This window comes from Nelumbo nucifera, chromosome 4 (assembly GCF_055504915.1).
Source record: "Nelumbo nucifera cultivar China Antique chromosome 4, China Antique-T2T, whole genome shotgun sequence".
NCBI classification, from domain to species: domain Eukaryota; kingdom Viridiplantae; phylum Streptophyta; class Magnoliopsida; order Proteales; family Nelumbonaceae; genus Nelumbo; species Nelumbo nucifera.
The window spans coordinates 5,129,878-5,201,568 of record NC_142652.1 but is presented as its reverse complement, the minus strand read 5'-3'; the positions used below and the strand labels follow the sequence as shown (position 1 = coordinate 5,201,568).

Sequence of the window (71,691 nt, the reverse complement as noted above, 5' to 3'; positions counted from 1 at the left end):
GTTTTTAATTGTTAATACTGCAGGTTGGTTACCGCAGACTGCAGCTCTTCTAGCGATTTGGCTGTGATTTCCGATGAGCAAAGCATAAAACCCAACCACGGCTCCGCAATCATTTTCTCTTTTATCGATTGTGACAATTTTGTTCTTTTCAGAGACTTATATTTTTAATTAGTATTGATACCATTTCTCTATTTTTATATGTTTTTATTTGGTATTATAGCCATTATTCTATATTCATTTAAGTTTTATAGTTGAATGAAATAAAATATTTTAACTTAAAAAAAAAGAAATATTTCTACACAGGAAACTATGCAATTCGTCATTTTATCTCTTTCATTTTTGCTTAATTAATCTGAGAATCAGAAGCAAAAGAAAAGAAAAGAAAACGATAATGGAGACTTCAACAGCTACCTCCTGATGCATGTAGAAACACATAGAATCGCCTTAAATCTGTTTTCGTTTTAATTTGCCATGCACATGCATGCTTATCGAAAAAGGGAACGTGATCGTCACACTTAGTAATTATAAAACTAATTAACCAAGTTGAATTTTTAATTTTTATCAACGAATGATCGGATCAGCCCAACAGATGGATAAAACTTCAAATTTTCATCTAAACCGAGTGGTTGGTTCCTTTACTTACAAGACGAAGGTTTGATTTCAAAATCCGTTTTTGGTAATGAATAAGGGTCAAAACTCCATACCAATGTCTATCTTTTCTATCGGTTGAATCTTTATTTCTTACGAGAAATTTTCCTCTAGCGCTTTTTTTTTCCTCCTTTATATATATATATATATTGACGGCTTTGTTGTTTCCTTTCGTCTTCTCAAATATTGTTGTCCCAGTTTATTATTTGGCACAAAATTTGTCTCTCGCTTTTATTATCTTTTCCTCTTATTTTAAGCAGCGAACTAGACCTTACGTTACTTTAGGCTACTTGTGCTGTTGAAATTTTTGTGTATGCACGAGAGGATCCATTGTGAGATATTTTTTGAAAGGATCTCATTCAACCATGTCGTGACACATGTCGCAATACCACAACGCAGATAGATGCTCATCCTGCTAAGATAACGTAGCACTTCAAATTTAAAATCTAAAAACAGTGGTCGACAGATTTCAAAAGGCTTGTTACTACATATATATTCGAATGAATGGCAATCATCACAAAAGTTGGGCTTAATTTTTGTTACTCGCATCGACGGATTTCAAAAGGCTGATCTCCATTTCTTCTTTTCTTTCTTTTTTTTTCTATTTTTATACAAAAGTACAAATCTCCTTTTTTAGTTGTCGTTAGACTATACAGTACACGTTTACTAGCCTTAAAAAAAAAAGAGAAAAAGATTACATTATACGTTAAACCAAAAAAATACACGATCACGTGACACCATCCCCCACTCGTTATCATGATTACCACATGCATTGAAAAGAAATAAAGAACGAAAGTAAAAAAGCGAACCGAACACCCCCCCCCTCCCACTTCCATGGCGCACGCTACCTAATTAAGTGCCTACTACTACTAAAGCAATGTTTATGGAATTAAGAAACCCTTTGTTTTGCTAGCGTAGAATTCAAGGGTAAGTCCACGTGGCGTCACGGAATTATATTTTAATAAAATAAAAAAGAAGAAATTCAGAATTCACATCCCATCATAAACCTCACCCGTATCCGTATGCCGTATGGCCGCCGGCCCGTATCATGTTCTACACAGGTCGTGGTTTTGAGTTTTGGGTTTTGGAACCCTCGTACTTACTATGCGATATGCATGGCTTGGCCCAACCGTAAAGTAAAGATAGGAAGCCAATGATGGAGCGACACGCAAGATTGCAAAGCCGAGATTACCTAGCAGCTAGAGCAGTCGAAAGAGAGAAGGTAGACCAGGAGCAGGATCCAGATTTTATCAGCAAAAGAGGACAAATGTGGAAGAGAAAAATAGAAGGGAAAATACAGCGCAGGAATTTGACAATGTATAAAAGATCTCGCAAGATCTTATAATTTATAATGAAAATGACTGGAAACGGATGAACAAGAGTGCATCATGACCACATATACTAGTCACTCACATGATAAGATCATTTGCCATGGGCTTTACAAATCGAGAGATAGATGAAGCAGCCCCGATGCAACCTAACCCTTTACCAATCAATATTGTTTGGATGACCTCTGATTGATTTAAAGTTTAAAACTACCTACCTCTTAAGTCTTAATTTGACGGGCCTCCCCTTCTCTTTTTTATGGCTGATGGCTTTAGATTCAGATTGAGATTTGAGAGTGAGAGAGACGTATAGGGTGTGAAGTTGGAACTTGGAAGAGGGATTGATATCTTTTCTCACTCACGGTCACATACATTCTCACGGATTCACGGGTGGTAGTTGTTTTGTTGCCATCAAGAACTGACGAGCTCCAGATGACTCTATTGCCAGATAGACTGCCGGAGGGAGGGACCCATTTTTGTTGGAAGGTAAGGAGACATGCGTGCTGTCCGCTCCAACTGATGCACGTCTCTACCCATGTCATACACGTGGCATCGATAAAGGCGCCTGCAGCTAATGCCATCCGCACCTCTGCATCCCAAGCCACGTCGGTATATATATATATATAGTGGTCAACCCATTTGACGTCACGCAAAGTCACCGTTTGCTTCTTTACTTCGGTGGGTCCAGCATCCGAGGGCCGCACCCGGGACTCCGACCACCTTCAACGCCGAAATCCCCGTCACTCCTTTCTTTTTAAGAAAAGGATAAAATATAAAAACTTCTGACAATCATAAAAACCTCCTTTATAGTTCTATTTTAGTAAATTTTTTTTTTCTAATAAAAAATCAATAAATACTTCCCTTTCCTTAATGATCAAGACGGAAAACGTAAAAAAGATAAATATTTTTTTTTAAAATACCTATTTTACCCTTTTATAAATTAATATGCATATATTTTTACTAAAATAATCCTGCCTCAACTTCATAATGCGTTCAAATACTGTTTCTCCTCTTCCTCTCGACGAACAACGATAGAATATTGCCCCCTCCAACCTTCCCTCTTCTTTAATGGGTGGGCAACCATGACGGTTGATGGATGACAATGTCAGACGTCCAAAGATGGTACTGGGAATTTCGTTGTCGTTGTCTTATCTCTCTTGGAGGAGAGCTTTTTTTTCTTCTTTCTTATATAGACACCACGTTTCCCAGATTTCTGTTTCTCTAGTGTAGACGATCGATATGAGAACCAAGCTTGGTAATCGTAAGCTCCAGTTTTTCAAAGATGAAACACCTCTCAAGAGAAAGAGGGATTTCCCCCGTGGAGAAGTGCTTCTTGACCGGAAAAGCACGAGAACGGTGCCGGGAAACATTAGAGAACCGGATTTTTTTTTATGGTTTGTCTGTATCCTCTACAAGCTCAGCTCCACCGCTCGTTGCCCTTCCGATTTCATTAATGTTCTCATAACGTACACCCCCTCTCTCTCTCTCTCTCTAACCGTTGTTTTATATCGATTCTCTTTCATTTCCTTTTTGGTAACGAAGATTTTCTCTGGGTGGTTTTCACTTTGATTTTGTGGTTCTGCGGAAATGCAACAAAATAATCGATTTATCACCGAAGAGGCAATTCCGTTATCGAACATTAGTCGGAAATATTCTGTTTTCAGTTGATAACAAGTTTTGAATTTCTACGGATCGGCGCTTCTTCATCTTCAAATAAAGCTTTCTTTTGAAATTAGTGCTATGAAAAAAAAGAGCACTCTTTTTGTTGTGTAATGAAAATAACTATTTTTCTGCCTTCTCAATTGCTTCTCGTTTTGTCTCCTAAACAGGTGCAAGAGACTGAATGGTTTAGGCTTTCATCCCCTCGTGTTGTCGAAAGCATCTCTTAAGGCCTTCACCGTGAAAGCTAAGAACTGGTCTGAATCGTCTCAACAGTTCTTGAAATAGTGTACAGATGCTAGAAACATCGAAGCCTGTTATACACTTGGCATGGTCAGTACATTATTACCTAAATTTACAGATGAAATAAAAATTGTATAAATATTTATTTCATTACTGAGCCTCGCAAATGATAATCTAATCAGCCTTTCTTATTGATTGCAGATTCGTTTCTATTGTCTACAGAACTGAGGAAGTGGGGCGTCGCTGATGGCTAAAGCGGCCATCAGTTCTCACGCTCCAGTGCTTTATTCACTCGCCGTTATCCTGTTCAATGGCAGTGGCGCGTCCAAGAACGACAAGGACCTCCGAGCCAATGTCGCTCTCTGTGCACGAGCCACTTTCCTCGGCCACATCGATGCCCTCTGGGAACTCGGCCACTGTCTGCAAGATGGCTACGGCGTCCGCCAAAACATCACCGAGGGGCGTCGATTCCTCGTCCAAGCGAGGCGACATGAGTTTCGTCGTTGCTCAGCGTATAGCACCATGAACTACTGTTCTCGGGCGTGTCATGCGCTCGATTGGAAGTTGCGCCATAAGGTGGAGTGCGCACCCATGGAGCGGTGGCTCGGTGGCGATGTCGAAGATGACAGAGGAATCGTCGAGGTTGATGAGGATGATGCCATGCTTCCTCCTATAATAAACTAAAAAATAGGGTATCGTTCCCATTGATGAACTAAATTCCGTACCATCGTTGGATGTCTGACATTGTCATCCATCTCATTTTCGTTGAAACAAAGACTGGTTGTTAGTGAAGAATTCTCAAATGTGTTCCCCTCACTAACAGCTAGTCCACCATCCCAGACTCCCAGTACCATCGTTGGACGACTAACAGTTCAGATGGCCGGAGGTAGAGATCGAATTCAATTGCCACTTCCATGTTTGTGGGGAGAGAGAGAGAATCGTAGGGAAATTAAACAAGAGCGAAGGTTGGAAGGGGAGTGCCCACCATCTGCCGTTGTGCCTAGGAAGAAGATGAACAGTATTCAAGTGGATTACAACAGGGCTATTTTAATAAAAATAGATGTACATTAACGTTTTCCGTTTTGGTCATTGACGGATTAACGGAAGATAAGTATTTATTTAATTTTTCAAAAATAGAGAAGAGGTTTTTGCTAAAATAAAAGGAAGATTTTTTATCTTACCCCTAAAAAAATTTTAATCGTTTATTAATAAATATCAATAAATGGTTTTTTTTTTTCCTTTACAGCTTAGAGCGCTCACAATAAATAACGAGTGTCACCTCATGTGTTTAACGCAGTAAGTAGCTTCATCATGAAGGTTTCACGAGCGAAAGTCCTTACCTGCTCTACAGGGTCCGATCTGCCCGTGTGTTTCTAAATTTGATCGATGTTTCATATATATTTGGAGGGAGAAAACAAATGGTACATAAAGGATCAAACATAAAGGGTAATGCGGTTTTGGCCCCCAGCATCTCTGAATGGTATTCGGTTTTGGCCTTATTAAGTTTGATATTTATTTTAAGATAAAATCAATAATATAATAAGAATCAATCACTAAAGTAGCGTGGATGATATATCAAATATGATCATATAGCATTATAGCTATATACCGACAATTTTAATTTCAATAAAGCATCAAATCTCTCAAAAAAGGCTAAAATATCCAAACTATAATTTTTCCCTTTTATTATCACAATCTTTTTTAGATTATTCACATCAAAACAAATTAGTAGTTAGGAATGAAAACAATGCTTAGCCAGACAGTTTTTACATCCATTTTAACAAACAACGATAATATATGTTATTGGATTAATAAAATGGCCTTAAAAACAGGGGTTTAAGACTCATCCATCTAGAAGAATGCAAAAATTAACCTAGTTATACCTCGTGAATCGAGGGCAAGTGCGAGCAAGAATGCGCACGTGATGCCATAAACACCCGGACCAACAAGCAATAGTTCAGGTTACTTCTCATTTATATATTATATATATATAAACGGTAGATTACAAGGACCCCTTATGGGTCAGTGACAAACCCTCCCAATTTTGGCCGTTAAACAAAGACCCCTTTGACTGTTAAGTTACCACGTTAAATTATCAAAATACCCCATTAAGATTTCTCTATTTTCTTTTTCTTATCCGTCATCTCCCTATTCTTTCTTTCTCTCTATGCTCCTAACTCATTCCCTCTTAAATAACAGAATATTAAAATGAAAATTTTAAATCAATTAATAATATATTTTAATTTGTTTACTAAATAACTTTCAATTATAATAAGTAGATTAAAATTTTAAATATTTAGTTAAATAACTAAATATTTTAAATAAAAAAATATTTAACATAACTAGGTTTTAAATAGTTAAAATAACAAAACTATGTATTAATAGTACTATAATTTTTTGAATTTTTAAATTCAACATGTAATTAATATTTTAAAATTTAAGGAATGATATTGTTTCAATAAATAAATAATATTGTAAATAGATAATTTCATTTATACCAATTAATAATTCTAGAAAATAACTTTCAAAAAAATTAGCGAGAATGATGGTTCAGCACAAGGTCAGAATTTGTAGGCTCAAAGTACTGTTGGGGTAGGTGCTATGCGAATTCACGGGTGGGCGTGGGTTGTTGCCATTTTAAATGTTTATAGCTCTGGAGTGGAAATCAGAAATCTGCATTAGACTTGTCCGTACTTTTCCAAAAATTTATTGTTTATTAATAATAATTTTGAAAATTTAATCTTTATTTATTATATATTTATCTATAATAAAATTAATATTTATTATATTTCAGTAATTATTTGTTTTTTTGTGATAAATGTATTTTCAATAATTATTTATATATCTATTTTTGTTTTTTATTTAATAGAAAATTTTAAATAATTATTGGAGTTTAAACTACTATTATTTAGCTTTTAATAATTATTGAGCTTAAACTATTGTTCATGGGTTGGGTCAATTCAGTTGTACGTTGTTTGACCAACCAAATCGACTTGGTCAGGTTGAGGTATTGGTCACTCAAGTTATATCGGTTTGTTCAATCGGTTCAAAAGATTTAGAACTTAAAAATTAAGTTTAAATTAAAAATGCAATGACATTACTAAAAAAATTAAAAAACAAATTTATGATATAAACTATTTTAGCCTAAGAAATATTAGAATTTTCCAACTTTCCTGTATTTAAAATATAAAATACTAATCTATATCTATGGTCGGGTCATTCGATTTTAGTCAGTTTACAAATGGCCAAAGCAAAATTGATCCAATCCAGTCGAGTTGGGAAATTGTTGAATCAAAGCCAATAAAAAATACTAGAAACCAGGTTGGTCAATTCCATTAGTTTGATTCGGAATGGCAACGGGGATTGGCAGGGACGAGGAGCCTCTCCCCATGTCCCCGTCCCCATTCCCACTAACGGGGACAAAGTTTTCCCCATTCCATGTGATCCTTTATAATGTCAACCATTATGTTTTTTATTTTTATTTTATTTAAAAATTAAAAATAAAATAATTAAAATTTACAATCCTATTAGAAAGTATACAAACATATTCAACCATATTTTTAAAAATATTAACATATAGACGTGTATGTACATATATACATATATTCATGTATGTGTATGTATACATATATATTAGCGAGGATCCTGTGGGGCAGAGATTGAGGTCCACGTGGACCATTGAATGCTCTTTGTCCCCGCACCATCCCCATCAATAGGGGTGAAAATTTCCCCATATCTGTCCCCACGGTGGAAAATCATCCCTATCCCATTCGAGGAAAATCCACACGAGGATTGAGGAAATGGGGAAAATTGACATCCCAAAGTTTGATAAACAACCTGTCTAAAATTAATTATTATTATTTTTATTTTATAAAAAATATTAAAAATAGTATATAAAATATAAATGATTATTAATTATTATATAAAACAATTTATACTCTTACATATTTCTATTGTTTCTCTTTAACTTAATAAATCCCGTACATCGCCTGGGTCTTAGCTAATTTTAATTTAATTAAACAATCCCAATTGGATTGGATGAATCCTGGTCCGAAATATTTATAAAATTGGGGTCCGTTTGGTTCATAATAAATTTAGGGTCAGTTTGATTTGTAATTGGAATCGGAATCGAAATTGGAATGATCCATTCCCATAGTCTGTTTGGTTCAGACAAGAATGAGAATGAGAATTAAAATCAGCAAGAATGAGATTTCATTCCCAAGGGAGAGGCAAGGAATGACCATTCCCTCAAATGGGGGAATGTCATTCCAGCAGGAATGAGAATGGGATTTCGATTCCACCCAACCAAACAGTTGGAATTGGAATAGTCCATTCCAATTCTGATTCCAGACTCTTATTCCTGCAAATCAAACGGGCCCCTTATATTGAATTTAGTTGGATCAAGTTAAGATCTGATTCATTGATATAAGATAAGAATATAGGTGTCAATGGACCAGATTTGGGTTGAAACTAATCTAAATCAAAACAAATTTGAACAGATTGAATGGTCTAGACATTGAATTGGACCAATAATTCAAAATGGTCTAACATATTCATTGAATTGAATTAGACCTTACCAATGGCCTGATGGGATTAGACCTAATCCAATCCAATTGACACTCATAAATAGTAATTTATCATCGTAGACCGTTGTTCGTGTGTGCACTGGTTACCACAGGGTCCACAGTCCACAAATAAGTGAATAACAGACAGGCCTCTTGTTCCCAAGGCTTTGGTATATATACTGATATACATAGTGGTCAGCACTCAGAGCATTCCACCTCTTCAAGTCACGTAGGTTGAGTGGTAGTAGAGTCTGGCACTGGTAGGCCATGCAGCGCGCCCATGCCAGGAGAGAGGAGTAGACTAGCTAGCCTAGCAGTGGGTGGGTGGGTGGGTGGGGGGCCTGAAAAGTGAAAACTGAAAACATGAATTATGTTCAAAGATACCAATTATGATTGGGGAGCTCCCCAAGCTCAACGGAATGGAGCAGAGCAGCTTTGACCATCCTGTCCGGTTTGACCTGATTGGATGAGAAGTTGGACCGGAGGGGCGGAGACTATCGTCGATAGAGATTAATTGGGGAAGCAATATGATAGGCACAACCTTGTGTAATCTGTGTCCTGTGTGTTGAGTTTTCTGTTCCATGATATCTTTTCTTTGTAATGCAATGCTTAGCAGTGCTTTTGCTTCTCATTCTCATGCTTTTTATTAATCTTAAATCTTAATTCCCGGGATTAAGACCTAAGTGGTCTGACTTTTACCTGATTATGATAGTTTGTTTAATCATATTTTCGTTAATAAGCGATCGGGACCTACCCATACTTAGCTTCCAATTACTTTCAGTATGCAATCAACGTTAATTGGTCCTTTTCCCTGTCTTTCTAGATGTTGTCTCTACTCTGACGGTGGTTTCTTGCAATCGACGACATTTAGTGTAATTAATCGCTATGCCTCTAAAAACTTGTCTTCATTTGAAATCGAAAACCACTCCAAGTCCAAGGAAAAGAAACTAAAAGGATCAAATAGAAATTAATAGGGATCGAAAGGGGGGAAAAGGAAAGCAGCAATTAATAGATAAATTCACCGTTCATCGTCAAACTTACAGCGTGCCAGTTCAAGCAGAAAGATTTTGCTCCCCAGTCCGGCGACAAGTTATTTTGCCGTTACGTGCATGGGAAGTGAAGTTAACCATCTCTCTCTCTAATGACTCTCAGACTCCGAGTCACAATTTGCGACTCATGACAAATTGAATCCGGTGGTGCTGGGGCGTGCTTCTCTTGTGTAAAGCATGCATTTTGACCGTTTTTAAATCCATTTGAATTAAGCTAACTTCGCCGTTTATTCGCACGATCAATCGGCAATCGTCAGTGGTGTGGGTGTGGGACCATTTAACGGCTGTTTTCATCACGGAATAGTATTTTATTTTATTTTATTTTTTCTCATTAACCTAGTGGGTTTTAGTTGGACCCTTGGAGAAGCTTTTTTTCTCATTAATCTAATGGCTGTTACTCCAAAATAAATAATAAATATATATATTTAAAAAAAAACAAAAAAAACAAAATCTCTCTATTTCCACCACTATGGTCCCTGCTTCCCTCTTCATCATCACAAACAGTCGAAACTTGCCACTTTACATCTATCAAGCTATTATTGAGTCGATCGTCTCCCATTTTTTCTTGCTCAACTGAATTCCACCGTATTCCAAATTTCTAATAAACAATTGTATATATCTAATATTTTTTGCAATGAAACATATGAATCGAGTAATACAAAGTGGGACGATCTTGGATTTGAGTCTTTTGACAACCGATTATTTGTATGTCACAAGATGCTCTAAAAATGGGATATTTTTTTCTTCTCATTTCCAAGAGGCGATGATTTACAGCGCTTCGGGAACATTATTAAGTTGAGCCATCATCGATCCGGTGTCTGAAACTATGAGCCGCGATTGTTTGAATGTCATACAGCAAACAAGATGGTTCCATTAATTTTACTATTTCGCTTAAAAGAAAACTATTATTGCTATTAAAATGATAGTGTTAAAATGAATGGTGATGCGACGACAAATGAGTGAATTAAGATAAGAATGAGCATATGAACAGGTGACTCTCAAATTAAATCTCAATGGAATGGAATGGTTCACTTCCACGCCAATGGGACGACGTACTTACTTCTACACCAAACCAAACGTTGTTCAATTATATATTATTGAATCAAGTAGGAAGAAGAAGAAAGTAGTTCATGTGCGACAAAATATCGAATATCGTGGAAGCCATGCAAGGTTAGTAATCCATGCAGATGCGAGATGTGAGATGCCCTCTCTAGGCTCTAGCTATCTATAAATGCATGCAGCTAACATTGGCTAACTTACTTTTTAAAGCAACCTACTACAAGTGATGAAGGCAGAGAGCGAAAACAGGGCTACGGCCTATACGACGAGGTGAATGCTAATTGCTAAATGCTAACACAAACTTACGCATCTACCGGTTTGTATTGACTTATAAGGCTTAAACTTGCATTTTTGTTTTTGTGATAAAAGCTAGACTTGCCTGCGAGTTGGTCAGTCGGATCACGGATGCTATTTCTTTGTATTATATTATTGAGGCTATAACTTGCCATCTCAACTTATTTCTAGCTTTTTTGGGTTGGGGGGGACTGCGGAGGGGGATTTGACCTCAATGACAAAATTCGTTACTCTACTGTGTTAACTTTATGCGATGCGGCACCCGCAAGGTAAAAGTAGTTTGGTTTCACGTCATGACTTCATCCCTACTCCTCCAACTGGGAGGGAAGTGGAGTGGTGATCCATGTCTTTCCATTTTGAAGATGTATGGTTTGATTACTAATACCGATATTATTAGATCAACTATAACCTATCAACCGTTTTCTTTATATATATTTATAATTTTTATTGGAGACTTTCCTCACTCCAGAGTGAATGGTCGTCAAGGGTAAATTACAAAGACTCCTTGTACTATGAGGTCAGTGATAAAGTCTCTTTGTATTATGAGCTCAGTGATAAAGTCTCTTTCTACTTTTTTTGCGATAAAGATTTTCTGAACTTTAGCCGTTAAACAAATATCTCCTTTGTTGTTAAGTCTGATGACGGAAAGTATTAAATTACTAAAATACTTTATTAAATTTTTTTTATTTTCTTTTCTTGCCTTTTTTTCTCTTAAAACCTATTTAACCTATTGTTTTCCTTCTTTTTTGAGTTTCTGATGTAAAAACAAACCACTACCAACCCATCTCTTCCATGTCTGTCTTCATCCTCACTTCATCTCCAAAAGCCCCATCTCAACAACTGAATTCATCTTTGGCTCTTGTTTTTTTTTTTTTTCTTATTTTTTTTTAAACATACGATGAGATGGTGGAACTCAAAAGAACCACCAAGAGCAGGGGGTTCTTTGTCAAGATGAGGCTCTTGAACAAGCACAAAAAACAAGATAAGAGCTTCTGCTACAGATATTTCAGATGGGTTTTATGGGTTTTCTTGAACAATCATAGACTCCTAATTTAAATGGGGAAGACAATAAACAATATAAAAAAGATAGTTTGGACATTTAAAAAATTCTAAATAGTCAAACGATTTTTTTTCAAAATTAACTGACAGAATATTAACGGAAGGAGATTTTTGTCAGTTCAGGAAGGTATTTATTGCAAAAATAGTACAGAGGGGACTTTGGTAGGCTACGCATATGAAGTGCGTGGCAACACGAGAGAGAGAGAGATGGGCCTCATGATCACATTCTAATGCCGTAAGTGATATGTAACGGACGTCCTCTAACTCTTTTTTTTTTTTTTTTTTGAGCAAACCTCTAACTCTTACTAAACTTGTTGTGTCGACAATTAATTAATACATATAATCAAGGTCCAAGTGCAAACAACTTGATATACAACAATATCGTCGTGCCCCATGCCAGACTGATGTCGGGATATGTTGAAAGAGATATGTTGAAGAGTCAGATTAAATTACACATGATAACAAGCAAAGAGGTTGCATTATTAAACTATTTCAAACACACAATCCTACTGGTGTCGGGCCGGCTATTAAGGTTAAACAACTTTTAGAAAGTGCTTTTATATATATTCATGACGGTCAATGATGCCAATTGCCTAGGGTCACTACTTTTCTTGTTGACCTCGCAACCGATAAGGAAGGATGAACCAAGTCCAGAGGTTCGTTTGGATTTTGGAATGAAAGAGGGGCACGAATATGTCATCTAATAGCTTGCACACGCTTGCAGTTGCAGGAACGAAAAATTGATTCAAAAACACATACGATGAATTTTACCGTGCGCACTTGAAGAAATATTGTAGAGGAGATGAGCACAGCAACTGCTATAGGGGCTGAAATGTAATTGAGAGTTGCTTAAGTTAAATACGATAACGATATCGGGAACAGATTAAAACCAAATAAATAATTAATTTGCTTCGTAAAACTTAAGGTGGGGCGTTGTTTAGTTTGTTTTTGTTCCAGTCTGGCACATGATACGTACCAAAGGCATCTAAAGAAGGACTTGGACCTTGGCCCACCACTGATGGATCCGGAGGATCAGCTGTCAATATATTTTTCCACTGACACCAGATCGGCATCCATTTGGCCTACCATTATGATGATGATGAGCCAAGAGTCGAGGCTCTCACTTGATATATCCCTAAAATTATTAATGCTACAAAACAAGGGTCTGTTTGGTTTGTAGTTGAAACTGGAATCAGAATCGAAATCAAAATCGAATTGGTATGATCTATTCCTATAGTCTGTCTAGTTCAGACAGAAATCAAAATGGGAATTAGAATCAACTGGAATGAGATTTTCTTCTCAAGAGAGTGAAAAAGAATGACTATTCTTCAGATGGGAGAATGTCATTCCATTAGAAATAAGAATAGAATTCCAATCAAACAGTTAGAATCCAGGCCTTTATTCCTGCAAACCAAACGTGCCCTAAATAATGTAAACCACCGGTGCTTATAAATTTTTGCTTGTGGTGCCTCATATTTTTCACTTCTTTATTTAAAATGGTGAATTATATTACAAGTTTCACATAAGTTCTAAGCTCCCTCACCAAGTCACCAGTCACCAGACGCGTGCGCTGGGGTTGGCGTGGTAGTCTGGTAGAGTAGATTTGGGTTTTCAAACTTCATCTTAACTGCCCGGCATATTCTCAAATTGTCAACACCAAAATATCAAAATACATCTACATAATTATATATTCTTGTTTCGTCATATTCCTATTTATCTATCAATCACACACCTCACTCTCCCCATAAGTTTCAACGCACCCCAAAAAAATTACATGAAGTGAATCACTTATCATTTATCAATTTATGCAACATTCATGCCTTCCCGCTTCTATACACTTTTAATGAACCTGGTCAACTGTGGTGAGGTTTTGGACCTTGGGCTACGTAATTAGTGGCCCAATAAACACGTATTATCTGCCTAAGTACATTAGACCTAGAGGAATCTTAGCCCATGTTTTTTTTGGTGGGGTGAATAGTCAATCAAGATTTGGCCTCCTATATTAATAATCAAGCTTCGCCTCACGCAACACAAGACAGGCTTCAGAGTTCTCAGTGAAAAAAAATAAAAATAAATAAATAACAGAACCCCTTTTTCCCCTTCACAGGGCAATTGACTGGTTGGCATATGTTTTTGGAAGTTCTGAAGAATTAGGGGCCGTTTGGCAAGTTTTTTTAGGAATATCTTCTGGTAGTTTTGATAATTAAAAGACATGTTAAAATTTTGTTTGAAGACCTGAGAAGTCCGAAGTTAATTTGACTATTGTATGTATTTTTGTGCGTCTTTTCATATCTTTCCACTTGAGAATAAAGAGAAAAAGACGTGAAAAGTTTTAATTATATCTTCCCAAAATCAATCTAAAATGGGCTTTTTATACCTTTTTGGTGCACCGGGTTTTAGTGACTAGATCAGTTATGAATCAAATGGAAGAAGACCACGGTCTGCTCGACTTATAAACAACCAAAAGAGTGCGCGGAAAGACGCGCCAAATGAGGCTTTGTTAAATCTCTGGATAAATAGCTACTGGACTACGGTGAATCTTAAAAAAGAGACTTAAATGGGCCCCTGATTAGCTGAATGGTGGGCCCGTGCTAATTTTAGACGTGAACATGTTCAAATGGGTCTGACTTGTGCAAAACCTATTAATCTCCGACTATGGCCCAGGCAGGCACTTGTCCAAACTTGCAGTTGCAGGCTAAAAATCAAGCAAACCCCAAGCCAGCTTAAATCTTATTTCTTATTTCTCTACAACCTTTTTCTTCTCCTACTGATAATATGAACCTTCCTCCATATAATTAGTCAAAAATACTCATTTTAAATTGGGCAATTTTTATGATATGGGAAGTATGATAATTTTATTCAATAACAAATTCACATGAATTTGGATGATACCGATTGAATGATCATCAATTTTTAGGTATGATACCTTTTTTATATTACAATTGCACTAATTAACTTCTGTGATATGGGAAGTATGATACTTGGGATTTGCAATAAGTGGGTGATTATTGCAATTGGAGAAATAATTAGCTGTTTTTTTATTAAGACTTGCATGGTGTTTGGAAGCATTGGTGTTTTTTATGACCGATTTTCAAGAAAAAAAGTCCATGTTTTCAAGACCCATTTTTCACAAAAAAAAAATGCTTCTGTCACATTAGCAGAGAGCAACAGTATGTTGTTTGGTAAGGTAATTTTCATCACCATTTTTCATGTACATGCTGACAGGTAAAGCACCACATAGGATACACATCAGTCAACCGTTGGGAGAAATGGTTCACCGATGCATGAAACGTCATATTGTGTATATTATATTTTTTAAAAAATGGCCACGATTCCATACACCCCCTTAGTTTACAAATATATACATGCAAAATCTTGGATATTATATTTTTAAACCTCATATTTGTAGTGTAGATATTTATATTTGTACTATTCCCAAACTGAGTCTAACTAATTAGAAATGACCCCAGAACGATGGAGCAACACTCTGTATATATTATTGAGATTCATTATTCACATAGCAAATCTTCAAGCCTTATGGTTGTATTTTTCAAATGACTGGAAAGACTAGATTAGGGTTGTGTTTGTTTCCATTGCCGTCTCTACCTGAAATGATTTGGCACAAATCGGTGAGAAACATGTTCCATCACATCACATATGGTTGTCATTTCAACTAGAAATATATTATTGAGGTTCATGAGTTTTAGGTAGAAACAATAATTTATATTAGTCAATCCAAAATGTTTCAGATAAATATCAAGCATTTGGGTTGGGTTGGTTTCTTCTCATTTGATTTGAAAATTAAATTAGGCTCCATTTATTAATAAAAGCATGCTTTAAAATTTAAAGCGAGATATAGAATATTATTAAAACAAGGGAATGAACTTTGTTGCTATTATATATATATGGTCAGTCCAAAAAGTCCTTGAGCTTGGTTTTCTATTGGACTGTGGAAATTAATGCTATATGATAAATATCAGCTGCCTTTCTAATTTGAATAACAGACCAAATTGATTAGCCTCTTTTGCTGAAAGGGGGTGTTGACGCTTGCATTTTTAAGGGAATCTTCTAATTATATTTCTTTTCAAAAAAAAAAAAAAGAGTTTTGGAATATATCTTCATATTAGTTAGTGTTCGTTTATGACTTTTACGTAGTGGTTTCTAGCTTAGCAAGATGGCACTCGTAATATACTGACAAAAAAAAATGATGGCACTCACAACTTCACAAGGATTACCAAACACGTTTGGTGAAAAATCCAAAATGTCCATAGAGTATAATAATAATTAAAAAAAAAAAACAAGAAAAAGAAGATTGGGTTGGTCCCGCTTTCTTCCAGTGAAAAGGAAAATAAAAGGATCACGTCGCATACGATGCGTTTGCCGGGAGTCGAACCCGGGTCTATTGCTTGGAAGGCAATTATCCTAACCGTTGGACTACAAACGCTAATTGCTTTTCAACGTCTTTATAATTATAATGTGTTCTTGGCAAAACCATTACCCAATGAATTGTATCCCAAAAATAAGACCAAAAAACGAAAAAGATATATTGTTATATCTTTCTCTCACGCATACACACAAAATAAAATAATTTGTCCTTAATAATTTTCAATTCAATATAGGGATTGCAATTTTCTCTAATTCCCATTGGGTATCCAGCATCCCTAACCCAATGGATGGAGGTTACATTGAGGGGGACGAGGACAAGGATTGGTAGTGATACTTGATCAGGGATCAAGGTCAATGACAAGGATTTATTTCAAAGTTGGGATCGGGGATAGAAAATATTGTTCCCGTCTCGAACCCACCTTATGCAATTCTAAATTTGGTGGTTCAAATTTCAAAGACATGCATATAACTTCACCATGTGTTTCCTCAACATGATCCGTTCTTATGTTCCAATAAAATAACTAGCTGTTGCTTGGTAAGATCATTGAAAATATATGTTCTTTGTTTGAGAGAGATCACATGACAAAGGTTTTGGCCTATATAGTTTCAATCCAACCTTCCTAAGACCCTAAATAATTGAGCAGTCTTTCTTTATTTCAAGAAAATTGGACCTTTGTATTAGAATAATTATTTGAGTCCATGGTGCAAAAGATGCATAATAAATCAAAATAGTAGCTAATCGAGTAAAAAATGTCATATGGTCTATTTATTTTTCATTGGTTTATGTTTTTATAATGTGTAGTTACTAATCATATAAAGATATTGCCTATGACATCTCACTTTGGATACTATACTATAACTCTCTTTTTGTTTACCTTTGTGTTGATTAGTAAATGTGCATATGGCAATTTTACATTTTTTATAAATAATTTTTTTTTATATTTATTTTTATTTAATATGATGAATATATAATATTATAGGTATGTTCAAATGTTTGTCTATAATTTTTTGTCTTTTTATCTTTTTTTAATGCTTATTATCTAATTATGACATCAAGGGTTGGCACTATTTGACTCGATTGCCACCAAATAGGAAAGCAATTTACATCTCACATCTATCATCAATAAAAACAATTATTGTTTATCACAATTATCTTTTTTCGATATGATTAATTTAAAATATTAAAGATGTGCCTAATTTTTTTATTTTTTATGTATTTGTTTATATTTAAAACTTATTATTTAACTATGGCATCATAGGTTGACCTATTGGACCAAAATGGCCTCTTAACCACCACTACCTAGGGAGAAGATTTCATTTTTGGGTTGAGTATAAAATATATGGATTTTATATGGTTAAAACTATTAGATATGAATCTAATTATTAGAGTTTATTGGCGATTAAAAAATAACCGCATAATTTAATAAGAGAGAAAGGGAGTTAATGCATTAAATATAAGACTTGAAGAGGGGAAATTAAATGAGGTGAAAAGTAATTGTTTAAATTACATATTATGCCCTTCTATTTGTGTGGAACCTATTCAATAAATTGGAATTAATGTTGTGGTTGAAAATGTTCCATTGAATTTTTTTTAGATTTCTAAAAGACACTATATAAGAGCACCTCTTCTACTCTATGGTGTTAATAGGGATGACCATGGGTCATGGGTCAGGCCTAAGTTCCTTACACCCGTGACAAGGGCTTAGCCTAGGCCCCGGAATAGCCCAGCTCATACGCAAGCTTGAATTCTCTCTTAAAAAAAAAAAAAAAAAGAGTCAAGCTTTAATTCCAAGTCTACAAACTTTAAAGTATTACCAAGAAGTATGGACAAGTCCAACGCAAATTTCTGATTTTTCGCTGCAGAGATATAAACATTCAAAATGTCAACAACCCACACTTTATGCATCCGTGAATTGGCATCAATTCCGAACTGGCACCTACCTCAACAGTACTTTGAACCTACAAATTCTGACCCTGGGCTGAACCGTCATTCTCCCCTATATAAAACAAGGCCATTTAGTTAGACATTCCTGTAGTTTTGCGTATTTACTAAACCCCACCTTCTACTTTGTATACTTCTAAAGCACCACCTACTATTTACAACTACTTTACTTGATTGACAAGAACCATTTATAATTCCATCTAGGAATGGTCACCTAGATGGTCACACGACCTTTTAAAATGAATGAAAAAAAAATGTGAAAAAGGCATATGTGCTATATTTTTATATTCTAAATATATCCCTGGTAGTTCATATATCAAGCGCATCCCACACCTTTTCTCCATGTTAAGTTATTTCGGGGAGGTTTTTGTTTCATAAAAGCTTGTTATGGGAACTATTAAGGGTATTTTTTAAATAAAAAACCTTGGACCCATACCCTTTCACATTTTCTACTAATTTTAATAAGTCACATGACCATACCCAGAAGGTTGATTAAGTAGTTGCAAACTATAGGAGGTGTTTAAGTAAATGACCTTAAAAAATATTATATGTATTATATTATAATATACAATATATAATACCTATCTATATCTATATTATTATTAAAAGTATGAAGGGGCATGTGGACCTTTTCCCATTACTAAAATACCCCTATTTTTAACATATTCCCTAAATACCCCTATTTTTAACATATTCCCTTTATAATTGTGAGGGGGAAATGTAATTAGAACTATTACTTTGACCCCTTCAATTTCCTCTCGTTAGATCTTATATTTAAGGCATTAACTTTCACTATCTCTCACTAAACATTATATTTAAAGTAATTTTTTACCAACCCTATTTTAAAATTTAGTCCCTCTCTAGTTTCTGAGGGCAAAATATGTAATTTGAACTACTACTTTTCACTTCATTAAATTCTCTCTTATTGAGTTTTTTAAGTTATTAACTTCCGTTCTATTTCATTAAATAATATATTTAAAGTATTTTCGTCATTAATAAATTCTATTGATTGGATCTATAGATACCCAATATTTTTAACAATATAAATTCCATATTTTTTAAAGCCAACCTAAAAATAAAACCATTCTTCCATCAAGTGGCAAATAAGCAATTCAACCATCCAAGTCAAATGCATTGACTCATGTGTTAGTGTTAAATGATAAAAATTTTAAAATATAAACAAATACAAAATGTACAGAAATTTGAGCACATTTCTAATGGTTTATATTCATCATATTAAAGAAAAAAAGTGTAATAAAAATTTATTTTTTTCATTGATGATGGAAATGAAATGCATAATTTAAAATCGATAAAAAAATTAAATTGTTTTCCTATTTGGTGGCAAGTCAATGGTTCAACCTTTTGGGTCAAATGTGTTAACCCTTGATATCATAATTAAATAATAAAAATAAAAAACATAAACCATTATATACACACACATACATTATACTAGTAAAAGTGTACGTGCGTTGCATGTGGCAATATCAAATGCTGATGATGATAATAGTTAGCAACCAAATGACCTTAATGGTTGAACTATTAACCTATTTAACCAAGAAAATGGACTATGATTAAGACATTAATTCATTTTTTTCTTTGTATTTTAGATATTTCTATTTTTACTAACAATAATTCTTATTATTTCAAACATATTTTTGTTTAATATGAAGAATATATAATATTAATGCATGTTCAAAATTCTCTATAAAAATTATATTTTTATTTTTATTACTTAATTTATGAGATAATAAAAATTACTTATTCACCAAGAGAAAATGTAATTCCAATATATTGTTTGAATATTGGTTTTTAATATTGTGGTAAAATCAATTATATATATCATTAATCATACTTTTTTATATGATGAATATATAATATTATAGAATGTACCAAAAATTATCGACAAATTTCTACATTTTTTAGAATTTTAAGTATTTTTCTTATTTAATAATAACATCCATTTGACATTGATAGTTTAACCATGGTTTTCAAAATCAGACCAGACCAGACGGTCGGCTTGGAAAAACCAGGAACCGGTCGCCTAACCGATTTCGTTTTTCCTCAAAACCGTTGATTTTGGTCAACAAATTGTTGAACCAGCCAGTTAACCGTTCAAACCATTCGAATGGTTCTGACCGTTTTTCGATTTTTCTATTTTTTTGTCATAACGGGTCGACCGTTCGAGTCAACCCGATAACCAGATCCCTGACTAGTTTGGTCACTGAGTCAGTTTTAAAAACCATGAGTTTAACCACTAACCCACCACTTGGATGGAAAACCCATTTTGCTTTTTCAGTTGATTTTAAATAATGTATTCCATTTTCATCATCAATAAAACTAATTCTTATCTTCACATTTATTTTTGTTTAATATGGTGAATATATAACAATAGAATTGTATCAAAATGCTTTATACAAAGCTTATATTTTCTTTTATATATATATATGTATGTATGTATTTAATATTTGTTAATTAGTTATGACAATATAGATTGTCCCATTTGACCCGGAATGTTAGATCATTGACCTACCTACCATCTAGACATGGAAATGGTTTCATTTTCAAGCTGGTTTTAAAATTTTCATTTAATTTATATCATTAATAAAATAATTATTATTTATCATACTTATTTTTGTTTCATATTTTTTATACTATTATATTTAAAAAAAATTAATTTTTAATTATACATCATGAGTTAACCTATTTGACCTGAAAGGTTGAACCACTAGATAGGAAGATGGTTAAATTTCCAATCGGTTTTATGTTGTATATTTGATGACTATCATTAATAAAATTATGTATATTTTATCATAGTTATTTTTTAATATAACAAATATATAATAATAGAAATGTGTGCATTTTTTCTATATTTTTTATATTTCTAAATTAATATTATTTATTTAGGACGTCATGACATTATACATTTGACCCAAATGGTCGAAAAACTTTAGGCTAAGTGCCAATTTAATACCCTAACTTTTATTTTGCCACAATCTAGTAACTATCGTAGTTATGTATATCATGTCACCTGGTGTGCGATTTAAGAATTTTGAAAATGCAAAAATTACCCTTACAAAATACACTATTCATAGTTCATACGCACCTCCCTCGATTCCAACAACAACAAAGGCCCATCTTCATTCTCGGCTAGGGAAGAGCACCTGGAAACACCCGAACCAGATCGGTGATGATGAAGGGAAATTTGGCCTGACCTCGCGATCGCCCGACACGTGGCAAAGGCAAGCAGCTCGGGACAGTAGAGCGCCCAAAGCGAACATCGGAAGCAAGTCCAAGCTCACTACCGAGCCCGAACTCCAGACCGCTGTACTGAATCCGAGCTCCTTGTTAAGAGCGAGCTCCCTGTTAAGGGTCCGAGCTCCCTAAGTAAGAACCCGAGCTCCCTAAGTCCGAGCTCCCTGTTAAGAGCGAGCTCCCTATTAAGGGTCCGAGCTCCCTAAGAACCCGAGCTCCCTAAAGTCCGAGCTCCCTATTAAGAGCGAGCTCCCTACTGAGAACCCGAGCTCCCTGCAAGGAGCACGAACTATACTGAGCCCCAAGCCTCACAAAGCTGACCCGAACTGGCCCATGGCAGCTCGGAACACTCCAAACCGAACTCAAGACACCTCGCTCGCCACTCCAACACTTCACTTCCAAAACACCAGGCCGACCAAACGTACCCGACACCAAAGACGTCCGTATCCAAGGGCGACGCACCTGACTGATTTGGGATCTGACGCTTGACAGTCGCATTTCAAACGGCTTCCTGCTACCGCCACCTGCAACCGTCGTCACTAGCCGCAGAGACGGCTCCGACAAAAGGAACAGTGGCGGTTCTGTCTGGCCAGAGGAAATGACATCCGAACTGGCAGGAGTTCAAAAGTAATCATGCCCGACCTGACGGAAGCCTGGAAGTAAGTGCGCGAGGTGGTTATAAAAGGCTTCTACCCCCCAGGAACGAGGTATGCTAACTTTCGTGCTATCTGGTTTATCTTGCCTTTGAAGAATTCTAACTTGAGCTTCGGAGCCCTTACGCCGGGTTCTCCCCGGAGCTTCTCTTCCCCTTTCGTTTCAGGTCCCTGTTACTCAGTTCAGAGGCAAGATCATTGACAGCTAAGACCGGCCAGATTGTGCATCATCAATTGGCGCCGTCTGTGGGAACACTTCAAAAGGCCTCCCTCCAAAACTCTCATACCCTTTTCTTCTTCTCTGAGAAACTCAATACTCATGGCCTCTTCCAGCAGCGCCGGACGCGGCACAGAGACAAACACCACCGGGGAACAGCCCCAAGTTCCCGTGGTGTGTGTTGGGAAGTTCACCATCCCCCTCTCGGTGGATGGAATCCCCAATCTGACTACGCCACAAGTAGTGGCGTCTGTAAGCCTACCTTCCGCAAACATCCCCTTCCCTCTTCCCATCGAGACTACCTTCACTAAACCAACCAACGTCCCCCTGGCAGCTAGCCAAAATCGGTTGGATGACTTAATGCAGTGCATGCGGGCAATGCAAGCCCAGATGCAGCAGTTCCAGCAACACCAGCTTCACCAGCACCAAGTGTTGCACAACCTCTCCCAATACCACTATCAACAGCAGTTCCCCCAACTGACACCGAACCAACCACTGCTTCCACCTCGCCACCCTGCCCCGAAGCTAGTCAAGGCCTCTCCGCAGGATGGGCGTCTCCACCAAGGGAAGGCCTCTAGGCCCCAGAATCCCCCAAACAGCCAGGCTTCGTCCCTAGGCTGGAGAGAAAGAAAAGTCATCCCCGCCTCGCGGCTCACAGGCGGATTGGGAACCTCGCCCGCGAGGTCGACACCTCGGGTCTCCAAACCGGAGTCCCCACTGGTGGAAAACCGATTCGGCGCACTGGCAGCAGCGGACTACCAGCACTCCGGGCCCATCGAGCTCGGCAACACGGAGGCCAGCAGCGCCAGCACAAGGCCCACTCAGCAGCAAAGGCGCCGTCGAAGTCGACGAACCGCCACCCGCGTCCTATCCGAGCTCAGAGGCAAAGGCGAGACGAGCTCAGACGAGGTAGAAGTCGCCCCAATTCTCTCAGTTCCTTCCCCCCTCGCCTCAGAACTCCTGGCAGTCCCCTTGCCCAGAGATTTCAAGCTCCCGCCCCTAGACAAGTATGACGGGTCCTTCGACCCCAACGACCACGTGGATGCTTTCCAGTCCCAAATGCACCTCGCCAAAGCTAGCGAATCATGCATGTGCGTGGCCTTCACCACCACCCTCAAGGGGGTAGCCCGCACTTGGTACAGGAACCTGGCCCCCGGATCGATAAAGTGTTGGGCTCAGTTCGTGCAGGTCTTCACTGCACACTTTGTCACCAGCAAACGGTGCCCCAGAGCAGATGAAAGCATCTTCGGGGTAGTCCAGAGGGAAGGAGAACCCATACGGGGCTACATCAAGCGATTCAACGAGGCATGCTTATAGATACCGCGGTTAGACCCCGCGGTGCAGCTCGCCGCAGCAAAAAGAGGGGTGACGCACAAGTAGTTCAAATGGCACATGGTAGCCAACCAGCCCGCGATCGTGGCCAAGTTCCTCAAGCTCGCGGACAAGTTCATGAGAACGGAGGAGGAAATCAACCAGCGAACCGAGGGCGGAAACGAGAAAAGAAAGAGGGACGGCGGGCCCTCTAGCTCGGCCGACCGAAGAAACCCGGCCCGGGACCCAAAACCGAACCAGTCGTTCCGAGCTCCCCTGCCAGTTCGGACGGATTACACGCCCTTGAACACGAGGCGGACCGAGATCCTAATGACGATCAAGGACGCCCCATACGTGAAATGGCCACCTCGCCTAAAGGGAAATCCGAACGAAAGAAACAAGAATTTGTATTGTAGTTTCCATAGGGACCACGGTCACAGTACCGAGCAGTGCAATAACCTCCGAGATGAGATAGAGGGGCTCATCCGTCGCGGATACTTAAGAAACTTTGTACAACACAACAATAATAGCAATAAAGCGGATCAGCCGGGCGAACACTTAAAGGACGCCCCCGAGACTAGCAGCAGGCCTGCCAAACCGATGCAGCGACAGCCTCCGGCAGAAAGGCCAGTTTGGGGAACCATCCATGTAATTGTGGGAGGTTCGGTGGTAGCGGGATGCACATCAGCGGCAGCCCGGACCTCAGTTCGCGAAGCGGTCCTCGAGGAGCGGAACCCTCCGAAAAGGCCGAAGACCGAGGAGTCGATCCTCTTCACAGAAGACGACGCGCAGGGAGTTCGCTACCCTCACGACGACGCACTTGTCATTAAACTCAGGATCAGCGACTTCGAGGTTAGGCGCGTGCTCGTAGATTCAGGCAGCTCGGCGAACATCCTCTTCAAGTCGGCGTTTGATCGGCTATAGCTGCCAAGGAGCGAACTAAAACCTGCAAGCACCCCTGGTGAGCTTCAGCGGGGAGGAAGTCAGGCCCCTTGGAAAAATAACGGTGCCCGTGGAAGTCGGCACGTGGCCTTGTGCGGTCAGACTCAACCACGACTTCCTGGTGGTCGCGACCCCCTCCCCATACAATGTCATAATAGGACGGCCAGTCACGCATATCCTGCGGGCGGTGGTCTCCACCTACTATTTGGCCATGAAGTTCCCTACGGACTTCGGTGTGGGGGTAGTGCGGGGCGACCAGCTCGAGTCCCGCAAGTGCTACGTTGCCGCCCTAAAGGGCAAGTCCAAGCCGGTCGGCGACCTCGATCTGGAGCGGCCTACGGAGCAAGGCGAAGAACGAGCCTCGCCAACAGAAGAAACAGTTGCGATCCCGACCTCACCTACGGACCCAGCTCACGCACTCCAGATTGGTGCTTCTGTCAAAGAACCTCTACGGACCGAACTGGTAAGTTTTTTACTCCAAAATTTAGATATTTTTGCATGGTCCGCGGCCGATATGCCCGGTATTGACCCTAATCTTATAACTCACAAACTTAACACTGACCCTTTAGTCAGAAGAAACGGAACTTAGCCCCGGAGTGCTGGAGAGCGGTCGACGAGGAAGTCGAAAAGCTCCTCGCGGCAGACTTCATAAGGGAAGTCCATTACCCGAGCTGGGTGGCCAACCCTGTGCTGGTGAAAAAGGCGAACGGCAAGTGGCGCATGTGCGTCGACTACACCGACCTGAACCGAGCTTGCCCGAAAGACAGCTTCCCCCTTCCTAGGATCGACCACCTAGTGGACGCGACCTCGGGACATGAATTGCTAAGCTTCCTGGATGCCTACTCAGGCTACAACCAAATCCGGATGGACCAATCCAACGAGGAAAAGACCAGCTTCATAACCGAGTTCGGTCTATACTGTTACAAGGTCATGCCCTTCAGGTTAAAAAACGCCGGGGCGACCTTCCAAAGACTTGTAAATAGGCTGTTTCGGCCCCTGATCGGCACAAAGATAGAGTGCTATGTAGATGACGTGGTCGTCAAAACACAGTTTTCACAAGAATTAATACAAGACTTAGATTCTGTCTTCCAAATCCTGCGTCAGTATAACATGAAATTGAACCCCAACAAATGTGTCTTTGGCGTCACCTCGGGCAAGTTCCTGGGCTACGTTGTCAATCGACGCGGCATCGAGGCCAACCCAGACAAAATAAAAGCCATCCTAGATATGAGACCACCTCGGAAAATAAAAGAAGTCCAAAGGCTAAACGGCCGCATAGCCGCTCTAAGCCGCTTCATGTCCAAGTCGGCAGATCGCTGCCTACCCTTCTTCAAAGCAATCAAAGGCAAAGGGTTCGAATGGACCCAAGACTGTCAGCTCGCGTTTGACGAGCTAAAAGGCTACCTCGCCAGTGTGCCAACCTTAGCTCGGCCCGAGGAAGGCGAAGTCTTAGAACTGTACCTCTCGGCTAGCGACGAGGTGGTCAGTTCGGTACTAGTAAAGGAGGCAGACCGGGTCCAATGACCCATATATTATGTTAGTAAAATCTTGTAGGGAGCAGAGACAAGGTACCCGCAGATAGAAAAGCTAGCGTATGCCCTGGTGGTAGCAGCACGGAAACTCCGCCCGTACTTCCAGGCTCACACCGTCATCGTCCTGACCGACAAACCTCTGAGACAAGTTTTACTCAAACCCGAGGTTTCCGGCCGGCTGACGAAGTGGGCCATCGAACTCAGCGAGTACGATCTCCAGTACAAGCCAAGAACTGCCATCAAGGCCCAAGCCTTGGCAGATTTTATTGCAGAATGCACGTTTAGCCTCGAAGCCCCTGAGCCGGTCGAGCCCGAGATCCCCAGTTCGGGCGAACTCGGAGCTCCCAAGCCAAACGAGTCCGAACCCCGTGAAGTAGCAGCCAGTGTGGCATCCCTCCTAGTTAGACCAAGTGCGAACTGGGATGAGGAGCCCTGGATCCTTCACGTAGATGGCTCCTCGAACCAACAAGGCAGCGGGGCTGGAATAGTGCTACGCGGCCCGAGCGGAACAAAACTGGAATACGCACTACGCTTTGAGTTCGCGGCATCCAACAACGAGGCGGAGTACGAGGCACTGATTGCCGGGCTAAACCTAGTGCACGAGGTCGGAGCAAAGCACATGGTTATCTGCAGTGATTCCCAGCTCGTGGTCAACCAAGTTACAGGCGAGTACGAAGCACGCGAGCTCACTATGATTGCGTACTTGGCAAAAGTAAAGGAAGCTCTGCTCAACTTCCAGTCACACTTCATCAAGCAAATCCCGAGGTCAGAGAACGCTGAGGCCGACGCCCTGTCCCGACTGGCTAGCACGAGCCACAACGCCAGGAGAACCGTGTACGTAGAGGACTTACCTCGGCCCAGCATTCTCGGTGGGGCAGAAGAGGTCGCCCCCGTCACCGAAGTAGAGCCGAGCTGGATCGACCCACTCGCGAGCTTCCTGTTAGACGGAACCCTCCCCGCGGACCGCAACGTAGCCAAGAGGGTGCAGCGCCAGGCAGCCAAATACGTCATGATAGACGAACGGTTGTACCGACGATCCTACACGCTCCCCTATTTGCGATGCTTGCGCCCAACCGAAGCCGAACTGGTACTCCGCAACATCCATGAAGGCCTGTACGACGGACACCTAGGGGCAGAGCCCTCGCCCAAAAGGCACTTCGACAAGGATACTACTGGCCAACGATGAAGATAGAGGCAATCGAGCTCGTCAGAAAATGCGACAAGTGTCAGAAGCACGCCAACATCCACCATCAGCCCGCCGCCGACCTCAAATACCTCACCAGCCCATGGCCCTTCGCCCAATGGCGGATCGACCTCCTGGGGCCATTCCCACCAGCGACAGGCGGAAGAAAATTCCTAGTGGTGGCAGTAGATTATTTCACAAAGTGGATAGAAGCTGAACCCCTGGCAATAATTACAGCCCGAAACATACAAAACTTCTTTTGGAAGAACATTGTATGTCGCTTTGGGCTACCTCGGGTACTGATCTCCGACAACGGCAAACAGTTCGAAGATATCAAGTTCCAAGAATGGTGCCGAAGTATGGGAATTAGTCAAAACTTCACATCGGTCGCACACCCACAGGCAAATGGCCAAACAGAAGTAATGAATAGAGCCATCATCTGCGGACTGAAAGCGCGATTGGACCGAGCCAAAGGTTTGTGGGCAGACGAACTACCAAGTGTTCTATGGGCACACCGAACCACGGAAAAAACCGCCACAGGTGAGCCCCCCTTTAACCTCACATATGGCACCGAGGCAGTAATCCCGACGGAAATCGAAGTACCTACGTTGCGACTAGAAGCGTACGACGAACAAACAAACGAGGGCGAGTTACGCACCAACCTCGACCTACTGGACGAAGTGAGAGACCTCGCGCACATCCGAACTGCGGCCTACCAACAAAAGGTAGCTTGGTATTATAACGTGCGAGTAAAAAAGAGGAACTTCCGCGTCGGCGACCTGGTTCTCCGTAAGGTCATGGTGCCCGAACCCGGAGTAGGGAAACTTGGACTGAACTGGGAAGGTCCCTATAGAGTAAAGAAAGCACTCAGTGGGGGAGCATTCGAGCTCGGAACCCTAGAAGGAAAACAAGTACCCCGAGCATGGAACGTTGTCAACTTAAGAAGGTACTACCTATAGGCCACCAAGTACCCCGAAGCCATTTCATGACAGAACGAACTGAAGGACCGAAATGGTCAGCTCGGCAGAATAGATGTGTACATTCAAAAAGCCATTTCATTTCATAATAGATGTGTACAACCAGTACATGAACAAAAAGCCATTTCATTTCAGAATAGATGTGTACATTCAAAAAAAAAAGTGTACATTTCATTTCACAAGCCAGGGGCCACTTCATCATTATCAGAAGCCACTTCGACCACGCCCGAAGGACCTGCCTCCCCCTCGGAGTCCGGTTCGGCATCCGCAGCATTAGCCATCTCTTGAGTGATGCGCGAAGTGGATATGGCGCTGGTATCGAGGTCGGGGTACGTATTCCGGATCATCCACCGGCTTAACTTGAAACCCCTCCTGTAGGAGTCTACCATCAGATCATCGAAATCCGGCGAAGCAATGTAATCGCTGACAGCTTTCTTCTTCGCGTCTTCGATGCCTTGAGAGAAGATCTGAGTCCTCTCCCTGATATCCTCCTGAAGATACTCGACCCGGTGCTCCAGGTTCAGCTTTATTTTCGCCATACGCTTCACCACCACTCCCATGGCCTCGGCATCCCTCTAAGACCTCGCCTGCCTAGACCGCGCAAGGCGAGCAGCAGCCTCAGTAGCACGAGCATTCTCCTCGGCAGTCCGAGCAGCCTCCTTGGCAGCTCGTGCCTGCCTCGAGCATTTCTCCACCTGGTTCGGCAAGGCGTGAATGGAAGAGTTCACCTATCAAAGGAAAACGGGATCAAAGAAACGAATAAAAGAATAAAAGCCGAACTCTAAAGAATGGAGCACTTACCACCATGGCATGAGTAACAGCACAGCAGGCCACTTGGTGCAGAGGGAGCTCGGTCCACGCCGCAACTTCCTCGGGAAACATCGCCTCCTTACTCCGTTGAAGAGCATGAACAGGCAACAGCACGCTCCTGAAGTCCCCCGGGGCCTCCGAGCCCGACGGCCCAGCTCGCATATGGGCAGACTCGGAATAGGCGGGAGCCCCCGTGTGTGTGGTTTTGGCATAAGGAGCCCCCGACGGCTCCTGCATAGGAGGAACCATCTCGGGCTCCTCTGCCGGATAATCCAGCACCTCGGGCTCGCACCCTGGGATGGCTCGGCGCGAGCTCGGTTAGCCACCCGCTTTCTCCTCTTCATGCCCTGGAACAAGTGCCCACCTCGGGTCCCTCGAGAGTCCATCGTACCTGCGAAAAGGAGTTCGGCATCAGTAAGACACGTAAAAGAAGAGCAAGACAGGATCACTAGGGAAAGAACCTACCCGAACTCAGGCCCGCAGCAATAAGCTTGGCCTCCGTCAGATACCATTGACAATCCAGCCCAAGCCGCGCCCATTGCCGGAGGCCCTTCGCCGTCTCCTCATCAAGTGTGATGCCGGAATCAGGAGCGGCCATCCCCCAGCCGGTCTGAAACGGCCACCCCAGCGCACTTCGCACCCCGAAATAGTCCCACTTCCACGCCAGGACCTTATTGGGGAGTCCGTGTAAGAGCTTGAAGCCCGGGCGAGGGGACAGGTAGTATGCTCGCCTACGCCCTGGAAGGGGACCCACTTGCTTTTTCAGCATTAAAATGGAAGAGAAAATCTCCAGATCCAGAGGAAAGTTCTCGTCGCAAAATAAAGAGATCATTCCCACTAAGTTCCTAATAGAGTTCAGGTGAAGCTGGCCGACCGTCACACCGAAGTGGTTTAGGACCTCGACAAGAAGAGGGTGGAAGGGCAGTCGCAGCCCCGCGGCGAGCTGTTCCCGGAAAATCACGATCTCATCAGGACCGTGTTCCCAAGGGAAGCTGCCCGTAGGAATAAAGTAACCGTACTCCCCGGGCAAGTCGTAGTAGTCTACGAGGGTTTGAAGTTCCTCAGGCGTCATAGTCAAAGGGCCGAACTGATCTACAACCCGGCCACGACGGGAGGTGGACGCCGACCTACCCGAAGCACCTCGGGCTGTAGGCCCGACCCCTTCCTCAGGACCTACATCAGGCTCACTAGAACTACCAGGGGACGCAAACTGGTTCTTAGAACCTACATCAGACCCGCTTGAACAGTCTGAACCCTCCAAACCAGACATCGGGAAACGGAACGGGATTCCAAAAGCACTCACCCAAGAAGAAGACTGAAGTAGACCACGAAAGCTCGAACAAGCAAGGAAACCTGGGACACGAGCTGAAAGGCCTGGACGCGAGCTGAAACTTAGGCGCGAGCTCAAGATGTACAACAGTAGCAAGGACGGGGGTCCCCCCGTGCGCTATTTATATCCACAGCGGCCGGAAAGCGACGGCCCAGATCGAAGCCAATCCAACGGCCCACGGCCGCGCTAAGCCGCACGTCTTCCAAGACCAATCAACGCACGTCTTTCCGAAACTGACGGAGCGTCGTGCACGTCTTGTCAGAGGACAGGTGTCGGCATGCGTCTTCTCGAAACTGACGGGGTGTCGGCGCACGTCTCCTCGCAATAAAAGCGTCTGCAGCGCAACTCCCGAACAACTGCCGTCACGACTCCCAAACGCGCGCCCTTTTTTGAAAATCAAATTAGAGCAAGCGCGCTCGGCACGGACCAAAACCCTCCTGCTACCTTGCAAACTCCCCGCGCCAAGACGGGACCGTTGTCGTAGGGAGTGGGGGGCAATTGATGAAGGGAAATTTGGCCCGACCTCGCGATCGCCCGACACGTGGCAAAGGCAAGCAGCTCGGGACAGTAGAGCGCCCAAAGCGAACATCGGAAGCAAGTCCAAGCTCACTACCGAGCCCGAACTCCAGACCGCTGTACTGAATCCAAGCTCCTTGTTAAGAGCGAGCTCCCTGTTAAGGGTTCGAGCTCCCTAAGTAAGAACCCGAGCTCCCTAAGTCCGAGCTCCCTACTAGGAGCCCGAGCTCCCTGTTAAGAGCGAGCTCCCTGTTAAGGGTCCGAGCTCCCTAAAGTCCGAGCTCCCTTTTAAGAGCGAGCTCCCTACTAAGAACCCGAGCTCCCTGCAAGGAGCACGAACTATATTGGGCCCCAAGCCTCACAAAGCTGACCCGAGCTGGCCCATGGCAGCTCGGAACACTCCAAACCGAACTCAAGACACCTCGCTCGCCACTCCAACACTTCACTTCCGAAACACCAGGCCGACCAAACGTACCCGACACCAAAGACGTCCGTATCCAAGGGCGACGCACCTGACTGATTTGGGATCTAACGCCTGACAGCCGCATTTCAAACGGCTTCCTGCTACCGCCACCTGCAACCGTCGTCACTAGCCGCAGAGACGGCTCCGACAAAAGGAATAGTGGCGGTTCTGTCCGGCCAGAGAAAATGACATCCGAACTGGCAGGAGTTCAGAAGTAATCATGCCCGACCTGACGGAAGCCTGGAAGTAAGTGCACGGGGTGGTTATAAAAGGCTTCTACCCCCTAGGAATGAGGTATGCTAACTTTCGCGCTATCTGGTTTATCTTGCCTTTGAAGAATTCTAACTTGAGCTTCGGAGCCCTTACGCCGGGTTCTCCCCGGAGCTTCTCTTCCCCTTTCGTTTCAGGTCCCTGTTACTCAGTTCAGAGGCAAGATCATTGACAGCTAAGACCGGCCAGATTGTGCATCATCAGGTGACGTCTCCTCCTCCGACGCCGACGGGATCTTCCCCTTACTCTTTCAGCCACCTAAGGTCTTTCTCTCCCCTCTTGAGCCCCAAGACCAGAATCATCGCCACCCGCCTTTAGCTGCCCTGAACCTTTCGACTCTTCTTCCACTTCAATCCAACGGAGCCCTAAAGAATGTCTCAAGACCAACGACTCCAGACCTTCTACCACGAAGCTAACGACGAAGATTTCCCCGAGAACTTCCTCTGTTAGAGCCTTAGGTATCTCATGCGGTGCTCCCGCCCAAATTAGTAGCTTCACGGCCTCGAGGTCCCTCCAGTAGAGGTTCTCCTCTGCTACTCCAACGAAACCCGTAGTGGCATTTCCCAACTCCCTGAGCATTTCCAAACACCAGGTATGAAGCGGGAGTCCAAATGCTTTTACCCTCCACCTTCGAGTTCCTTTGCACCTGCAATTCCTCCCAAGGATTGGCGACCACCGAATCAGAGACAACTTCTTTCCTCCTATTGCGTATGGTATCTGTTCGCAGACGAGTGTTTACCGCCCTGGCATGGACGTTACCAAGGCTAAGCTGGTAGGGAGAACGAACTTGAGAAGGCAAGAGAGAATGGAGACCGTTGGAGAGTGGAAAGCCAAGGTCTACAAACAGTGGCGGTGAACAGTGTTCAACACCAACGACTCCAAACGCTCCAAGCTCAAGAGAGTCGATTCGATGGTCCAACTTGGTGACGGTGATCAGATCTGCCGCCGCTCTGCTTCTCTGAAGAAGATGAACAGTTCAAATCTGATGAACAGTTCAACTTGGTGAGGGTGTTCATCTTCTTCACAGAGAAGTAGAGCGGCGACAGATTTGAACCCGTTTTGCATCGAGTGACTCTCTCTGCTTCCTTGTGAAGATGAACAGTACAGGAACTATGACGGTGAACAGTGTTCATATACTGGAACCACACTAGTTTTCTTTCTCTGGTTTTCTCCTGTGGCGGGGAACAGTTGTGGTGTTGAAGGAGGCCATGAGCAGCGGCGGCGAACAGTAAAAAATTAGGTGAAACTTAAGGTGCATTTGTTTCTTTTTTTATCACACTTAACGGTGAATTAATTTGATTACTAGTTTGTCACATTTTAAAGGTACTAAATTGGTACTGGAGGACGTATTTATTGGGAATTTTTCCTTTATTTTAAAAATATAAAAACTTATTCTATTAATAAGGATAAATTACAAAGACTCCCCGGTACTATGGGGTCTGTTACAAAGACCCCTGTACTTTGTTTTGCGACAAATACCTCCTAGCATTAGCCTTCCGTCCAAAAAGGCCATTGCAATATTTTTTAATTCCCATATTACCCTTATAATAACTATATAGACGAGAAAAATACTGTTCATCTTCCCCGACCTCATGATACACTAATAGCAGCGGCGGACCGCCGGTAATCTCTCAACCTCAGATTCCTTCACATTTCCATCTCTCTCTCTCTCTCCATTACAGTTATCTTCAGATCCGGCTCCATGGCCAGCGTCTTGAAGGCCGTTGGGTGATCTAGGTTAATCGATACCCATGCGTTTGATGGGTTATCGTAATAGACGTTGTAATCCACGATTAACAGCTTCAATGTCTTCTTCTTGTCCTTGATGGTCTTTGATTTCTCCAATATGTATAGAAAGTAAGAACTCAAAACCTTGTTTTTATGCTTCTTGTGGAAGCTTAGCTGGAACATTGGATTGTCAAATTGAAATGGCGCCGATGGTTAAAAATCTAGGACTCCACTGCCGCACATATGAATTTCCACTTGAATCTTACACGGTCGAACACATCTACTATCTCTTCGTTTCTCTCCATGGTCACAGTAAAGTTCTTCTCCTTCTCAGGTTTCCTGACCTTCACTCTTTGGGTGGAGGGGTTGACCTTGGTGCCCAAGTAGATCTCAGTAGTGTTATAGATTTCGTTGCTTGTGAGACCGTCAAATTTTCGATGACCATGGCTAGCTCGAAGGAGAAACGACTGAGGAAGATTCAGATGCTAGAGAAGATGTAGTCTTGAGTTTCATGGGGTAAGAAGTCGTAGACTATCGAATGGATGAGCATCGCTGATGTAGCCAAAGAGGTAGCGGTGGATAAAATTGTTTTGGATGAGGCTTCATTGTTTTTCAAAAAACATTGTTTTGACTTTGGAATCATGAGCTAGGGCTTGAGGTATTTGAAGATCACTTCAAAATTAATTCAAATAGCGAAACCTCTCTCTATCTCTCTTAATCAATCTGAATCGATCATTTAAGGTAAGTGAAGCGGGGCAGGATTAAATTAAATAGGTTCAACCTCGACGCTGTTAAGGGGAAGGGGAAGAAGAAGAAGAGAGATCAGGGAGAGAGAGAGAGAGAGAGAGATCCGACGCTACTAGTGTATCGTAAGGTCGGGGAAGATGAACAATGTTTTTCTCGTTTAAATAGTTATTACAAGGGTAGTATGGGGATTAGAAAATATTGCAACGGCTTTTTTGAATGGAAGGGGTCTTTGTCTCACGGTCATAGTACAGGGGGGTCTTTGTAATTTACCCTATTAATAATTATTGTGTAGGAATTTATAAGTAGAATTTAATAATAATAAACAAAAGTATTTTTTATATTTCTAAATTTGTATTATTCATTTATGACATCATAAAATTATCCATTTGACCCAAATGGTTGAACTACTTACCCACCTTTTAGATGAAAAATATAATTTAATTTCTATATAATTTAAAAATATAAAATTTCATTCTAGTAATAATTATTGTGTATGGATTTATTAGTGTAATGATGATAAACAAAAGTATAAATGTTGGATTCAATGAGAGAAAATGCGATTTATTTAATGATTTAAATGGAGATAAATCAAATTCAAGAGAAGAAGTATTTCAATAAAGAAAAATTCTAGAATCTAATAACTCCTCATTAGCACTTTTATAAATAGTATAGATATAGATATAGATGTTAAATGGAATCTTGGTCATGTTTTAACTGGGGGGGGGAGAGACAAGTTAAATAAGAAAATGAGACAGGGAGGAGAAGAAATAGGGTTCGGGAAAAATTGGCGTGAGAAGGAGCCTTCTAAAATGATCATTTATAATTTTAGTTCAAATTTTGTAGGGACCATGAATTCACTTTATTATATTTATAACCAACTTGTATCGGGTTGTGGTATCATTCTACTGGTATTGAGAGCGAAAGAGTTTTGACCAATCAACACAAGAGTCCATCAAACAACGGTATTGATCAACGTTGGTCTATGAGTTATCAAAAAGTCCAATACGGTGATCCGTTTGTGATGAGACGGCTGAAAGGCCATACTGGCCCATATAGTCAAACAAGAGTCCACCAATCAACGGTACTGATCAACATTGGTCTATGAGTTATCAAAAAAGTCCAATGCGGTGGTCCGTTTGTGATCTGACGGCTGAAAGGCCATACTGGCCCATATAGTGGGGGCAGGGTGCTCTTGTGCTTTCTGTTGCTCTTTTTAGAGTTTGGATGCTTTTGCGATTTGCGTCGTTTTTCTTCTGTCCGTCGGTTCTTCCTCGTTAACGCGTGCGAGGGAGGGAACGAATAAGGAGGGATCGCATACTTGTTTTAAATTCTCACACAAGCGAAGAGGAGAGAGAGGGTGACAGAGAGCTGTAAGCCTGCAATAGTTGTAATGGATGTCGAACTAAAGGAAATGCTCGATGACTTCGAATCTCTTAAACGAGCTTTACCAGATCCTTCTCACCAGGATTCTATCATCAAGGTTCTTTCTTTCTTTCTTATGTTTGTTTTTATTCGCGTGCCTCTTTCCTCCAGTTTTCTAATAATCTGGATCAGACAATTATTTTTTCTGAAATTCGTTATTGTTTCCTTGTCCTATAACAATTTTCCTGAACGTCAGATCTTCTTAATGGAGGATTTTGATCCCTTACGAAATTAACTGGGAGAATTTTTTATTTTGGGCCAGTCTGATCAATTTGTTATTGATGATCCATTTGTACCAAATGGGTCTGCCGCAGTTACTCACCAGCGGGAGCTAGAAAGGCAAAATCTTCGCAAGTCCTGATCTATTTTTCCTTTTATACTTTTTTTTTTAAATTTTATCTACTCCATTTCCAAAACTATCAGTCAGTGAGAATGAAAAGGATTCAGTTTTTATATCAAGAAATTAAGCAGATTATTGGCTAATTATCTGAGTTAGGCAGAAAAACTAGCTATGTTGTTTGAAAAAGGTGAGGTTTAGCATTGTTCGCCTACCAATTTCTTCATCTTTTGTAGCTGCAACGGCGTGCTGAGAGTCTTATCAGTCTTGCGCAATCTTCACATGCTCGGCGTTCCAAAGTCAAGGTCTTTCTGCTGCACCACTTGTCTCAATATCCTGGTTTGCATGATGGTGTTTCATAGTATTTCAACGAGTACCTGACATAGTGTTTGTACATCACGGCGAACAGGACATGAGTGCCGAGGTGATAGATAGCAACCCTTACAGTAGGCTTATGGCACTTCAGAGAATGGGTATTGTGGAAAACTATGAAAGGATACGAGAATTCTCGGTTGCCATAGTTGTGAGTATTTGATCTCTCCTTCCTTCCAGTGCTTTATTTGATTATATAAATACACACTTGCTGGCTGATCTCAAGTATGCAATCAACAGTTTATCTGAATGCTTTTTGGCAGTAAAAATGCCACTGCTGTAGTGCTTACAAGGAACTAGCACTTATATCTTCCCCCATATGAAGAACTGCCACTTTCAGTGTCTACAGCACTTGCATTACATTTATCATATTTCATTCTCCCTTCATCATGTTACTTGATGCAAATCTAGTTGAGTTTCTTGAATCTTTTCAACCTAAGCACCGAAACAAAAGAGCACATAAGCCTATAGTGATTTATAATTGTAAATAATATATGACACACATAAACTGAGGTTTCTATAATAATCAAAAGCTTCATTTTGCAATGGGTGCTTTCTAGAACTGCAACCACACATTGGTTTGATGAATCTACAAGCTTATCCTGTCTGCATGTTTCTTGTGGTTCACAAAGATAGCATTGCCAATTTGACTCTTTTTATTTGTCTGCATCCCCTGATCTCAAAACTGTGCTTATCCGGAAGAGGCTGAAGCATACAACTCCAAATTTCTTCTACTTAATTACTTTAAAGTTGCATCAATTAGGGCTTTCCCCCTATTTTCATTAGATACTTGGATACTGCACCATGGTAGGTTCTTTCTGCCTCTCAGTGCTGTTATGTTGATTGTTGACCATGTAAAACAGACTCCAGAAAATAAAAATGCACATCCAGTAACTCCATTCTTTTACTGTTGATGTCCTGTCGATGATGTACCTAGACATATAGACTAGAGCACTGCAGACCCTTTGCATGAGATCATGACAATCTAAAGATTCAACAAATATGCAAGTTTTTTTTTTTTTTTTCATTTTTCTTGACAGAATTAGTTTTAGCAAGATTCTTTCTTCATGTAGATATTGTCTTTGGTTATAGGAGTGCTGCTTTAGAATGGTTTAAATTCTTCACTCTCAAATTTGCAAAAGTGAAGAACTGTGAGTTCCAGGATATGAATATATGATGTCAATTGTGTCTTCATCGTTTCTGTTTTCTTTTTCTTTTTTCCTTTCTTAATTAGTTAGAAGATCATGATGTTTTCTGATGCTATTTGGCTGTCACAGGGAATAGGGGGTGTGGGAAGTGTTGCAGCTGAGATGTTGACAAGGTGTGGCATAGGCCGTCTTTTGTTGTATGATTATGATACAGTGGAGTTAGCCAACATGAATAGGCTATTCTTTCGTCCAGAACAGGCATGCTTCTTCATCATTATGCTTGCTTTTCATTATTATTTTTTTTTTCCGTTTGATGCAACATGCATAAATAATTAGCCAGCAATAACTCTTATCTGAAATGAACCCCTTTTTGCAGTATCTGGTGGTATACCAACAGTAAATAACAATTCTTTTTGGAATCATGAATTTGATATGATGCTGAAGAATTCTGTTCTGTTCTTGTGGTGAAAGAATGTTGAGATTGTAAGGTTCCATTTGAGTTAAGTCTCTCATGAAGCTTGTCTTTTTCCCCTCTTTTTCAGGTTGGTATGACCAAGACTGATGCTGCAGTTCAGACCCTTTCAGATATCAATCCTGATGTAGTTCTCGAGGTAAGTGTTTGATGAGGAACCATTTTCTCTTTCTTTAAGATGGATTGACTACATTAGTGTCTTTTTTTTTTGTGAATTTGTCCTTTGTTTTAGATAATTGAAGGATTGATGAATGGTTATGCGTTGTTTAATACTATTATAAATCATTAATACACTTAATGGATTCAAACAAGAAGTTTAATGAATTTTTGAGTTTTAATGCTCAACAATATTATGGGCCTTATGTAAACTCATCTCCCTAATCCAAGGACTCAGAGCCATAAAACTGCTAATAACCTTCTAAAAATAGAAAATTTTAACTTATTACAAGTATGGCACAGATTTGAAAAGAAAATAACTTCTAAAACTGACATCTACCAAAATAAATTCTAAAAATAATGAAACTTTAATTAAAAAATATCAATATATAAAGATGGAGTTTTCCATCATAGAGAAGCAATCTGTCCATACATTGGTTATAACTCTCTCAATCGATGTCTGAATTGCACAATTCTAGTCTCGCTATATAAGATGTTGAATTATCCACCAATAAAACCATGATAAAGCTAGGCATTCAAGTTTTGACTACTTTGTTTTAGGTCACAAGACTCACAACTCACAAGTTAAGTGATGGACTTGAGACAGTTTCGTTCCCTTCAAAATTTGGGCTGAGAGCTATATAAATAAAAAATAACTTTGAATATCATCTCCTTCCATCCATGTCTACTTTGAGAAGTTTCATTTTTTAACCATTCAAAGCAAGATTCAAAATATTAATACAGGCCGATACACCGGATGGGGTGCATCGGCTTGTATCTTTAGCCGCTTTTTTTTTTTTTTTTCCCAAACCAGTTCAAGGGAGTTGGTTTAAGGCCTGTCTACCCCCTGAAATAGGTTATACCCCGAAACACTTAGTGCAGGGGTGTACCGGAGTGTCACCGGTACAATACATATTGGCCAATACGCCCCAATACGTGACAAAATTTTAATCCTTGCTTCAAAGTTTGAACTTTCAGCAAGCAAAGTAAAAAATATTATTGGTCTACATTACAGGGTGATTACTTAGAGTCCGAATCTGCTGACCACAACACATTGCTGGCCATGTTCATCCAGCCACACATTGGGAATATCAGCAATGTAAAGTACAACCGATGTTCCCAATGTGTGGCCAGCAATGTGTTGTGGTCAGCAGATCTGAACTCATTACTTATGGCTTTTGAGTACCTTAAATCTTGTTCTTTTTAACAAAATTGGATATTTTCTACCATCCTTGTCGTGAATCAGAATATCTTTCAGCTTAGTTTCCTCTTATTTACCACTTTATGTATGTATTTTCCTCATTATGATTGTTTCAATTTGTTTTCAGAGCTACACCTTGAATATTACAACAGTGAAAGGTTTTGAAACTTTCATGGAGAGCTTGAGAAACAAAAGTTTCCGTCCAAGTACACACAATAGTGGTGTAGATCTTGTCTTGAGCTGTGTTGATAATTATGAAGCGAGGATGGTTGTAAACCAGGTAAATCAACTTCTCAAACAGGACAAGAGTTTTTTTACTTTTCCACTTTTAACCTAGTTAAGAATCAGTCCTACTTGGTAGCAATGTTAAAATTCCATTTCATATTTTTTTGGAGAAAGAAGAGTCTTGGTGGTATTATCTTTGGGTACTACATCTGTCAGGTTCAAAATTTTCAATTAGGGGATTGACACAATACATTGAGGTTGCACATTTAGGATTCTAGTCCCCGTGCAGATATCTCCATATTGTGATCTTCTGTCACTCTTCATAGGGGTAAAATCTTCGTAGTAGAGCCTCATTATATCCTTTCATATTCTTTTGTCCTAGGAGGTTAAAACACCAACCTGATGGTTTTAGCATAAGGGGGATAGTTAACCAAAGGAGGATAGCATCACCACTCAAAAGAAATCAATATCAAATTTGTGAATGCCTCATGGTTATTACTTAAAAGTTTTGTCCTAGGAGGTTACTTTTTTTTTTTTTTTTTTAGGATTTGTTAAGTATTTTTCAATTTATATCTGATGCAGTTGTGGTCATTCAGGCTTGCAATGAGCTGAGTCAGACATGGATGGAGTCTGGTAAGCAAACAAATTCCAGATTGTCTTTTCATGATTTTTTTTCCTGAAACCTGTTTAGATTTATATTGGATGAATTTAACCTTTATTTGCAGTTTCATCATATTGTACATGTTTAAGTCATCTGAATTTTCCATCAGAAGATTGTCAGTCCACTTTAGCTCCATTCCAAGTGGGACTTTATTGGGTCAATGCTCCAGAATCGTAGATTGGTCAAATAGGCCCTTCACTTGGCAAGACACTTCACCCTTGCAGATAACCAAGCCCACTATGTTGGTTCATTTTTATATGTATATAATATCTATGCTTCTTGTTTACATGGATAATGACGAATTGGAGTGGCTTCTTGTAAAAGAGATGGATTTACTTTAGATTTGCAATTTTCCTTCCATCAGAAATTTGAGGGGATGTAGAAAGATGCTAAATGTTGCTCTTTTACATAGTTTCTAGACCCATATTTATATAAATATTATTTTTGTGATCAGTTTTCCAAACCTTTTTTCCAATAAGCTAAGAGGTATAATCCTCTGAAATAAATTATATAATTATGCCATCATCTTCTTGAGCAGCTAATCATCAGAATAACAACTGCATCCTTTTTTCTTTTCAATGGCTGTGTCATTTGCTTACCTTTCATACATTTTCCTGCAAGACCTGATACCTTAAGGAAAGTTTTAAACAGAAAAGAAAATCTGTAGCTTCTTATTTATACTCTTTTCCACCTTATCCATTTCAGAAATACTAATAGCAGATATGTTTCTCATATGTGATTCTGTGCATTATGTCCAAGAATTGTCTACATGTTTAAGCATCCAGGACAATAAATGAAATGTTGCTTATCATCTTTTTCTATATATGCTGATTTTTTTTGCTATATATATGATGATTGATGTGCATCAGCTCTTTAGTTTTGGTTTAATAGCTAGGACATTTCAATTTTCACATAAAAAAAATCTTGGCAGGTGTCTCCGAAGATGCTGTTTCAGGCCATATACAATTACTTATTCCTGGGGAAGCAGCTTGTTTTGCATGTGCTCCTCCTTTGGTAGGTTCATTTATTTATTTGAAATAAATGATTGAGGAGGATTTGGTTAGATTTTTCTTTAGTTTGTTTGTTTTTGTTGGTGTCGCATGTTGTAACCTTTTGAACTATGTATTATCAATTATATGCATATTTATGAATGTATAAACTTCTTGTTGCAATAACAAATTAGTGTAAACTATCATGTTTAACCATCAGTTGGCTTTAAAACTATTGTCATGTCAGTTTGTTTATTTCTTGATCTTGAACATGCATTTTTTTTTCTCATTCATAAAAAAAAACATGCATTTTTTTTTGAAACAGGACATACCATGTCAAATCCTTTTTTAAGGGGAAGACGGGAAGTGCTGTTTTAACTCATTTAAATAGAACATGTGTGAGACCTTTAAACCATAAATTGACAAAATGTAAACAGGGTTCTTTGTGCAAATACACAAGGTTATACTTCCTGTCCTTTTTTTGTGATTTAAGGCCTTCATGGCACTCATGCTCATTACACTAGCATTGCCCTTAATACATAATGTGCTAAGTGCTTTCTCATGAAATAGTAAGTTCATTGTTTTTTCTTTCCAAACAGATTTGTTCATCTGTTGTTCTCTCTATAATAGACTCCTTTAACTTATGAATTGTGCTTATAATCTGTGCTGGGATCTAATCTGAGATGTTACAAGGGATTTTAGCAACCATAAAAAATAAACATGAACTAGCATTGTTGTGACTGCTATGATCTGGCAGGAAGTTGTATTTCATGTGTTGATTAAGGATCCTCATGGGTTTTTAGGTCTTGGATTCTAATTTAATAGCATGGTTAATGAAAGCTAAACTACTGTATCCGAAGTAGCAGAAAAGAGGAGAAGAAGAAGAGATGCTGAGGCCCATTAACACAGGCCCAATACATAACAACTTAAACTCAAATACAGGCTAATAAGAACTCTTATCAGCCGAATCATCCATACATACAAAACCTTCAACCTAACACTCCCCCTCAAGCTAAGCATGGATGTCAATCATGTTTAGCTTGCCAAGAAGGTCCATGAACTTTGCTGCAGCCAACCCTTTAGTCAATACATCTGCAATTTGCATCTCAGATGGAGTATAAGGCACACAGAGTTCACCCGAGACAATTCTTTCTCTAACAAAGTGCCGATCAATCTCAATATGTTTTGTCCTGTCATGCTGCACGGGATTGTTGGCAATGTTGATGGCAACTTTATTGTCACAATATAGCCTGAGAGGACCTTCAGCCTTAATGTCAAGTTCATTAAGAAGAGTTCTGAGCCATAAGAGTTCAGCAACCCCGTGGGTCATAGCCCGATATTCTGCTTCTGCACTTGATCTAGCCACTACATTCTGCTTCTTACTGCGCCATGTGACCAGGTTTCCTCCCACAAATGTACAGTAACTCGAGGTTGACTTCCTGTCTCCAACAGACCCAGCCCAATCTGCATCAGTGTAGGCTTCAATTTCAATTCTATTGTTTTTCCTGAAGAGAATTCCCTTCCCTGGACAAGTCTTCAAGTACCTAAGAATCCTTTCAATTGCTTTCATATGAGGGATCTTTGGAGAGTGCATAAATTGACTGACAACATGCACATCATAAGCAATATCTGGCCGAGTGAGGGATAAGTATATCAGCTTCCCTACCAATTTTTGGTATCTCTCTCTATCACAGTAGTCCTCCCCTACTGATTCCTGCAGGCCATGATTCTGTTCTATTGGAGTATTTGCTGGCCTGCACCCCATCATGCCTGTTTCCTTTAGGAGGTCAAGAACATACTTCCGCTGACATATGTAGATTCCCTCTCTTGACCTGGCAACTTCAATCCCAAGAAAATATCTCAAATGACCCAAGTCTTTGATCTCAAATTCCGAAGCTAGAAACTCCTTCAGTCTTCTTATCTCTTCCAAGTCATTCCCGGTAATTACCATATCATCCACATAAACAATGAATGCAGTAAGTATGCTATCTTGTCTCCTTATGAACAAGGTATGGTCTGCACCACTCTGAGTGTATCCCACTTTTTTCATGGCCCCACAAAGCCTCTCAAACCATGCACGGGGAGATTGCTTCAACCCATATAATGCTCTCCTCAGTTTGCACACCTTTCTACCAAAATCATAGCTTGGTGGAGGTTCCATAAATACCTCTTCATGAAGGTCACCATTTAAGAAGGCATTCTTCACATCTAGCTGATGAAGTTCCCATGAAAAATTTGCTGCTAGTGACAAAAGAACCCGAATTGTGTTGAGCTTTGCTACTGGGGCAAAGGTTTCTTTGTAGTCAATTCCTTCTTTTTGAGTAAACCCCTTTGCCACAAGTCTGGCCTTGTACCTTTCAATAGACCCGTCCTCCCTGTGCTTTATAATAAACACCCACTTGCACCCAACAGTGCTCTTCCCCTCTGGCAGATCCACTAATTCCCAAGTTCTTGCTTTCATTAGGGCTTCCATCTCTTCATTCATAGCTTCTTTCCACCTTGGATTAGACACAGCCTCTGAGTACCTAGAAGGAACACGCACAGAGGAAAGAGCAGACACAAAGGAGTGATAGGTAGGAGATAAATGTGAGTAAGAAACAAAATCAGCAATGGGGTGTCGGGTGGTGCAAGAGCGAATAGGCTTATGGAGAGCAATAGGAAGATCCAAATCAGAAGTATGTGAGTTGGAATTACCTTGGATTGTAGAGACAGATTGATCCGAGTCCAACTGGTTGCTGTCATGAGATTGAGGGCCCCTTTTTCTTCTGTTGTATGTAAGTATCTCTTTCTGTTGCCTACTGGAGCCTTCAGAAACATCTGCAGCATCAGGAGAGGTAACCGGCACAGTGGGAGCCTCACTGGGTTGACCTGGAATGCCATAACAAGGAGTAGGAGGAGAGGATGGAAGATCCGAGGTAGATAGGGGAACAAAAAAGGAGGGAGAATGAGAATCCTCTTCCATCCCACTAGTCTCCCCCTGAAGAGGATTCTGAGAAGACTGAAAATAGGGTTGAGACTCAAAGAAGACCATATCTCTGGTGACATACTTTCTCTTGGAGACAGGGTCATAACACTTGTAACCCTTTTGTGTAGGAGAGTACCCCAGGAATACTCCCTTTGTAGCCTTAGGATCCAGCTTGGTCTTCTTTGGATCCTTCACATGTATGAAACATATACAGCCAAAGACTCGAGGAGGAAGAGAAAAATCTGGAAGAGTGGGACACAAAACAGAGAAAGGGGTTTTCATACCCAACACCTTAGATGGCATCCGATTTATCAGATATGATGCAGTAAGAACCGCTTGAGACCAGTATTGTTTGGGGACTTTGTGTTGGAATAGTAAGGCTCGAGCTGTCTCCAATAGATGTCTATTCTTGCGCTCAGCAACCCCATTCTGCTGAGGGGTATAAGCACAGGATGACTGATGTAGTATGTCAGCATCTTCCATGAATAAGTTCAAGGATTTTTCAAAGTATTCAGTAGCATTGTCTGACCTGAATTGCTTAATCTTCTTATTAAACTGAGTTTCAACCATCTTGCAAAATGCCATAGTTATCCGTGGTACTTCATCCCGTCCTTTTAACAGGTAAATCCATGTGCATCGAGAGTAATGGTCAATAAAACTGATAAAGTACCGGAAGCCATCAAAAGAAACAATGGGTGAAGGGCCCCAGACATCAAAATGAACCAAATCAAAAGGAGCACAAATATCATTACTGGAAGTTGGATACACAGTTCTACATTGTTTTGACACTTGACATACTTCACAGGTTAAACTCTGACTTGAAATGCCCTTAAACAGTTCGGGAAACAACATTTCTAATGAGGAGAAAGACACATGACCTAGTCTAGCATGCCAAAGATGCAACTTAGCTTTTGACTCCACACTCTCCGGACTACTACCAGCAGATGCTTGTAAGGCTGAACCGATGTCTGCATCAAGATAGTAGAGTCCTCCATACTCATGACCGCACCTAATCGTTCTCCTTGTCAATCTGTCCTGGAAGACACAATGAGTAGGAAAAAAAGTTATACTACAGTTCAAATTTTTGGTAAGCTTTGAAACAGACAAAAGATTTGAGGTGAGACTGGGAACATGCAAAACTGATTTAAGAGAGAGGTCTTTGCTTAGGTCAACCATTCCCTTTCCAAAGATAGTGGAGAAAGACCCGTCAGCAACTCTCATCTTATCCTGACCAGACAACAAATGATATGAAGAGAATAGGGAAGACATATGTGTCATGTGGTCAGTTGCACCGGAATCAATAACCCAAGAAGTAGAGTCAATAGATCCAGTGGCACTGAAGGCAGAGGCTGTACCTGATCTGGCAAGAGATGTAGAAGCAAAAGAATTATTCTTTAGACGGACCAATGCCCTGCTAAGGTCCTCTACCTCGCTAGTAGTGAAGCCCAAAGTACCAATTCCAGAGGAATCAGCAACCTGTCCCATAGGAGAAGGAGACACTGTTGGTGTATTTTGTGAGTTGTCATCATTGTTGCTAGTGACAAGATTCCCACTTGCCGCAGGCCTGTTATCTCTAGAAGAAACTTCTCTGGGTATTGAAGACATCTTGACTGCAGCCACTGTGCAGGTGACACTGATTAAGACTAGCCGAAGCAGTTCTGAAGGTTCTGAACCAGTTCTGGAGCAGATTCTGATTAGCCGAAATGATCACAGCAGGTTCTGACAGCACTCGACACAGTTTCAGACTTGCCGAGACTGTCACAGTTCTGAAACAGTTCAGTTACAGCAGCAAGCAAGGAGTTCTGGACTGGTAACCGACCTGAAGCTAAGGATTCTCAACTATTGTGCTATGCAGACTCCACTTGAACTTCGAGTACTGCAACTGTAAAGAGAGTGCCCCTCCTTGCGGCCAATACTAGGACTGCTGACATCAGTCCTCAACTAGGGTTCACAGTGCTGAACAATCTGGAGCTGGCAGCTCCCTAGGTAATCTCACAGCAGTGGTGAGGGATTTCGGACTGATAACCAACCTGAACTTGGAGCTGTTTACCACTTTGCTATGCTGGTAGAAGTGTTCACTGTGCTGGTAGAACACTAGATAGACTTCACTTGGGCTGAACCGAAACTGCAACAGTTCGGGTACAGTAGCAAGTGAACAGTTCGAGGCTGCAACAGTAGCAAGTGAACAGTGGCTCTGTAGAAGAAGCCAAGTCTGTGCAAGTCTTGCTGGAGCACCGAAGCTGCAACTGTAGAGGAAGCTCTCCCCCTTTCGGCTAGTGCTAGGACTGCTGAAATCAGTCCTCAACTAGGTCTGTCCTATACAGACCTCTCTTGGTAGCCAAATAGCTACTATTTGCTGGAAATAACCTAGTAGGACATCTATTTCTGGGTCTTACTTCCCTTGAGTCCTACAACCAAGAGAAACCTTAGGTTCGAATTTGCTTTACTCTCTTACACCCCTAGGTCTTTACTGCAGCAACCCAGAAAAGGAAGAGAGAAGATGAAAAGACAGCAAGAGAAGAGAGTGTGCGCCGGCTGAAACCAGGAAGAAGCTAATGCTCTGATACCATGAAAACTAAACTACTGTAGCCGAAGTAGCAGAAAAGAGAAGAATAAGAGATGCTGAAATGTCGAACTTGTCTTCCCAGTTGACAGTACTGTTATTTATATTAAAGTACAGTACAATGTTACATGAAATGACTGGGATGCCCCTGATTAGTGATGGGACACCCAGATAACTTAAAACACTAAACAGACTTAGGCCCATTAACACAGGCCCAATACATAACAACTTAAACTCAAATACAGGCTAATAAGAACTCTTATCAGCTGAACCATCCATACATACAAAACCTTCAACCTAACAGTTAAAAAAATATACAAATGGAGATGAGTTTTTCACAAAATTTTCCAGGTTGTGGCATCTGGAGTGGATGAGCGCACTCTCAAGCGTGAGGGGGTCTGTGCTGCATCTTTACCAACTACCATGGTAAGGAAATTAGATTCTTTATTTAGAAATGCTCTTTTCTCTATGATTGGTTTCATTGTACTTTTATGGTTCTCTATAAGCAGTATTTTTTATTGATGTAGTGCAAAATAGAACAACCATTGAAAAAAAGCTGTATGAACTCAGAACAAGAAATATAGGGAATACAAGCAACAAATATCACCCAAGAATAACTGTAGTGAATTTACAGGGACTGTAACACTGCAATTGAACCAGCAGATGGTCCAAGGAGAACTTCAACATTTATGTAATAGTGTTTAGCAGAAACTTAAGAAAGTAAGGGTAAATTTTAAAGGAAAAATTACCTAATTTTTTCTTAAAAATCATAAGCTTCAACATCTTGAATTAATGACTCAATTCGTTAACTCAAAACTCTAAAATTAATAACTCTTGGTCCTATTGGAATTACATGTTTCAACATGGGCTAGAGTTCCATTTAATAATGATGCAACCACATGAACAAAAAACCTTAGGAAAGCAAAAACAATTTAAGAGATTCTGATGTAGGTCCAACAATGGCTGCCACACCATGGAGGTGGCCCAATGATACCATGCATTACAACTGCTTACATAAATTCCATTTAGTTAGTTTTAAATGCTAATTAGGGGTTACATAACTCCATTCTTGAATTATAGTTTGTCTTTTGTTATTCCATTTCTAGTAAATCTCAAACCTACTTTTTATATGAAATTGTTTCGTATTATTTTACTAAATTCTTTATTTGAGCAACGATTTTTTTTTTTCGCATTAGAAAGTAAAAGAGCCAACAGTCAAGGTGTTAGTTTTATTAAAGTTAGAGTTCTTTTGTACTGTTCTGCTTAATTTTAGAGTAATAAGTATTTATTCTTAGAGATGGATGTCGGTCCTCTTCATGTTCTTGTATTTTTAATCATTTAATTTGATTAGAAAGAAACCTCCTGTACCATTGCTGTTAAAGATATTCATCAGTTGGAGGTAAGGGACTTCCATGGCCCAGGTACTGATGCAGTGGTTCTTAGAACCATCACTTTTTTTTTGATATTGAAAGAGCATTCTGCTATTGGTTCCAGGAAGGCTACACTATTTTTCATCTTTCTCTTGTTTTGGTCCTTGCTTTTTATTGCTAGGAATCTGTGTACATATTTGTCTGCCCATCCACTTTTAGTCTCTTACATCACTGTTCAATCCTTTAAGTCTCCATTAAAGCAACAGCTAGTCCCATCCATATATTCCCAAATCCTTAGGCCTGTATCTCCTTCAGTAATTACAGTTAGTTAGTCTTGTTATTCTATCAGTTCAACACGTTTCGGTTGACTGATTAGTTATGTAATGCAGCTGCATTCATGCAGCCCTAATCCCTAGTTATTTTCAGTTACAACCAATGGAAACCGTCAAGCATCAACCTGCGGCTATCACAGGTCCCTCTCAACAGTAACCCTGGTTTCTATTTAGCTAGATGTTATTGGTTTATTCTGTTAGGGAAACTATTTGAATCCCCTTATTGGATGTCTCCCTCCCAGCAAAAGTTGGAAGTTAGCAATAGTTAAAAACTCCCAATAAACTTAGAAGGTAGAACCTGTATTTCATAAACTACCAATAACTTGGAAAATAAATAAAGAGATTGCTTAGAGTTGAAATTGAATTGACCTTGTACTACTGTGTGGGATGAAGAAAACAACTTCATTGTAGACATATAAAAGGTTGATTACTTGTCTTTCTTCCCTCCTATCCATCCAATGCCAGACTCTGGACTTATAAATGCCTTTCCAGATCAAATTGAATTGGAGGATCAAATAAACCTCCTTTCTCACTTATCTTTTGCATTATAACCTTTCTACTTACTGTACACTAGTATTTCTTTGGCCTATAATTGAAACTTTCATTGTGTTTAATTGTTGTAATCTAAATTTTACTTCTTTTCAGCTTCCAAAAAAATCTACTTCTTTCCTCTTTACCCACTGAAACAATGCTTTGTCTAACAATTTTAGAGCACCTTTATTATCATTTAAGGTGAATGCTAGTAAACAACAATTTTATGCAACTCTGAGATTTCCTTTCCCTTCAAATATGAATATCATGACTAGTTACATTAAACAGATTGTGCTGTTCAGTTTATCACTACACATATAATTATTAAGCATGTATAATATGACAGGAAATACATAGGTATTAGTTTCTTTTTTCTTATCTTATTCATTAATTTTCATATGATATTTACTTAATACATGTTTTTTTCGTGAGAAGATAACTGAAAACAGGCGTTTTAACCAAATTTATATGTATGTTGGCTTGAATTGACTTCATAGGGTGTTGTTGCTGGTCTTCTAGTTCAGAACACACTCAAATTCTTGCTAAAGTTTGGACAAGTCTCTCCATATTTGGTACATCCTTTCTTCTGTTTTCTATTTGTAATTCTTTATTGTTGTTGTTGTTAACTTTAGTTCCTACGTACGAGCTCAAAAGCAAGTTTTCTTTTGGCAGAAGTAATCATGTAAGAGGTTGCTATATGCTCATGCCAATACATCAACAACCATGTACTTGACTTCCTGACTTGAATATGTTTTCACACTTTCTGGACTGCAGGGATACAATGCTCTTAAAGATTACTTTCCAACCATGCAAATGAAACCAAACCCTCAGTGTTCAAATGCAGCTTGTTTAGAACGGCAGGTAATGTGCCTACCTTGGTTTCACTGCAATTTATTTAATGAAATTTACCTGCTCCTGGTTGTTGTTTGTCTCTTGTCTGCTGAGAGAGAAATATTTATTACACAGAAGGAATACATTCTTGCAAAGCCAGCTAGGGATGCTGATGCTAAAGCAAAGGAGGCTGAAGCATCAAACTTGACAGAATGTCCAATTCATGCAGACAATGAGTGGAACATAAGGTTCTTTTTCTTTCATGCATATTAGTAAATCTCTATAAGAATAACGTGGATTCAATGAAGGGGCTGCTATAGTTCTGGAGGTTCATGATTGACAAGTTTTTCTTCTAAAAATCTTAAGTTACTGCCTACCTGTTTATTAATATGTGCTTGTGTTGTTTGTAACAGTGTTATTGATGATAGTGAGATAGAGAGGACAGATTTTCCCAGTAGTTCAGGTAATCTTCTCATTCTGTTGTTTTGTTGTACATTTTTATTTCTTTGCCTTGTTCATAATTCAATGTCTCTTGCTTGGGATTTTCTTGACTTGTGCCTGATGGGAGTAGTCTCATGATTGGTGTAACCTTACCAGAACACTAGGTGCTATTTCAGTACCCTTATCTTAGGAAAAGATAATGTTAGATTCATAGTTTTCAACTTTTCAAGGCACCAAGGCGAGGCTAGGCGACAAGGGGCCGCCTTGTCGCCTAGGCGGGTGCCTGGATTTTTTTAAGTGAAAAATACATATCCTAGGTAGTTCCCTAGGTTCCATAACCATCTTTCCTTAATAACTATCCATAATTTTCATAAGAAAATTATACACTTCATGTTTATGTCTAGAAAATCAATATATTTATGAGAAGAAAAATAAGAAAGAAAAGAAAATTCAATAAATATGGGGACTGAACCCCTATTTTTGTTATAGGAAAAGAAGAAAAGAAAAGGTGGAAGAAGAAGTGGAGGAAGAAATGTGTTGATTAGACAAAACTTTAAGTTTTTCCCTTATTGGTTCAAATTCTGAAGTCTTTGAGGGTTCAATACAGCAGTTAGCAATGTTTGTGTTGATTAACCCTAAAAAATAAGAAAATAATAAAAAGAAATTAGTTTATAAACACAAAAATGAATATTTTTGTTTAATAATGTCTATTTTATAATTATAATCTAAAAAAAGTAACAATATAAGAGTATTTTATAAGACAGTATACAAAACTGCTAGGCAACTGGGCGAGGCGAGCCTCCAAGGGCGCCTTGTCGCCTAGGCGTCGCCTTGACAACTATGGTTAGATTACTCAAGCTTCAGGATGATAAGCCACAAAAGAGGACTTCCAAGCCTAGATTATCAGGGCCATGCCTTTGTTAACTAACGTGAATGATTGGATTGTTCTTGTCTAAATTCTAAAATCCACTCTGTAGTGCTCAGTTGCACAGAAATGCCTTGATTTGCCTTGGTGTATGAAGAAGCTTGGAATCTGTTTGCAAAAAGTGGGTGAAGGTTAAGATAATGTGCTTGCCTCTTTTTTAGTCTCTTTACTATAGAGGGTGAAATCTGAAGTTAGGTGGTGTGTTGGTGCAGTGAGGATTGTACCTTTTTAGTCATCATCATTATCAATTCTCATGTTAAGTTCTATATTGTACTTTCAGGATCTAAGGATCACTCACCTATAACTTAAAGATTATAGCTTTTCTTTTTCCCATTTGGATCCTTACCTGAAGTTAGAACCTGGGCCATCCAAATGCTTGGAAAATGTGTACCAGATCGGTAAAACCTTGTTGGGATGAGGTTTCTCTTCTTTGATTGCTACATGGATAATGGGGCTTCCATTTCATTGGCTTGCACTCTTTAGTTTGGTGTGCCATTTTTTTTTGGTAGTACCTTGGACAGCCAATGGTGGGATGGTTGAAAGAATAAGAGAAGAACAGGCGTGAAAAGAAAGAGGAAATACTGGACAACTATCATAAGGCCCATACCCCATTCAAAAGTTTTACAAGAGAGTGCTCAATAATAAATGAGATTAAAGAATTATCCTTAGATAATATGCTAGCATTCCTACTCTATTAGTACAAAACACCTTTCAAAACTCCCCCTCAAGCTGGTGCATAGATATCCAACACGTCCAAATTTCTTTGGAACAACCTTTTCACAAATAAAACACCTATTGATTTCAATGTGTCTTGTTCTGTCATGCCAAACAGAAATGTTCTGTCACAAATTACTTCTAACTTTTTCAAATGACTAAATTATCATCATGTCACCAACAAAAGATCTGTGGCCTGAAGTAGACCTTCTATCAACTATTGGCCTTGCCTAGCTGAAATCTATGTAGTTCTCCACTTTCATATGCCCATTGTTCCAAAATAAAAATCCTCTTCTAGGAGTCTCCTTTAGATAGAGAAGTATGTTAGTATCTTAATTGAGATTTGGAGTTCTTGGAGAGTAAAACTAACCACTCTGATAGCATGTGCAATGCCTTGTTTGGTAAGAGATAAGCTGATTAGCTTCCCAAAAATGCTGGTACATACCCACATCTTCAACTTTATCACCATTAACATCATTTAGTTTCAAATTTAGCTCCTTAGGTGTGTCTGTAAATCTGAAGCCAAGTTTCCCAATCTCTTAAAAAGATAATCATAAATCCAGTGTTTAGCTTGTCTTACATTGCTGATCCCAAGCTCAGATATAGGAGGAAGGTTGTGCTAGGTTGGCAGCCAGCATTAGAATTTTTTGCCACGAACATGAATCCTGAATTGTCATTTTGTGAGCTAGGGGCAGGCCAAAAGCACATGGATTAGAGTAGCTAGAAATGATTTGAGGGTAAGGGCCATAAGGCTTAATTGAGTGCAGTATGTACAGTACAAAGTCAGTAGGTGAAGATTAAACTAGATAACCTGGTCCTGAAGAATCCAGTTAGATTGGCATTTGTGCCACTGACCTCTTTCTTCTAGTATATACCTGAAGCTTTCTCTATTTGTCAGGAGGCTCTAATGATAACATAGGAGATTCTAACATAGGAACCATAGAGACAAGAAACTGAAAAGATAAGCAAATCCTTTTGAGACTTTTTTTTTTTTGGGGGGGGGGGGGTAAAGATTGCTTATTCTTCTCTTGTCAAGTGTAGAACAAAATTTCACTTGTTGATCATCCACAAGGTAATTAGTAGTTGAATTGTTGCAAGTTTTCTGTAGTATTTTCTTGCTTGAGAAGGGAAATAACTTGTGAAATAAAAGTATAAATTCTCAGCGTGATGTGTATCAAGCTAGGACAGGGTAAAAGGCCATTACCCAATGTTGGTTCCAGCTATCAGGGGTCTTGGGAGGGGTAGACTGGATACAGTCCCAACCTTTAGCAATTTTTTGCACGAAGCGGCTGTTCTCAGACTTGAACCTGCTTTCTCACGCTTGCCAACCAAAGATGTTACCATTACACCAAGTAATGGGCCTTGTTGAACTGGGACAAGGTAAAGCATAATAATAGAAGTATACTTGTGACTAAATTTTAGAACGTTAGATTACATTGCAAGACAGAAAAATGATACCCTCCCCTTCAATTCAATAGTAACGATATCTTAATTGGCATCAACAAGATTACATCAAATAGGTTCCTTGTGTCAGAATTCTTCTCAGCGGCGGTTCAGCCATATCCTCGGTGTCATACTTGGCCCACTCATTATGCATTGTGTCTCTGAACCTGTTTGTCTGATGTTCATTTTTCTTCTTTTTCCTTATTTTCATCCTTTTTTTTATGTGGCACATGCAATTGACCTATACCATGTCTTCTCTGCTTTCTTTCCCCTCTTGCAGATGCCTTGCCAGAAGGTCTTGTTCATGAGCTTCCAAGTGCAGTTGAGTTTCAAAAATTTCCAGAACCAGAAGAGATGAGCACCTCCATTGATGATCTTGAGGATCTCCGGAGACAACTGGATGCTCTTAATGCAAATTGACCATCCACCCCTGGGTTAACATCTTTCATCTTATCTACCACAGTTAATTCACTATATTTAACAAAGAAAATCAGAGGAATGGTGTTGCGGAACATTCGTGTTTTAGGGAGGTGATGCAGATCTCCAAAAGGTTAGCACTTAGAATGATGTCGAACCAACAATGAACACCACCTTGTTAGTGTTTACCGCTTACTTTTGGGAGTTTAGGGTGGTCGTGCTTTGCGTGGCCATGCTTTTAGTGACGGATGTTACAACTGTTTTTGAGTTTTGCCAATTGGCCAGTGGTCAGATCTAATAGGTTTTCAACACAAGATGCAACTTAAGATAATGAATGGCGGATTTCTTATCTTTTATAGCTTTCTGACAGATTGATTACCTTTGCATGCCACTAAACCGGAGACATGATCAGGGAGTTGATGGACCCAGTTAGGTGATCAGTTGCACCAACAGTTAGCCTAATCTACTATTTTGCACGGCTTTTCCTTTAAATACCAAGAATTAGCTTTCCTTGACCATAAATTGTCATGGCAATAACTGTTAATTACGTAATCAATGAGTAACAAAAAGAGCTACATGTCCAAGCCAAGGAGATCAGCTCTTGTGTGAGACCAAACCATCAGACTGGAAGCAGGTCGGTAGCCGGTACCGGTAGATATCGTGGCTATTTGAAATTACATATCCGGTAAGGCCGTACTATTCTATTCTTTTATAATCACATTGTCGAAATCATTGCTCAACACGAAGCAACTCTAAATTTATAAATAGTAAGACCGATGGCTGGTTTCCGTAAGTGGGCCGTTGATACAGCTTTCTGTGTGGATCATAGGTTCTTCTAGCCAGCTAATAGGAGCTCCAAGAGACCGGATCCTGGCTGAGGTGTCTCACATCTGAGTGCCAAAACCAATATAATATTCTCTTTTTGGGGTTCGGGTTTAATTGACTGTATGCCTATGCTCTAAGTAACCCACTATAAAGTATAAACAGTTAAACACTTCCCGTGGAAATTTGAAAAGGAAGAGAAGGTCCTGTCAGTGTTACGTGATATCTCCGCAAGACTTGCCTTGGAGAATATCAATACTACACACTCCCTGGCTTCGTTGTTTTCAACGCCATTTAACTCATCCAAGGGATATACTGTAGGTGTTTATCTGATTTTCTCTCAGGATCGGGAATCAGTACAGGATATATTGTGTTTGTGTTTGAAATCTTGTCGCGCTTTGAAACAGATTAAAACTAGCGCTAGAACGAGAACGAACGATCATGACAGTCGTTTTGAAAACCTCCCTTGTAGTTTTGAAATCCTGCAGGTTTTTTCAAAACTACATGGTGTGGTGGTGCGGTACTGGTGCCTTTACAATCAAAACTAGCTTGAATGAACGATTATGATTCATGACAGTCGTTGAGTCAATGATTCAGCCCTTCTGATGAGTGGCATCTCATTGCTTATATATATTGTGTTTGTCCTGCTGGGAGAAGTGTACAGAGTATAGTTTTGGTGGCTCAACCAAGACTTTTAAAGTTTGGTCAGTCTAGCAGTTATTTCGCCCCAACCTACGTTAATACGATGGGGATCTCTCACTGTGTACTGTCAACTGTGTAGTGTACCAGACAAGACAAGTTAGCTGTTCTCCCGCTAACATGATTTTTGTTTTTTTTTTTTAAATCTTCAGAGTTCAGAGTTCTTGCCCCTCCCCTCTCTGTCGTCGCACCTACGAGCCCAGCCCCGTCGAATTGGACCGTTGGTCTCCCTCTCCCACATTCAACTTAACTCAACTAATAAATGAGATCCCGTTCGAACAGCCTTTACGGTCTTGAATCGGGAACATTTCCGTACTTCTATCCTTTATTCCATGGGAAAATAGTACCAATGGTTGTTTGAAAGAGCAAGGACATCTCTTGTTCCAACAAAGATAAATTAATTACCAGACAATCTTGATCATCCATTTAATTCGGATATATTGTGGCACAGCTGGACTCCCTTTTCTCGGATCGTTTTTCTGAATTTTTGAGGACGCATGAGTTTCATAAGATAGGTCTAATTTCGGAATAGGGCCCCACGAAAAACAGACGGTCCGATCATGGGTGCTAGGTGCATGCAATTGATGGTCATCATGAGTGGAGAGTTGCATCGCTTTCGCCTTGGCCCCCCGGCCCCACATAATAAATAGCTACTGGGTTCAGTTGGGCACTTGGGCAGGGGCAGTTAATGTGAAATGTGAACTTCTTTAAATTTAGAAGTTATGGTACTGACAGTAATGGTTGTGGTGGTTGCTCTCAACTTTTCCTTTTGAACCTGCTTCAACAATCCCGGGAAAAGAGAGATGGGTTCATAAAAAATTACACTCCAACTGCCAGTAAAGCCCGCTGCGACTCCCCCTGTTTCTCCTCTTCTGAATGCCCTGCTATGATTATGAAGCAGACGGTAATGGTTTATGGGATGGACTTGATTAAACCGCCCCAGTTGTCTGTATGTTTGATGACGGTGCTAATTCTTTTGCGCTCCGCTGAATCAGCGGTTTATATTCGCTTCCATCGAGTTCCACCTGCTCGCTCGAGGTTCGCTACGGCTGTTTTCAGCTACTCGATCACAGGTTCTGATGGGTCTGCTGGATGTAACAAGAATCGTGGATGTTCCATTTATTGTGAGGTACTTTTTCTTCTTCTTCTTCTTCTTCAGATAGTGGTGGTGGTGGTGGCCAAGTAAGTGGTAATGTGGGTGATTGATTAATTTTCTCTAATCAGTAACTGAAACTGAAACTCCATGTACTCGGTTATGTGGGTGAATGTTTGGCTTTCTATGGAATTTAGGAGATCCAAAGTAGTTGTACAAGTTTTGAACTACGATTGGCAAACACCACTAGCACCGCATTCGGCTACTCTTTTTACTGAAACTCCTGTTTGCGTCCAAAAGGTAGGAGGGAGAAGCTAAGATGATATACAATGTTATTGTTTTCCCCCCAAAGCTTGTACGTGATTTATTTTCAAAGATTAAAGTTGAAGATCATACCCTTCCGGCATCAATCCACTTTTAGTTTTAGACATCTTATCTCAGGTGCAGATGTTGAAAGTTCAAACCCAGATCGCACGTCGAGTCTGTCCCTCCGTGGTTTGGTCCAACCCGGTCGACAACGGAGCTCGGCGGTTTCGCAAAAAAAAATCTGGTTCAGAGATAGCATGAGAGTTGATTGGTTCAACCGCTCCATTTCTTTGTTTTCAGTGAACTGAATGACGGGTGGTTAGCTGTTATCCTGGAATTTGGATATGCTCCTAACTGAGCGCGCCTCACACCGACCTCATATCTTGCAAGCAAAAACTCTGCGCACATAACATCCAGCGGTACATTACATTGTAAATATCTCCCGTACAATGTATGTTAAATTGATAGAGATGTTCCTAATGATCTTATATAGTGTGTGCAGAGTTTTTGTTTGCAGGTAATGTTCATACTTGTCTTTGGCTTCATAAGAAAAACTTCATTCATTTTCATCTCTCTCTCTCCCTCTCTGTTTCTCTACCCAATCTCAAGGCAACAAACAAATTACTTAGGACCGCACCCCTAAGCAAGAATGGTAGAGAGATCATGTGAGCCCAACTGATGTGCACATCAGGGTTAGAGTATCTAAACAGACAGGCCAAGTAATTTGATGTATTCATTCATTCAGTTTTCTTTCCCCAACAAATTAAAAAGTTTGACTTTCCTACATGTTCATGGATCCAAAGTAAACACTAACTATACCATTTACATTTTGAACAGCTTGATGGGCAAACTCTAGCACCATGCCCAGTTAATTCTATAACATTGAAAAACTTAACTGAAAATCAAGATCACCATTTCCTTCTTAACGTCACAGCCTCCAATGGAGAGAGAAACTCGTCTTCCTACAAATGGTTCATTGGTACGTTTCCCTCTGATTTGTCCTCGTATCTCTGTGACAGTGGCTTTGCAAACCTCAACAACATAAGTGTAATCTAATTTGGTTCTGTTTATCATCATGAACCTCTTACTAGATACAATACCTCCAACTGCATCCATCATTACTGAAAAGAGTTACACAAATGCTGAAACCATAGCTATCAATGTTACATTTACCGAGGCTTGCACCGGACTGGGTGGCTTCAAGTGTATGAACTCATCGACTTGTGATGTAAGTTCTAAGTTCAGTTCTCTCTCTCTCTCTCTCTGTTATTGGTTTTTTTTTTTCTTCTATCATTTTCATCTCTACCTTTAATAGAATAATGGATCAATAATAGATTCTGAAGCTTTTGTTGATAAATGATAAAACCCACTCTGTTTTGAAGGTCATGGTAAATGGGCCAGCTGGCGTGGATGCATCTTCACTACGAGTGATTGAACACAATGTCAAGTATAGCCTTGTTATTGCTCTCTCACTCAAAAGCACATATGGGCGCGTGTTTATTAAAATGGCAGATAAGTTCTGTACAGACCCCGCTGGGAATCAGTTTGTGAGGTCAAATGGTTCAGTTGTTGTTGTTCACTTTGGTAATCATATTTCTTTAACTCCCTAAAATCCATACATCATTTCTCATCTCCCTCTCATTTTGTTTAATATCTCTTTCAATTGTCTTAGATAGAAGGCCTGTAGGGGCAGAAGTATGGACATCTGTTCCGTCCTATGAATTGGAGCTTGGTGGGGTCCTACGAACTGTAATTGCAACTAACAGAGCAGAGGACTTGGAGATCTTCTTGGATTTTAGTGATTGCATTGTTAACTCAACAGAAGAAATACTACATGTATTACATTCAAATTCCGGCAGCTTCGTACCAATTCATAGCAAGAGCCATGGGAACCGCCAATTTATTTACAAAGTAAGTTTGTGTGTCCTTGGTTTGCTTGTTAGGACAAGATATGTAAGAACTGAAAACAAGTAGGAAGATAGTTATTGCCATTTTGTTCCATTTTGTAGCTCCAAAATATCTCGAGGACTGAGATAATCACAGTAAAACTTAATTCTGCTGCATTAATTGGGCGATCAGGAAGTCCTGTCTCTCCTGTCACACCTGTTGCATTCCTTTATGGTACGCCCTTCACTCTCACTGTTTTTGTGATTCCCGAGTTGGTTCTAAGGGATTCATTCCCAACTCGATTAGGAAGCTAATGGACGGAAATTTCTTTTTCTTCCTCAGATGCTACAGAGCCTGTTGTCAGATTAAGCACAGGATCCCCAAGAGTTACAAAGAAGTCAAACATCGATGTAATAGCTGAATTTACAAAACCAGTCTTTAACTTTGAGGCCTCGGCAGTAGAGGTTAGAGGGGGGAAACTGACAAGGCAGGTGCATATGGTCGCACTCAAAACCATTTAAATCGTATTTCAAGAATCATTTGTACGCTGAAAACAAGCAAAACAGATGAAATCAGAATGCCAGTATTAGAATTTAGACATATAGACATCTAATCTAGCGACTGTTTTTTGTTTTTTTTTTTCTTGCAGAAATGTAACAAATTTCTATTCCTGAAAACAATAGCTCCCTTGATATAAATAGTTATTGGTTTCTCATCTTTTCCTTTTTTTTTTCAGCTTTAAAGAAATTTCAAAAGCTCTGTACTCTTTAAGTATCTTAGCTACATCCCCAAATGTGGTCTCAGTTTTCGTTCCAGAAGGCAAAGCAAAAGATATCACCGGCAATCTAAACGTGGCCTCTAACCGACTTGAAGTCAGGCACTGTAAGATTATTTCACCTTATTATACAGTAATTATGATGATTCCTCATGCATGCCTCAAATTACTGTGTTCTCCATCCTTCTGGTGTCTGTTTATTTCATCATCTTTCTGGTGTCTTTTTGTATATGTTTTTATTTATCATTTCTGATTCTCAACTCTGCACATAGATACGACACCTGCAATATCCGTTGCACTCCATTCATTTGTAACCGCTGGACTACTAACAACATCACTAGCAGCTTGTTTGCTTTCACTTGCTTCTGCAAATCTGGGAGCAATAGGTGCTTTGAATAGTGGGACCACCACTTTCATTGTTTCAGATCCATCGATGAATCTTCTGGTAAGTTATACATTAAGCTTTGTAGGGTTTAAGGTCTGTATAGTTATTTTGATACATTAAGCTTTGTAGGGTTTAAGGTCTGTATAGTTATTTTGTGTTATGAATACGTTAGGATCCCAGAAAAATAATTAGCAGCCAAAATATTTGTAAGAAAAAAATACTAACCGGCAAAGGTATTGTTTTTATTATGTTTTCTAATATTTGATTACAACTTGGAAACAAACTTAGAAATGGAGTTTTTTCAGATGAGAGTGATATAAGGAGGCAGTTATACAGCAGAGTCCAGTATCACTATAATTATTTTACCGCATTTTACAGCAGACCAACATTAGAAAACTGATATTCTTCTAATATAATTATTTTGCAACATATTTCACATCTATCCAAACACAGCCCATGTCTTGCCTCTTCTAATTTTCTTCTGCAAATGCATACTTTAGCTCCATATCAGTTGTTTTTAGAAGTTTATTGTCTGTTCAGACCCTCCACCCTACATGAATCATGATTCACCAATCCATTCTATATGGCCTGCAAACAGTTTTGATCTCTTTACTTCATAATTCTGCTCTAGTGTCTTCAAATGTCTTCCATTGCATTTGCAGGGAATGGTGGGACACCTACAAATATTTGTGTTCTCAGACTGGCTCTCCTTTAGCCTGCCAATAGAATACTCTGAAACAACAAAAGGTCTGAGGTGGCTTATTCCTCGTGAAAAGCTTCCCTGGGTCAAGAATAGCAAGTCAATTTGGCCCAGTTATGATTCTACATCTGAAGATCTTAACAAGCTTCCAATGAAGTACAGAGGCATGCCTGAAGGACCCACTCTGCATGAAAGAAGAGCTCACAACTCAACTATGTTGAATTCTGGCAACTTTTCTTCATATTTGCAACATGGATTGGCATTAGCACCTGGAATAGTTCCGGAGGCTGGTGGATTCCACAGTCAACTGAACGAAAGCAAGAAAAGTGCTTTCTATGGTCTACCTCTTAGTACTGATGAATATTTTGTTTATTTCTTGGTAAGTTTAGAGTCAATGAAAAAAAAATTCCACGTCTAAACTGTTGCCATGGCTTTTTTTTATACAACTGTTGTCATGGCTTTGAATATAGTTGCTGCATTCTTGCAGAAAGGAGAACCAACATCTGCAGTTAATGTCATCAATGAAATCGAGATATATACAGGGTAAAACTCTCTCTCTCTCTCTCTCTCTCTCCAGGACTTCTAGCACAACATTCTGTCTTTTCTAGCACATAGATGGAGAATATAATGAATTAAGAGATCACCAAATAAGAATGGGATTAAAATGCCATTTAATTTAATCCACATCTTATAAAACAAGAAATATTATACAACTAGGATCTTGAACTAAACATGCAGGAAGCAACAGATGCTCGGATTTGTGGTCCTTCCATGTATGTGTCCATGCATATTCAAAATAAAAATAAGAATCTAATGCTCGGATTCTGTTATCAACAGATGGCAAGATTTAGAGATGAACTTGTTTTGGCTTGGAGTGGGTGGTGGTGGTTTAGTTGTAGCCCACTTCCTTGTTCTTCTTTTTCTGAGATGGAGAACTGGAACATCTGTTCATGGAATACTCTCGGCTCCGAGGTTTGAGCTCTTTCTTCTGATTCTCATGCTACCTTGCATCTCCCAATCATCAGCCTTTGCTATCAGAGGTAAGGAAACAAAATTTATTTTCAATTTGGTCAACCATATTTCAGAAGATTTTGTGAACTCAGTCAGATATAATGTTGGCTGCACAGGTGGTACAACTGGGGGAATCATTACAGGGGCTTTACTGTTAGCCATCCCAGCTGCTCTTATATTATCAGTATGTTTATTCCTTGTAGTCGCAATATTCATGGGCAATTTTGTTCAATACAAAGAAGTAAAGCACAGAGATGCGAGCAAGCCATGGTATGCCAAGGTGCTAATTTTCCTCGGTGGAAGGCCTGTTACAGGGAAGTGGTTTCACTTGGAAACTGTGCCTTCATCTTTCCTCCCGAGATTTGGTTTTCTGTTTGAGGATCGAAAGGGTCCCCCAGTGTTTGTATTACTTAATGTGAATGACCCAAATAGCATGCCCAAGTGGGTTGACAGTGGCCAAAGCGGAATTGGGAGAATGAGGGCCATTAACTCAGATGACAGCAATGAAGAAATTAATACTTCAACATCAGAGAGAATCTTAGGTTGTGCCAGGTCAGCCTATATCATTTTTGATCTTCTAAGAAGGGTCAGTGTGGGCATAATCTCTGGTGCCTACTCAACAAGGGGACCAAGCCGAAGCGTTATAGCCTTAGCAATCACACTGCTGCAATTCGTTTACCTGGTTACTCTCAAACCATATATTAGGAGGGGTGTTCATGTAGTGGAGAGTGTTTCTCTCTTATGTGAGATAGGGGTTTTTGGGTTGTCTACCTATATAGATCACCTGAATCTGGTTGAAGAGACAAGGACTACGGGCTTTATCATGCTGGCTTTCCTGTTCATTAGCTTTGTTTCTCAGCTCGTGAATGAGTGGCATGCTCTAATAAAATGTCTTCTGCAAATCCCCCAATCAAGAAAGCCTTCTTTCAAGCTTGGTTTGAGATGCATTGCAAAGGGTCTTATCCTGCCTTTCCTGCCAAGGAAGCATTGGTCTAGACTTGTACCAGGATCCTCCCAACCCAAAACAGGCCTAGTTACAGTCCTTCCTCTAAGTCCAGAGAGACAATCGGAAAGAGGTGATGGCAGAATGCCAGTCGTTAACCCATTAGGTGCCATGAGTGCTACAGTAGTCCCTGTGTTAAGTCCAAGTTCACCTGGCCTTACTAATATTCAAGCAACAAGCACAGTGACTGCACCATCACATATCGAGAAGAAATCAGGTGAAGGGAAGCACTTAAAGGGGCTTAAATTGGAATCAAAGGGTGAAATGAAGAAGCTAAGAGCATTGGCAAAGGCTAGTTTTTCAGGGGGTCCAAAAGGTGGAGAGAGTAGCAGTAGTAGCTACGCTCTAAGAGGGAAAAGCGTTCCAGATGGGGCATCCTACATAAGTTCTCGAGCTTCATCTCCAGATAGTAGACACTGAAACTACAGATTTATTAGGCTATAGAAATGAAAATGCATTGGAGTTCATTCTTCCTAGTTCAGTGTACATATTTTCAGGTTTTATCCCAATAGTTTACAGTTCTGTTATATATCAAAAAATAGCTCACAGTTCTGTTACAAACCTAATGTCTGGGGAACACCAAAGCTTCGGAATTAATTATTTTGCTTTCCTCGAGGAAAGTAGCTATTTCCGAGGAATTAAAAGATTGAAAATTAGCTAAATTTCAAGCATCCTACATAGATGATCTTGTTGCATATAAAATTCCCTTGAATGACAAACAATAAAAAGTACAGAGAGAAGATGGAAGTAAAGACGGCCAAAGTTGGGACCAACTCGGATGATGGGGTCTTGCGGTTCGGATGCCCTGCTTTTACGAAATGGTAACAAGTTACAGACGATGAAATGGTGAACCATAAGGACATTTGTTAACCCTGATTGATAACCATCACGAAAAGAGAAATGTTCAGTGAAAACACTATCCATTACCAGCTTCGGTGTTAGGGATGAAAGCAAAGTAACTGAAGAAGACAGTTCAGCATCGAAGAACTTACAAATGCCTGGCGACAGAGCGAAATTGTCTGAAGAGAATTAGATGGTCCTCGGACAACGTCAGTGATGAAAAGTGGCATGGGAGGACTGAGGAGCCAGAGGCGGCTGGCCGGAACCGGATCGAAATCGAATGAAAGCATAATCAGGAGAGAAAATCATTTCGGAGGACAATAGAGGATTCGGAGATGGAAGGAAGTTTTGGTGCCATTAGAAGTGGAGAGGGTTTGAATGGCGTTCAGGAGAGAGCAGAGCAGAGCGGGCCTCTTTCAAGTAGAACCTAGAGCTAGAGGAGAAGGGTTGATTCGGGCTGGAATCCGATATATCTGTGTTTCGGGCTGTGGGACCAATTATAATGCATTAATCCCCTACGCTACGGGGGACCATAAGTTGTGGGCAGACGAGGGCATTATGATTGGTCCCACAGCCGGAAACACAGTTTTAAGTCAAGCTAATCCGTTGCATGATGGAGAATTGGACTATCCGAAGTACAGAGCGAACAACTGAACAAGTGCAGCAGATCCGGACTCGGCTGAAGCTAAAGTAGGGCTGCAAACGGATCCGATCCTTATCCATAGGATTCGAATCAAATTGGGACTGCAATCAAATATTAAATGCTATTAATAAATTAAACTAAAAATTATTAAAATATTATATATTATTAAAAAAATAAATTAAAATTGGCTATAATATTGTATTTCTTTAACAAAATAAATCTGAAAATAACTTGTATGAAAGTTAAAACTATGATAGATTAACAAAAATACAACAATTAAATCAAATTTAATGATACACACTATAAATTTTTAAGTATTTATGAACATATATATTTAAATTGAATAGAATCAGATATTATCGAATTGGACAGGGGTGGATTCATATTCGATCCAATTATAATCAGATCAAATTCGAATCACCTTTTAATGGGATCGAAATTTGAATTTGGAAAATGGGACACCGTTTTCAACCTTATGCTATCAAACTGCTTAGTCTACTTGGCATTATTCAATCTAAGTCAAGCTCTTACTCTCAAGTCATGGATCATCAACATCAAGTTTCATCTCTCCTACCAAGTCATACACTTACACTACAATACAATACGACACCTTATATTGGGATACAATAAGATGTGTATCCTTTTAATCATATGCATTGGTCCAATATGCCACCTTATACAATACACGCTAATATAAAAGCGTATTGAACAAATATTTTTAATTTTTATTAACTTTAATGTGTATATACAATTAAATAAATAACGTATATTTATATTCAATAACTCCAACTACAAATTAAAAAGAATAATATTCAAAATTAGTATTTCAAAAGCTAATAGAATAAATAATTTATTAAACCACACGTATATCAACACATGATTTGTAATCTCAAGAAATGTATACATTATTTTAATAATAAAATCATTATTTTACTATTTAAGTTTTTTAAATTTGCACATAATATGTATCTTTAAATTTTTAATATATTTTAAGATAATATTATATATTTTTTGAAAATTATTAATTGATATTTCAATTTGCATTTTATAATAATATATTTGTTGTTTACAAAAAATTATTGTTTACCAAACATTTGAGAATTAGGGCCCATTTGGTTTGCAAGAATAGGGATCTAGAATCGGAATCGGAATGGTTCAACTATTTGGTTGGATAGAAACAAATCCCATTCCCATTCTTGGTGGAATGGCATTCCCCCCATGAGGGAACGATCATTCCCTCCCCCTCCCATGGGAATGAGAATCCATTCAAACCAATTCTGGTTTTGATTCCGATTCCAAACTGAACCAAACAGGTGAAGGGAATAGACCATTCCGATTCCTATTATGAACCAAACAGACCTTTAATCTTTTTTAATTGACCTTTTTGTTTATGTTAAAAATTAAAAATAGTAAAATATAAAAGATTGATATGATAATTCAAATATAATAGTTGCATATACTTTGTGCATGTATTAACTTGTAAAAATATATATAATATGTACATTAAACTCTTGATCAATGTATCATCAATAAAATTCTATGATATCTATGCACTTAAAATATATATTTACTATGTATTTATACATTACTTGTGGTTATTTTGACATTAAATTTAATGTTATTAATATATTTATGGAATTTGTATGCATTTTCTCTGATGCTTCCAAGCATTTTTACATTTTTTGTTTATATCAATATGTTTTCAAAGCTTCTTTGTATCCCTATCTGAGTTGTTTGATACAATACCCAATAATAACACTTGATCCTTGCATATATCTAATACAATTTTTGAATTAAGATTAGGTTTTTTTCTTAATCTTTAGCAATTTATAGATCTGTTGGTGAAATTATCATGTAATACCTATACCCATTATGTTGATTGTTATGTATTAACTCATAAACTATCAAAGCATGTATTTCTTATATTCTTATACCATTTCTATAGACTTAAAATTAGTGTTATTCATGTGTTCTTTAGATTTATTTGAACTTCCAAATGTCATATCCATTTGTATCTTTTTGCATCATATCTAGGGGTGGCAATTTTTCACCCAACCCGTCCATTTAAATGGGTTGGGTTGGGGATAACCATTGGGTTAACCATTACAGACATAAGTATTAATTTCTTAGCTTTTTTTTTAATTTTTTTCATCTGAATTAAATAATTTATAATTAATGCATTAATTTTCTATTAACTATCGACTAAATTTAGTTTTGTCTTGAATCAACACACTTCACCCAACATAAATCCAAATCAATTTGACCCGAGCCCAAACCAATTCAACTTGGTTTGACCTGATCTAGTATATACCGATCTAGGTCGATCCGAATCCGAAATAGACTCCAAGCGGGATGGTTCGATACCGCTTGATGTGCCCAATTTGGGTTGTCTAGCCCAACCAGTATTCGTACAACCCAACCCAACCCAACACGAGCCGATCTAGGTTGACCCGAATCCAAAATGATTTTGGGCGGGGTGACCCAGTGTCCACATGCTTTGGCCGGTCTGGGCCATCCGATCCACACAACCTGACACGAATCCGGACGGACCCGATTTACTTGCGTTGACCCGCTTTGGGTCAATCGATTCGATCCCAAACCTGTGCACAAACCTAACATGGTCCTGTCCAAGTCAATCCACCATTGATTAATCCAATTCGGTCTAACCGAACTTATCCAAATCTAAATGATTCAACCACTCTTAATGTGATTAACTCAAAGATAATCCAATTAGATAGTTCAAGTTGGTCTAACCGATTTGAACCTAAGTGGTTTGATCAAACCCGAAATCCGAACATAGTCAAATGGCTTCGCCACTTGTGTAAAAACAACAAGCATGTAATGTGATTTGAACCTTTACCACTTGTGTAAATAGTAACTACAATTACCACCAAGCTACGACCAACTTATTTGTTAAGAGAATTTTTCTTTTAATTCCATAAATATAAGATTAATGGATTTAGACAGGTTGGATTGGGTTAAGCGGGTTTGGGTTGAACCCAACTCATTTAGTTTTATATAACTAGGTCATTAATGGGTTGGTGGGTTAGATGGATTGGGTTGACCCAACCAAATCCACCCAATTGCCACCGCTTATCATATACATGTCTTCAAAGCATATTCCAATGCATCTTTTCAATTTGCCTTTCAAATACTCTTTGTAACACCAATGATTTAAACTTTTATTAGAATACTATAGCTTCGTTGTGGTTGAGAATCATCTCATTACTTTTTTTCTTTTTTTTTTTTTTTTTGCAAAAGAAAGAGATCTTCATTAATTGATCGTAGAGAAAGTTACATGAGAAGATCGTCTAGTCATATTGGATACATAACTGCCCCATGCATGACATGTAAGCAAAAAGATGGCTGATCAATCTGTATTTACAAGGTCTATTAGGTCTGCATTATCAGAAAAAACTAGAAGATGCCTGATATTGTTGGAGATTGCGGCTTTCAGGCCCATTAAAAGGGCTCGTATTTTGGCATCATAACTGTTGATGGCCCAACATGAGCCTCCTGCAATTTGGAAGCCCTCAGTGGTGTTTTTGATGATGAATCCTCGTCCTACACTTCCTGTAACTGGATTAAAAGAGCCATCAATAACCATGGAGGGGATGAATGAGTTGAGTAGTGTGCATGATGAGGGGAGAGGTGAGATTGAGATCTGATGCAAGGTGATGCATTTTGCAAACAGTGCTGGAAAGCCTTTTGCACTACCATTAGTGGCTCAGTGGTGGTGCTCTTGAAGAGTAACTTGTTATGTGCTCTCTAAATGAAGTAGGTGATCATGCTAAACTTGCTTAGACATGATAAGGCTTATTTTTTACCAAATTGATTTTTTATTGCAATGTACCATTCTGATATGATGATGTGAGCCGGTTGGGTTGTAAGTGAACCGGGGTCGAATCTAATTTGAGAGTTCCACCAAACCGCTCTTGCATAGTGACATTGGAAGAATAAGTGGAAGACTGTCTTCCCTCTCCTTACAGAAACTACATAGCTGATCTGGGCTTCTCAACCACTTATGACATTTATCCTTCATGAGCAGTCCGTCCCATAATAATTTCCAAAGAAACAACTGGAAACGATGGGGAACCTTGAGTTTCCATAATATTTTCCAATTGAAATGAGTGGTTGAGGTTGAACTTTCTGCATAGCCATATAGTTGGTATGCTGATTTAACTGTGAAGACTCCAGAGTTGTTATTCTTCCATAGAAGTAGATCCTCAAATTGATTGGGCTGGGGTGTAATATTCTGCATGTGGGCAATGACATCCTCGTCAAAAAGCTCTTGAAACTTTGTGCGATTCCAACTGTGGTCTGGGTTTAGCAATTCTTCTACTTTGATATGTAACATCGGAATTTGCATCGGATGATGTGGCAACATGGGGAATGTGACCAGGTATGGATGGGAAGAAAGGATCAGCTACAGCAGAAATATTGGAACCATCCTTGATAATCCATAGCAGGTTGGACTTCATGATGTGAGAAAGTCGATCTCATTACGTTATTCAATATGGGATATCTCCTAAGAGGGACTTTGGTATCATGGTATTAAAATTCCATTTGCAATCTTACCAAGAAAAAAAGTTTTGATGAGGGCAGATTTGGCCCTCCAGTGAAATTGAGACACGTGGCACCTCGTGACAACTAGGCAAGCCCCCAGGCAACAACTTACCAAGTTGGTCCCCCCCCCCGGGCACCGGTCTGGCTGGCCTGGCGCGATCTGGCGCGGCCTGCGCGCAACCTGGCGCGGCCTGCGCGCAACCTGGCGCGGCCTGCACGCGACTTGACGCGGCCTGCGCGCGACCTGCGCGCAACCTGGCCGGATCAGCCTGCCACATGCGTCGACCTGGCAACCTGGCCCGGACACAGGCGCCGACCTGGCAATCTGGCCCGGACACAGGCGCCGACCTGGCAATCTGGCCCGGACACAGGCGCCGACCTGGCAATCTGGCCCGAACACAGGCGCCGACCTGACAACATGACCCGGACACAGGCGCCGACCTGACAACATGACCCGGACACAGGCGCCGACCTAATGACCTGACCCGGACACAGGCACCGACCTGATGACCTGACCCGGATAGGTGATTGGTTCTCGGTTTTTCTAGTCCGACCATCTGGTCTGGTCCGGTTTGAAAACCATGCATGTGCATGGAAAGACCCAAAAAGACTGAAAACACCAAAAAGCTTTCTGGTCTTTCTACATTATAAATAGCCTCCAAATGTGTTTTTAAAAGCTTAGTAGACTGAGACACTTCTTTGTCTTTAAAGACAAGACCCTAAAAGCTCAATGTCTTTTGGCCATTGGGCTGCTGGAAGATCTTTCCAAAAAGACTTTGCCAATGGCACCTTAGTTTTTCAAGAATAGTTTAGATGTATGCTATTCAACAAACAAAAAAGAAAGAAAGAAAGATCTGAGGCCCAAAGGTTATGAGTTATAATATACTCAACAATAAATTCAACAAGCCTCATTTCTTGGTCGTAGATATGTCAATAATTTAAGATATTTCACAGTGACCAGCATGTTTTGGATGTGAACTGAAGAAAACTTTACAGTATACAGAAACAATAATCAGGGTTGAGTCAGGTACACTTCTAGAGCTCCTCAAACTTGATTAATATTTGATTCATCTGTGGCTGGTGCTTCCTAACCTGTGGTTAAAAGAGTCATCTCAGCCCCAAAAGGATAGTAAGGGAGGCTATCTCCATGACTGCAAAGTTCGAATTTAAGTATTTAACTAAATTTATTGCATTACTAACTTCTCAAAGTGTAAGAATCACCATGTCATGCAAAAACATGATGAAAAATGGCAGAGCAAAGGCCTTGCTTCATTGAGTATGATCACTTTCTCTCAACTTGGTCCAAAGATGGCTTGGTTCTGGTAAAAAAAGGTGAAGAAAAAATGAAGAATAATTAAAGCAATGAGCAATGCTTACTTTAACACCAGCCATTGATAACAGTCTGTGAGAAGCTATATATGCTGTATCTGACTGTTTCAACCTCTTCTCCACAAAATATATCACTTCAGAAACACCTGACTGCAAGAAAAAGCATGGTAAAAATAGTGATAAATTAGTAGGATCAGATCTCTTCATATGAAATAAGCTAGATAAGCAAACCAGAAGATCAGGGGGCACCACTTAATAACAGTTAAATCATCAAATTGTCTTTTAGTGGATAAGTCACTAAGTAGATTGTGAGCTCCTTAATGGCTGAATGGAACTTTGGGCCGACTATTAAACCATTATTGTATGACTATTTTATCCACTAAAAGAGAAAGCAATAAGTCATTCAGCCACTTCAGCCATTGTCAAACTTCCCATTGGAAAGCTAAAACTAACAAAATATAATATGCTCCATTGTAAAAGAAAATAGAAACAGATGAATACCACTGCCATTATCCCATTTATATCATGTTAGATATTTTCATGCCAAAAGATTATACAGTGAATACAGTGCAGCGTCTTGTAGTGGAGAGTCAGTAGGTGTTGATGTGAATTAGTTTGTGTTCTTTGGGGTGGTCCGTAGGTGTGTTATCTGTCTCTTAGTTCATATGGTGTCTCCATTTTCTTGGTTGTCTCTTCTTCGTTTAATGAAATTCTTATTTACCAAAAAAAAAAAAAACAATGCAGTGTAGTGTCACCTAGGCATTTAATAGGCAACTGACAGGGTGTTATGGAGGTCTACCACCTAGCTATAATCCCCAAATAAATATACAAGGGTAACATATTGTTTCAGATAATTAATGGTTTAGTGAAAATTTTGCATCCAATATGCCTTTTCCACTCAATTTGTGCCCTTGTCATATATCTAGATAGCATAGCCACCTATGTGACCAACTAGGCATCAGTACAGAAACATTTAGTGGGGAAAAGTAAGTATTTTTTCCCTTTTTGTATACTGATAGAAGTGATTAACTGGTCCATGACACAACCAAACTGGTTGTGTCAACCATTGGTTTGAAAATTGGACCATGATGCGACCAAACTGGAAAAGGTCTCAGTTCTCAGTTTCCCTGGTTTAACTGGAACCAGCCAGTTCTGGTGGTTTTGATTGAGCTGGAATGGGATCCCGATACCACTTTCCCGGTTCAACTATCTATTCTGCTTCTCACACAAAAATCTTTCTGCAACTCTCAATTAATGATACTTGAACAACACCCAAAAGATGAGCACAGATCACAGAGAAGGAAAATATCTAGAACCATAGTCCAACCTGGATAATTATCTTTGCACATTCATTGCAAGGGAACATTGTCACATAAAGCCTCTGCACAATTTAAAAAAGGAAAGAAGCTTTTCTTAGTGCCATTAATTACAAAGTAGAAGCAAAGTTAACCAAGGTAGCAGTAAAAGAAAAAAAAAAAAAACAGCAAACATATGATCCAATGCATCTTCTTTGTCAAGAGTACAATATACTCACAAGATAAATTTAAAGTTCAAACATGGTAGGGAAGCAATTAACCTGTCCTGCAGCAGATGCATGATTTGTGTTCAGAATGGCATTAACTTCAGCATGACAGACATAACTGCAAAAGAGGTAGTGAGCAAATAATAATTTATGGTTGTCAAGAATGCGATATATTGTGTGTAGTAGTTTGGGTCAAACTTTGAGAAGAAACCGTGCATCATTAAACAGTAATATAAGAGGTGATAATGGGAAAATGCATGGATGATGCAGCTCAAGAAAATATTGATCTTCCTTTCCAGAATTACTAAAACTAAAACGGCAATAAATAAACAACTGTCAAGGCAATGCATTTGACACTTTGCTGAATGCAGGGAAATTGACACAAACAAGGACTCGTGGAAACATCTATAGAAAAGTATATGTCATTAAAATAGT

At 39.8% G+C, this 71,691-nt stretch overlaps 3 protein-coding genes, 1 non-coding gene and 1 pseudogene across 15 annotated transcripts in view; 3 read left to right on the top strand and 2 right to left on the bottom strand.

The window, feature by feature from the left end:
* The first annotated feature begins 3,004 nt into the window (after positions 1-3,004).
* LOC104591995 (F-box protein At1g67340-like) lies at positions 3,005-4,696 on the top strand (annotated as a pseudogene). Its single transcript, XR_016085960.1, has 3 exons — positions 3,005-3,439; positions 3,803-3,965; positions 4,077-4,696. The product of XR_016085960.1 is annotated as an F-box protein At1g67340-like (transcript).
* An 11,577-nt stretch (positions 4,697-16,273) lies between these two features.
* Positions 16,274-16,345, bottom strand: TRNAG-UCC (transfer RNA glycine (anticodon UCC)). Its single transcript has one exon. It is a non-coding gene; the product is annotated as a tRNA-Gly (tRNA).
* A 19,023-nt stretch (positions 16,346-35,368) lies between these two features.
* On the top strand, positions 35,369-54,026 carry LOC104591724 (NAD(P)-binding Rossmann-fold superfamily protein). Of its 2 annotated transcripts, XM_010250709.2 has the most exons (14): positions 35,369-35,640; positions 36,156-36,224; positions 36,329-36,442; positions 37,569-37,697; positions 37,982-38,050; positions 39,396-39,548; positions 40,090-40,126; positions 41,086-41,168; positions 47,023-47,097; positions 49,402-49,476; positions 49,679-49,765; positions 49,871-49,983; positions 50,149-50,198; positions 53,539-54,026. In XM_010250709.2, exons 1-14 carry the CDS (start codon positions 35,551-35,553, stop codon positions 53,676-53,678), a joined length of 1,284 nt encoding a protein of 427 aa, XP_010249011.1. In that variant the 5' UTR covers positions 35,369-35,550; the 3' UTR covers positions 53,679-54,026. The 2 variants fall into 2 exon arrangements, with proteins under 2 accessions (XP_010249011.1, XP_010249012.1); XM_010250710.2 differs by lacking the exon at positions 47,023-47,097.
* A 1,899-nt stretch (positions 54,027-55,925) lies between these two features.
* On the top strand, positions 55,926-62,780 carry LOC104591726 (uncharacterized). 5 transcript variants are annotated; one of them, XM_010250714.3, is made up of 13 exons: positions 55,926-56,325; positions 57,433-57,574; positions 57,687-57,823; positions 57,978-58,179; positions 58,268-58,506; positions 58,605-58,716; positions 58,825-58,969; positions 59,219-59,364; positions 59,530-59,702; positions 60,305-60,721; positions 60,830-60,885; positions 61,180-61,382; positions 61,470-62,780. In XM_010250714.3, exons 1-13 carry the CDS (start codon positions 56,083-56,085, stop codon positions 62,774-62,776), a joined length of 3,522 nt encoding a protein of 1,173 aa, XP_010249016.1. In that variant the 5' UTR covers positions 55,926-56,082; the 3' UTR covers positions 62,777-62,780. The 5 variants fall into 5 exon arrangements, with proteins under 5 accessions (XP_010249016.1, XP_088759826.1, XP_010249013.1 ...); XM_088903702.1 differs by adding an exon at positions 56,487-57,314 and having other exon boundaries at positions 55,928-56,325; positions 61,180-62,780; XM_088903700.1 differs by having other exon boundaries at positions 59,602-59,702; positions 61,180-62,780.
* Positions 62,781-67,093: 4,313 nt separating this feature from the next.
* Positions 67,094-71,691, bottom strand: part of LOC104591727 (Cytidine/deoxycytidylate deaminase family protein) — a 9,018-nt gene continuing 4,420 nt past the window's right edge. For 2 of the 6 annotated variants that reach the window (XR_016085645.1, XR_734301.3), the window contains 4 exons: positions 71,311-71,374; positions 71,062-71,115; positions 69,606-69,884; positions 69,261-69,497 (listed from right to left, as the gene is read on the bottom strand). Coding sequence is in view for 4 of the 6 variants with exons in the window: in XM_019196798.2 (XP_019052343.1) it covers positions 69,675-69,884; positions 71,062-71,115; positions 71,311-71,374 (328 nt within the window). In the remaining 2 variants the exon portion in view is untranslated. Of the gene's footprint in view, positions 67,419-69,260; positions 69,557-69,605; positions 69,885-71,061; positions 71,116-71,310; positions 71,375-71,691 lie in introns of those variants that run through there. The other 4 variants (XM_019196799.2, XM_019196798.2, XM_010250717.3 and 1 more) reach the window with 4 other exon arrangements.

What these genes read in the sequence shown, in the direction of transcription:
- LOC104591724 (XM_010250709.2), top strand. Translation starts at nt 35,551, where the DNA reads ATGGATGTCGAACTAAAGGAAATGCTCGATGACTTCGAATCTCTTAAA. An exon ending in TTGCATGTGCTCCTCCTTTG is followed by an intron (nt 41,169 to 47,022) that starts GTAGGTTCATTT and finishes AAAATTTTCCAG; the next exon opens with GTTGTGGCATCTGGAGTGGA. An exon ending in GACAATGAGTGGAACATAAG is followed by an intron (nt 49,984 to 50,148) that starts GTTCTTTTTCTT and finishes TGTTTGTAACAG; the next exon opens with TGTTATTGATGATAGTGAGA.
- LOC104591726 (XM_010250711.3), top strand. Translation starts at nt 56,083, where the DNA reads ATGATTATGAAGCAGACGGTAATGGTTTATGGGATGGACTTGATTAAA. An exon ending in ACCGCCAATTTATTTACAAA is followed by an intron (nt 58,507 to 58,604) that starts GTAAGTTTGTGT and finishes TCCATTTTGTAG; the next exon opens with CTCCAAAATATCTCGAGGAC. An exon ending in AATATTTTGTTTATTTCTTG is followed by an intron (nt 60,722 to 60,829) that starts GTAAGTTTAGAG and finishes GCATTCTTGCAG; the next exon opens with AAAGGAGAACCAACATCTGC.